Here is a 71450-nt window from a genome sequence, read left to right on the forward strand (position 1 = left end):
TGTTTAAAAAGATATTTTTAACGTCAATGACAGTTTTTACCTTGATAAAAAAAAAAAAAAGAATATATTAAAGTCACTTTGCCAAAAACTGATTGCAGTTTCTACCTTGTGATAGAAATGCTGTTTCTCACTCAAAATTACCTGATATAATTCATGAGAGATAAGTTTGACACGTGTTTCACAGATTATAGGCCAACAAGTCATTTAAATACAGCTGTTTCAATACAGGCAATCATTTTTTGGCACATCAGCAGCTGTTGAATGTAACTAATGAAGTAACTTCTAATCTAACTTATTTACTTCTAAAATTAAGTAAATCAGTAAAGTAACTAAGTTACTTTGTAATCAGTGATCAGATTACTTTTTCAGGGTAACTATGCCATCACTGGTAGTATTGGTGTGATGTTTTGCCCAGTGAGTCTGAGGTTTTTTTACACTGAACCTACAACCTTTTTCCTGCTGTTTATGAGATAGTTACAGCAGAAGCATCAGTGGGAATAAAAAAAAGGAAAAAACAAATAATTTGTCATCAGAATTGGTAAGAAATAGATCACCTGAAGAAATGGATGCTTTTTCTTACTTTTTAAAAACATATATTTATTGATTTACTGATTGATTGTATGAAAACTCTTGCCTGCACAGTACTGGGGTAACAGGTCAGCAGTGTTGGCATTATGGACCGGCCTCAGGGGTTTAGGCACACCCTGTTATATTTTTAACTTAGTAAAATATTGTATATACTAGTAGCCAGTAGAACATATATTGTAATCCCAACTGAAATTCACACAGTATTAAAAATCTGTCTCAGATGTAGATTTTCATTTTCTAAAGCTTTTAAGGGTCATAACATCAAAATGAATAAAATAATGATAATGACATTGATATCCTTAACCCAGCGGGATACAGATACACAGGTCAATCTGACAGAGTTAAAGACAACAGTAAGAGAATAAGACAAACTGAGATAATGTGTATAAGCAAGAAAAACTCACCGTAGACTCATTTGTCAGGAGTGCAGTGAGCTCTCTGTCCTCATCTGTTTTTTCAGTTTTGCAGGCATATCCAAAATGAATCATTTCGTATGCATCCACACAGCAATCATACCAGTCGCCATCAAAATAACAGCCAATATCCAAAGCAGACCAATGCAAAATGCTTTCATGATGTGATACAATAAAACCATGAAAAAGTTACAGAGTCTCGTAAATTTCTTTTCTGTCCGGAGTTGTAAAAAAATTAAAATTAAAAAAAGTATAACCAAGTAGAGACTGCAGGAAATTACATCTTCATGTGTGCAAGTGCACTGCATAGCCCTGGCAAGCACATATTTGTGACCTAAATCATAAATCAGTGCAACAAAGGTGCAGAGCAATGTCTTGCAAGAAGTTCTTCATCTTGAGTGCAAGAGACGGCTTCTGCTAAAAGCTGCTGCTTATAAGTTGTGACTGTAACACGAAGCCATGCCCTTCCTGTTTATGGAAGAAGTTTATACCAAGCTTTGATGGATTGAGTGACGTCTTACATACAATTTGGGTCAACTTTGACCTGTTCTGACATTTAACACCAGTAAAAAAAAACATCCTAAATTTGAGGTTTTAAGTTTAGATACAACTCTGTGGGCCAAATTAAGGAAAAATGTCATTTCAGGGAATCTTGAATCTGTACATGACATGTCTGTGTGAATATTTTATGGGACAACACTGACAAAGTTCAAGGGGGCCTTTGACACTTGAATGAGAACTGTCTGCATTCCCAACACTGTTGCCAAAGTTCCTGTAGAGACAAATACTTTCTGGTCTTTGACGGATCATGGGGAAATCTCCAAACAGGAGAGGCTAGAGGATGCCTTAAAACAGGCAGAGGCACTGAGTTAGGGTGGCATGATTGATTGGTTAGTGCTACCTCATAGTAAGAAGAACGGTGGTTCAGATCCTGCCTGGGGCCTTTCTGTTTGCCTGCCTGACATCAGTTAAAACACCAGGGTACTCTGACTTCTTCCTACAATCCAAAGGATTGTGTGTTAGGTTAACTTGTTATTCTAAACCGGTCATGAAGATGAGGTGCTATTTGAATGTACAATTAAAGTGTGATTTTTAGTTCAAAGCTCTTTGATTGGTCAGTATGACTAACTGTTATATAAAAGCAAGAGAGCATTAGGTGCCATTTAATCTCAGTTATCTTAACTTCAGTGAGTAAAACTAGAAGGGCACTCAGTAGTGCTCATATCTCAGGCAAGAGAGTGCCGGTATACTGCAACTCCATAGCAGAAGTTGGTTTGTACCAGAAGTCACGTGACCTTAATAGCGGAAGTGGGTCATCTTTGTGTGCTTATTCCTCGTTTTTCTTCACTTTTGTCTCTTTAAAGATGTTATTCCTCTCTCGTACAGCCTCGATTACAACTACATGCAAATGACCGATTATGCAAATTAGGTGTTGACATCATATAGTGACTTCTAGTGACTCTTAGGACAGACAATAGCTACTTTCCTTACTGAGGAGTTGGCAACAGTGGTTGAGATCAGTTGACAGTTCAGCTCCTCTCTTCACCCAAGTGTCCAGAGCACGCACATGGACGCAGATCTGATGATACAATTACAAAATCGATCATCAACCTGTGACCCAGGTTGTCCTGGTGTCACGTGCACTTATGGACATTCTTATGTTTGAATATGGTGTTTGTTATGGACAAACTGTGGTTTGCACAGAGGTCCAACAACAATTTAGATTCAGATCAGGCAGGCAGGCCATTCCACCCAGTAGGATGATGAAGTCACTGGATGGAGCACCCTCGAATACCCCGCCCAGCAACTCCAAGAAGAGTGGGTACTCTCAACTGTCATTTGGTGCATACTGTAAGCGCAAAACAATCCTCCCGTCCACCAGTGAAAACCCCGACATACAGACAGGAAGCCGAGGGGATACAAGAATACCCACCCCAGCTCACGGCCTCTCACTGACAGCAACTTCCTGTTTACTATGCATCCTGTTCCATATTATTTCCTGTGTTTATTTTAGTTTCCTAGCTAGTTTTTCGCCACTGTTTGTGTGTTTTTATGGATTTGGGTTCATTTTCTGTGAACCACAAACAGTGTTTTCACTGTTTGAGAGTCTGGATTTGGGGTCCTCAGTCTTCACTAAGGCTGACACAGACATTTTTCAAATATAAACTTTGGCTTTTCAAGCTTTCACTACAGGAAACCGCATGTTTCATTTGGCATAGACAGCGATGCAGCACTCCCATTTATCAGGGCTTGGAAACAGCACTGACAGTACAATAGCTTGTAAACTGTGTCAAATTTCATTGTATGGTTTTTGTGTGCATTCCCTCGAAGCTGTCTAGCTGACTGCACAGCTGAATTCAAGTGTTTTTCCTGCAGGACTAAAAGCTCTTATTCTGAAACTGGTGTGTGGGGGCGATCCTTAATAAAATTCCAGAGTTTTTCCAAACAGGAGGTCTGGGCTTCTCCGCTTAGTTTCTAAAACTAGAAACATCCTGTTTCAGAGTAATGCTGAAAAGTTAATTCATGCATGTATTCCTTCTAGGCTGGACTATGGTAATTCATTATTATCAGGCTGGGCAGTCTGCAGCAGGACTGAGATACTGAGGCTGAGACTGTGTGTAACTTGATAGAAATTGTTACACTCGGTGTGAAAAACAGGAAACATTTGTTTCCTGCTATAATTTGATTGATGCTGCATTCTCAGTGGAGGGAAAGGTGATGGATATGAAAAACTGCTACAAATATATTCCTCATGACAGCGCTGCTTCCATTGGGATATCCATCCTGATATATGGCATCATTTTATATTACAAATACCTGACGTGCAGCTGCGATGGCCGAACTTTTCGATGCAATGAATTCATGGCTGTCCCATTTTCATAGTGTTCTTTCTAATACTCCTGATAGACCGGACGTTTCAGAGAACAGCGAAACACGCTGCGATCCTTTCAGGTGTTGTAGTCAAGCGCGTCATCAGAGCGATTTTATGTGGTCTGCTGTGGGTTGTGCTTCTGTTAGTTCATGGAGACTGGTACTTCTGCTGTAAGACTGATGAGGAGAACATCACGCTGCCCTGCAAAATAGAGCTCACAACTGAAGAAGCCAAAAAAAGGGAAATGATAAACACATCAAAGGTGAGTGTTTTTTTTTTTATGTACAGTAATCTCATTCTTTTCTTTATGAAATTACAGTAAATGTACAGAAATGCAGTATGTCTTTCTCTCCCCTCAGCCCAACCGGTCGCGGCAGATGACTGCCCCTCCCTGAGCCTGGTTCTGCTGGAGGTTTCTTCCTGTTAAAAGGGAGTTTTTCCTTTCCACTGTCGCCAAGTGCTTGCTCATAGGGGGTCGTTTTGACTGTTGGGTTTTCTCTGTATTATTGTAGGGTCTTTACCCACAATACAAAGCGCCTTGAGGCGACAGTTTGTTGTGATTTGGCGCTATATAAATAAAATTGAATTGAATTGAATTGAATTGAATTATTTTTATTATTATTAGCATTTGAATAGAATAGAATAGAATGCCTTTTATTGTCATTATACAGGATGTACAATGAGATAGGAGGGCCACTCCTGTTCAGTGCCATGCAATAGAAAATCAAATTCTCTAAAATAAAAAATAAAAATATTATAGTCTAGTATAATCAAGAAATATACAGAAAATAAACAATGTATAAAATATACAAAAAATAGAATGTATAAAAATATATACATACATTGGTGCATCTGTACATTGTAAGAAAAGTAAATAAGTGCATACATATAAAAATGAAGATGATGAATATTGCACTAGTGAATGAATACTGGATATTACCAATATAGGAATGTTAGATATTGTTCAGTATGAATAATATAATATTGCACAGTCACAGTGGGTGAGTGTGTGAGTTCAGGGTGGTGATTGCTCTGGTGAAGAAACTGTTCTTGAGTCTGTTTGTTCTGGCTTTGATGCACCTGTAGCGCCTGCCAGAGGGCAGCAGGTCAAACAGGTCAAAGCCAGGGTGTGAGCTGTCCTTGATGATGTTCCTGGCTCTGCTGATGCAGCGGGAGGTGTAGATGTCCATCAGGGAGGGGAGAGGGCAGCCAACGATTCTTTGTGCTGTCTTGACTACCCTCTGAAGCCTGACCCTGTCTGCCTCAGTGCAGCTGCCGTACCATACTGTGATACAGTAGGTCAGCAGGCTCTCAATGAATGAGCGGTAGAAGGTCAGCAGCAGGTCTGAGTCCAAGTTGTTCTTCCTGAGGACCCTCAGGAAGTGAAGTCGCTGCTGAGCCTTCTTGATAACAGCTGTGATGTTATCTGACCAAGAAAGATCAGCAGAGATGAGGACACCAAGAAACCTGAAGGTGTGGACCCTCTCCACACGCTTGCCGTTGATGTAGAGGGGAGCTGGGCCAGTCCTGTGCTTCCTGAAGTCGATGATCTCTTTGGTTTTCATGGTGTTCAGTACCAGGTTGTTCTCTGAACACCAGGCTGTCAACTTCAGGACCTCCTCTCTGTAAGCTGCCTCATCTCCCTTTGAGATGAGTCCGACCACTGTGGTGTCGTCAGCAAATTTGACGATGAGGTTGTTATTGTGGGCCAGACTGCAGTCATGGGTGTAGAGGCAGTACAGGAGGGGGCTCAGCACACAGCCCTGTGGGGAGCCAGTGCTCAGTGTGCGGGTGGAGGAATGATGGGGGCCAAGTCTCACAGTCTGGGGCCGGTTGGTTAAGAAGTCCTTGATCCAGGAACATGTGAGAGGGGGGAGGCCCAGGGTGTGCAGTTTGGTGGTGAGAATGTCTGGGATGATTGTGTTGAACGCTGAGCTGTAATCCACAAAGAGCATGCGAGCATAGCTCTGCTGCTGCTCCAAGTGGCTCAACACAGAGTGGAGAGCTACAGCGATGGCGTCCTCTGTGGATCTGTTTGCACAATATGCAAACTGATGGGTGTCGAAAGTGGGGGGCAGATGGTCTTTGATGTGCTGGAGAACCAGCCTCTCAAAGCACTTCATGATTACCGGTGTGAGGGCCACAGGGCGGTAATCATTTAGGCTGGTGACAGATGACCTTTTGGGCACAGGGATGATTGTGGCTGTTTTTAGGCAGGGGGGGATGACTGCTTGGGCCAGGGAGAGGTTGAAAATCCTGGTGAGAATCAGGGTGAGCTGGTGGGCACACGCTCTGATCACCTTGCCAGGTACTCCGTCTGGTCCGGCAGCCTTCCTGGGGTTCACTGCCAGGAGCACGCGCCGTACCTCATGCTCCTGGACGGTGAGTGGGGTGCAGCCTGGTGGGGGGGGGCAGGACTGGAGCAGATGGGTGGTCCTGAGGCATCCCAAAGCGAGCAAAGAAACAGTTAAGTTCCTCTGCTAGCGACACACTCAGGTCTCCTGCAGTCACATCACAGCCTCTGAAGTTTGTGATGTTCTGAATGCCCTGCCACACCTCCCGTGTGTTATTGCTGGACAGATGGGACTCTATTCTCCTCCTGTAGTCCGTTGTGGCTTTTTTAATTCCTCTTTTCAGGTCAGCTCGAGCAGCGCTGTACAGAGCTCTGTCGCCTGACCTGAAGGCAGCATCACAGGTTTTGAGGAGTGAACGGACCTGGCTGTTCATCCAGGGTTTCTGGTTAGGGAAAACCCGGATGTTTTTGCTGACAGTCACATTTCCGATACAGAACTTAATGTAGTCCAGTACCGTCCCTGTGAATGTTTCTAGGTCCTCGTGTTCGAATAAGTCCCAGTCTGTGTATGCAAAGCAGTCCTGTAGGTCGGAGAGTGCGTTTTCAGGCCAGGTTGTAATGGTTTTTACAGTAGGCCTGGCTCTCCGTCTGAGGGGGGTGTATGCTGGGGTGAGCAGCAGGGAAAGATGGTCGGACTGGCCGAGGTGGGGGAGGGGTTTGGCTCTGTAAGCGTGCTTAATGTTGGAGTAAACATGTTGCTTCTCTCCTGCATTTTTTTCTTAAAATTGTGTGACTGTTTGCTTGTGTCCAGTTGCCGTTTGACCGACATAATCTCGTAGAAACAAGGATGTTTGATGTCTGAGAAAGACTTTAAAAAATTCTCAATTGTACTGATGTAGTTTCTCCCACAGTAAGTTAAGGCAGCAGGATACTCGACTGTCTGTCTTTTTTTTTCCCATTTTACCCTCTCCTCTCTCTCACTGAGCTCAGTGATACCCTTCTTATTTCCAGTGTTTGTCTTGATACCATCTCTTCCTCTGTCTGGGTCAGCATCATGGTCAGAGCCGGCCTGAGGCGCCACCAGGGGGCCCCCAAGCTCACGCACATTTATCATGAAACTTTTTTGTTTTCATTTTTTACATTTGCCAATGTCCTAAAAGAAAGAAGAGGCTATTCCAACTGTCCAGATTTGTACACTTGTAACAACGCTAATTTAATGAGTAGGCTACACTGACTTCGTGCATCAGCGTGCATTCAGGTAGTTTGGGCAGGCATCCATCAGCAGTTCTGACCTGATGATCAGTTTGTGGATGAAGCTACGAAAGAGAAATGAGACAGAAAGGAGCTGTCCCTCTGGGGCAGAGAGGAGGAAAAAGAGAAGATCAGAGAAAAAAGACAAAGGTATGTTTCCATGAGCAGTTACAATACGTTTTTTTCAATGATATCTCTATGAAAAAACAAGCTGTGAGCCTGTGTCACCGTCCTCAGTGTGTTTCTAGTTCATGTACATTTTGCTTGGATTTTACTTTCATGAGTCTATAACCCAGTGTTTTTAGTTTTAGGACTTTCATTTTTCTATTTCTATTGTTACTGTTACAGTTTGATTCCTAGTTTATTGAGTTTTTGCAGTTTTTAATTTTTGTTTTTTTGGTAATTCCCGGTTGGTTTCATTGTTTATATCCTCAGGCTTCTTGGTTTAGTTATCGGAGTTCTGTTCTTAGCTTCCTGTGGTCCCGGTTCTGTTTGGTGTTTTATTGTTTCTGGTTTGTTCTCCTGTTACGTTAATTTAGCCCCGGTCTCTGTTCCTTGTGTTGTAGTTTAAGGCTTCCTCTTGTGTCTAGTTACCTGTTATGATCTTTTAACAGCATAATAACATATTTCCCGCACTTCTTGTAGCACTGATCCCAGTTGCTGACCCTTTGTGTTCAGTATTATTCCATTGATTTTCAGCTATTCTGTATGCTGAATAATTATTATTTACATATTACAATTGGCTTATTTATGAGCCTGTAATTAGGTGCATAAATCACGTATTTCCTAAAAAGCCTATGACCTCTAGATTGGATATGGCATGCACTGATCTGGGAAGACCAGGTGAACAGACTTACACTAATGAGACAAGGGGAACCAAAACTAAACACAACACACAGAACGGGGGATTGGCAAAATAAAACAGGAAGTGAACTCATGAAATATAAACATAACACAGAAGACTTGACAAAGGAGGCTGACACAGAGGGAATATAAACCTGTGATTAAATGGGGAAGACAAAGGAATTGGGGAAATAAACACCAATTAAACAAAAACTGATACACAATACAACAAACTGAAAAGCTAAACAGTAAGAAAAAACAATAAACACAACCAGAGACAAAACAAAAAGAGAAATTCACTAAAAGAACTCAAAACACTGGGCCACCGGCAGGACCAAATGGGAGTGTCATCAAAATAAAACAAACAACAACAAGAAAACCCCAAAACAGATTGAGTTAAAAAACTGAAGAACAGTGTGCTGTGAGTCCAAATCACATAGAATGTATTCACAATGTCTCAACAGTAGGGTGGTAAAAGTAGTTCACCAACCTCGTCCTTAATCTAAGCCAGATGGTGTGCATTCCACAGAGCTAGCGTAGTGAAAAGAAAAACCAAGAGTGTGTGGTTCACACTGGGGTCAGGCTCACAGATTTATCTCCAGTGGTATATGGTCTGCTCATTGTGTGCTCCTAGAACATATTTAGGAGGTATTCTGTTATTCTATTTAACAAAGCAGAAGCATGTTCAAGCTTTTTCAGTGATTCACTGTAAATACTTAAAAACAGGCTTAATCCTACCCTGTGTTCACGGCTGATCATGGGTAGGGAACCAAATTATCATTGATAGGTGGCACAGTAAATGTATAGGCTCACATTTGATAGTACTGGACCAATGGGAATATTCTACATGTTAATATAAACATATTTATGGAACACTGTGTCAAAGGAGTTCCCAGTTCAACAACTATTATGTGTTATCACAGAGTTCAGAAATAAATGTGTGATTGTGCTAATGCTTAATTTGCTGGAAATGCAACAACAGAAGAGTAGAGAGAGAAGACTGTGGTGTTTTAGATTTGCTCTCTGTGGAAGTGACCCTGCCTGGCGCCGTCTTGGTGCTTGGCACACACACACACACACACACACACACACACACACACACACACACACACACACACACACACCTGGCATCTTAGTATTCATTAATGTACTTTTGCATGAACTGTTTAATATATAAATGGTTGTGCATGCATTGAATGAGAGTAACCATTCTACAATGATTCTGAGGTAAAGAATGTAACGATTAGAAGACTTAACAGCCGAATTTCCCATAGATCGACAGACAGACTGGGGCTACATTTACAAAGTAAGTGAACTGCATTGTTAATGCTACAGGGAAGTAGACGCTGCACTGGTCTGTCGTGGTAAAGAGGGAGCTGAGAGTGAAAGCGCAGCTGTCGATTTAACAGTCGATCTACATCCCTACCCTCACCTATGGTCATGAGCTTTGGGTAGTAACTGAAAGAATGAGACAGCGAATACAAGCGGCAGAAATGAGCTTCCTCCAAAGGGTGGCTGTCCTCTCCCTTAGAGATAGGTTGAGGACAGCAGCCATTCAGGAGGGGCTCAAAGTAGAACTGCTGCTCCTCCACATCAAAAGGAGCCAGTTGAGGTGGTTCGGGCACCTGACTAGGATGCCTCCTGGGGGCCTCTTTGGTGAGGTGTTCTGAGCATGTCCTACCAGGAGGCCCAGGGCAGACCCAGGACCTGCTGGAGAGATTATTGACAGGTAGTGTCATTTGTTTGTGAAGGAAGACACCTGAAACACTTTAACTAAAAAATGATAACATTTAATCTATTAAAGAATCAGAAGAACTCACATATCCAGGCCATTTGAAGTTCGCCAATGACCATCTATATCTTTAATCCGGAAAGAGCCATTTGAACCCGGCTTCCATGCAAAAAACAGTGAGAGCTGCAAATACTAGCGGTAGCCAGTAGCGGCTACCGCGAGTGACACATATTTTGAGAAAAGAAAAGAAATAAATAAATAAAACGATTTTATTTTAATATTTCAAGATCACAATAATGTTCCAGTTTAAAACTACAACAAAAACCGAACTGACAAAAATAAAATGCACTTCAATTGGATAATTTACTTCCACAAGCCGCACAAAGCTGCAGATTAAGCCTGAAAGAGCCGCATGCGGCTCCGGAGCCGCGGGTTGCTGACCCCTGATCTAAATTATCCAGAGGAGGCATGGGAGAAGGTCATGTGGTCAGACGAGACCAAAATAGAGCTTTTGGTATCAACACCACTCGCCATATTTGGCGGAAGAAGAAGGATGGAGTACACCCCCAAGAACACCGTCCCAACTGTGAAGCATGGGGGTGGAAATATACTTTGGGGTGCTTTTCTGCAAAGGTGACAGGACAACTGCACTGTACTGAAGGGAGGATGGATGGGGTCATGTATCGCGAGATTTTGACCAACAACCTCCTTCCCTCAGTAAGAGCATTGAAGATGGGTCATGGCTGGGTCTTCCAGCATGACAGTGACCTGAAACACACAGCCAGGAGAACTAAGCAGTGGCTCCATAAGAAGGATTTCAAGGTCCTGGAGTGGCCTAGTCAGTCTCCAGACCCAAACCCATTATAAAAAAATCTTAGGAGGGAGCTGAAATTCAATGTTGCTCAGCGACAGCCCCGAAATCTGAACGTTCTGGAGAAGATCTGTATGAGGAGTGGACCAAACTCCTGCTGCAGTGTGTGTGATTCAAGAGCTACAGGAAACATCTGGCCTCTGTAATCGTAAACAAAGATTTCTTTACTAAATACTAAGTTCTGTTTTTCTGTTTTTCTATTGTATCAATTACTTATTTCATGTACATTGTATATAGTGTTATTATTAGTAGTATTAAGGTTAATCTTGTTTGTTGATTTTATATATATTCTTTTCTTAATAGTGTGAATTATTATATCTTTATTTATATTTATAATAACTGCGGCTGCTGTTACACCCAAATTTCCCCTCTGTGGGACAATAAAGGCTGTTTCTTCTTCTTCTTCTTCTCATTCAATAAAATGCAAATTAATAATTTAAAAATCATACAATGTGATTTTTTTTTTTTATTTTTTTTTTTAATTCTGTCTCTCACAGTTGAAGTGTACCCACGATGAAAATTACAGACCTCTCCACTATTTGTAGGTGGGAAAACTTGCAAAATCAACAAATACTTATTTCCCCACTGTATCTCTCTGCTGGCCTCAGAATGCCTTGGGGTCCCCTGGATAAGCTGGTGGAGGGTTAGGGTTAGCTAGTGGAGGCGGCTGGGGAAAGCACGGTCTCGGCTTCTCTGCTTAGGCTGCTGCCCCCGCAACCTGGCCCCCGATAAGCAGAAGAAGATGGATGGATGTTTTAGATTTAGTTTAACATATAAATGGTTCTGCATGCATTGTATAAGACTAATCATTCTTTAATTATTCTCAATAAAAGAAATGTAATGATTAGAAACTTCTTATAGTTGCAGTGGCATAGAAGGCTGTAAATAAGTATACTCTTATGTGATCTTGCTAATACTTAATCATACATAATGCTAATCAAATATAATTGTAATTAATATAACAAATGAGAGCGTCTAAAGTTAAGAATATGAGCTGTACTGGTCTGTGTGTGTCAAGTTAATGCATGTAGGTAAAAGTTCATGTGGGAATCCCAGCAGAATATAATATGAGGGAGGATGTGCGTGAAAATACCAAATACGGCAGTGTTAAAGTGTGCATGTGGACACGGGGCTGTGGATGAGAATCTGTGACTGGAATTTTCCATCAATTTTAGAATCTCCCACACCAGCAGAGAGAGGGGTTACAAAAGAAGCTGTTTTGGAGAGATTCAACATTTGTTCTTCAGCTCTCTGGGGATGAAGAGTGAGATTATTTCAAGCAGCTGTTGAACAAGTAACTCGGGATGTCTCAAACTATATAAATATGAAGTGGTTAAAAACAGACTGCAAACAGCACAGCTGCTGCAACCAAAGCAGCTGAATGCAACAAATTCTAATTATTGCCTGACAAGCTGCTGATAAAAGCCTTATAATTAGTACATCAGCTGACAAAATCAGTATAAATCCATCAGCTGTGCTGTGTTTGAAAACCTGCATTTAAAAAAATGATCACAGAGAAAGTTTAATGTGACAAAAGACAAAAATAAAGGCTGGTTACATCATCATTGTGTTTTACTCTATTTAGGAAAGATATAGATTTTCTCACAAATTTACATCCCCTCATCGTGGGCATGAATGTCAGGATAATTTTGCTGATTTCTCTGGACTGTTCTTTTCCAAGGTGGGATGAGCATATACAGGTGCTGGTCATAAAATTAAAATATCATGAAAAAGTTGATTTATTATAATATATATATATATATATATATATATATATATATATATATATATATATATATATGTGTGTGTATGGATGTGTGTATGTGTGTATGTGTATGTATGTGTGTGTATGTGTGTGTATGTATGTATGTATGTATGTATGTATGTATGTATGTATGTATGTGTGTGTGTGTGTGTGTGTATACACATACACAGACGGACATTTCTTTTGAGTAAATATATTGCTTTGTATCAGCCGTTAATGTTATTATGTCTCCTTATGATGGGACATTACTGTGGTTCCTTATTGCCACCTGTTGCCTGGGGGCATAGATCCAGCTTCATATTTGTGCCAGGATTTAATTAAGTTCTGGCTCAAGTCCTGGATCTATCCTTCAACAGCTACATGGCAAATCATGACAATTTATTCGAAAGACCCAGCACTACACAAACAACATTTATTTATCTAATAGACTGCAATTTGTTCATTAAATGGTGAGTCTCCTTCATATACTAAGGTTAATTCTGGAGTTCAGCAGGGTTCTGTGGTAGGACCAGTTATATTTACACTATAATGCTTCCCTTAGACAGTTTCCCTAAAACTGAACAAACCCCACAAAGCTCAGGAACATGGTGCCTGATCGGATTCTTACTCTGGATGGCATTACTTGACCTCCAGGAACACTGAGAAATCTTGGAGTTGTTTTCGACCAAGATATGTCTTTCAGTACACATATTAAGCAGATTTTCATTCACCTCTTTTTACTCTGTTTATACCCCACTATTAGTTATTATTAATCTCTGTCTCTCCTCTCAGCCCCCCCTCAGCAGATGACTGCCCCTCCCTGAGCCTGGTTCTGCTGGAGGTTTCTTCTTGTTAAAAGGGAGTTTTTCCTTCCCACTGTCACCAAGTGCTGCTCATAGGGGGGCGTTTTGACTGTTGGGTTTTCTCTGTATTATTGTAGGGTCTTTATCTACAATATAAGACCACCTTGGTGTTATATAAATAAAACTGAATCAGATGAAAACAGTGACTGCTGTTTTGACTTACTGCACTGACTTATTTTGACTGTGTTGACCAGAAATTCTTTACCTATACTGTCTGACTCATATACTGTAAGACTGTTTTTGACTTGTATGACAGCTGGGAGAGGCTCCTACATTATGCTTTTATTGTATTATACTCTGTGGATGTATTTATTTGGGAGTTTGTTAGTCACATAAACACTGGAAGAATATATTCTCATATATTGACTCACATAATTACTGGTTTGCTCTACATAGTCAAGATAACATTTTAGGCCTCAGAGCCCTGTACCTTATCCACTTTACGGTTGAAGGTCTTGTATTTATGATACTGTCTATCTGTCATGGTGAACAGTGTGGCAGGCAAGGTAGGACCAAAAATGCAGGACTCAGTGTGGGACTGAACTTAATGTGGTTTATTTAGAATATGACAGGAAATAATAATAATAATAAAACTGGAGGCTGGACAAGTTTCAGAACAAACCTATGGCACAGGGTGACACTGACAACAATACAACAAAGAACTGACCCAGACTAAGGGTTTAAATACAGGCACAAGGTAACGAGAGGATCAGGAACAGGTGGAGACAAGGCTGGGAATAATTAAACAAGACAGGACCAGGAAGCAAGCTAAATACAAGGCAGACAAGACTAAGACTAACAAAGTAAAACAGCAAACAACTGAATATTGAGACAGATGCCGATGTAACACAACACTGGGAACAAAACTGAATACAAAAACCAACAAGACAAGAGACTTAGACATAGGGACAGAACAGACACTGGAGCACAGAGACGCGGGGAAGACAACACCGGGAACAGGGATTAAATATAAATAACTATAACAAATAACACGACCTATAAGCTATAATGAACTAAGAATCAAAAATATATGAAAACTGTGACACAAGAGAAGAATCTCAAATGAAAACAGAGCATAAAAAACAAACACAAAACGCTGAGCAAACGCCCCATAATAAGAAATAAAAGCTGGCAAAATCAAAGTGAAGCATGTGGGTTTGTTTGTTTGTTTTTAAGCCTGTCATGTCTGGCAGATGTTGCAAACAGAATTGCGATCTGAATGCACTGCTGTGTCAAACATATTTACTCTTCCAAGATGAGCTCTATAGATTATAGGCTCCTCTGGTTAATGTTTGTCCTTTTAGTTTATTTGTTTATTTGTGTTATTTTCCCCTTACATATACATAGAGACAACAGAGCACAAGCACATAAACAACAACGGTCCATCAACTGCTGCACCTGTAAAAGAAGAAAAAAAGCATACGAAAAACAAACAATACCTGGAAAAAATGAATTTATAAGGAATAAACAAAACAGAAACAAAGCATGGCTACACAAACCAACAATCCTGCTGTGTGTAGCATGTGTAGGCACATTTAAAATATGTAACTGTTCAAAGACAACAAACATTTGTACACAAAATGGGAAATAATTGTTGTTGACAGAGACGGAGGAGCTGATTGTTCTTCTCTGAATATAAGGAGCCCAGTACAAACACTTTGTGTTGACTCTTTTTTCCCAAGTGTTTTGGTTTAAATTGAGGCATAAAGCCTGAATATTCATCATATATTAACCATGAAGAAGTCCTGTATTTTCTTTAAAACCCACGACCTGACACTACAAATAAAAAGTATGATAGATACATTTATTTAGATGTATTATAACAAACAGCAGTATCAAAAAAAAAATATATATATATATATATTAGGGCTGCAACGATTCATCGATTAACTCGATTAACTCGATTCTAAAAATTTATCGACACAAATTTACTGTGTCGATGCTTCGTTTAAACTCTGCAGCGCTCAGCTGTCTCGGTGTAAGCGGCGCTCCTCACTAGCATTAGCAGCATTAGTGCTGACGTTTTTTTGTGGGTTTATTGGGGGCTGGCAAACCAACATAGAACTGCATTACCGCCACCTACTGGACTGGAGTGTGAATCACTCACGTATACACACACACACAGATTCTAAAAAGCTCTCCGTCGCTGCGATGGATTTCATTTAACACAGAGTGGATCATCACTAGAGTTGCCACCTGTCTCGTAAAATACAGAACCCCGTATGTTACGGGACTCCGTGGAATACGGCAACTGTCGCTGACATGCATTTCCACGCCTCCACTGCTCTCTGTGTGTCTGTGTGTGTTGTGCTCGCTGAGAATTTCAGCTGCTATTTTTGTCTTTACTTCAGCTGTAGCTACCAGAACTGGTTTGCTAGCGAGCGCGGGCCATTAGCACTAGCGATGGTTCGGTACCGGAAGGCCCGCCCCCAGGACCGAGGGGCTCCTTCAAAATATTTTTTATACTTTAATCCCTTATTAGTGACTAAATATAGACCTGCAGTAGAAACGTGTTTTCGAGAATGCTTGTGAATACAAAGCATTACACCATTACTCACACATGCGCCATGGCTCCGGCAGCCACTAGTTTTTCAAAACACTCATAGCAGGCAGCGGTTTTAACTGCGCAAGCGCAAAGAGGCGAAGCTGTGACGGTGAGCTCAAGTAGTGAAAAAGGAAACGTTTTTCCAGCGTCCAAAACAGCAGCTTTTTCTTTTAGTAACAATCATTAAATCTGTGAAACAGCTGGAGGTCCTTCATCAAGCACCTGATCAGCAAGTGTTAAGGTGAAGAAAAGAGAACTTTGTAGCTGCTCCATTCACCGCTGTTTGTTCACATGGCGAGAAACTGCATTACGGAAGTTAAAATATGCAGATAAACTGTTAATAAAAAAAAGTATTTCTTATCCGATTACTCGATTAATCGCTGGAATAATCGATAGAATACTCGATTACTAAAATAATCGTTTTATGCAGCCCTAATATATATATATATATATATATATATATATATATATATATATATATATATATATATACAAATTACGTAGTATTGAACAATGTGTAGGGAGAGACTGCAGCGTCACCCTGGAAGAATTAGGTAGGTGGAATAACTGGATGGATGGATGGATGGATGGATGGGGACAATTTTCCTTGCTTTGCTTCTGTCGCTGCATCATTTGATGTACTTCTCAGGCGGTTTGCTGAATAACGGTGCAGCGTCTTTGATCTTTGTTGGAGGAGAAACATTTTTGTCAGAGAGCACAGAATTGTGTCAGTGCATAAAAAAGTATTGGAGTTAAAACCAGACTGGAAACTAAACTGAGGTGGTAAACTGAAACAAGTATTAGTAAATATGGCAGCTCATCAATATTCTGTATCTTATTTTATTCCAAAATCCATCCATCCATCCATTTTCTTCCGCTTATCCGGAGCCGGGTCGCGGGGGCAGGAGCCTAAGCAAAGCCCAGGCTTCCCTCTCCCCAGCCACCTCCTCTAGCTCATCCGGAGGGACCCCAAGACGTTCCCAGGCCAGCCGAGAGATATAATCTCTCCAGCAGGTCCTGGGTCTGCCGCGGGGCCTCCTCCTGCTGGGACATGCCCGGAACACCTCACCCAAGAGGCGGCCAGGAGGCATCCTAATCAGATGCCCAAGCCACCTCAACTGGCTCCTTTCGATGTGGAGGAGCAGCGGCTCTACTCTGAGCCCCTCCCGGATGGCCGCACTCCTCACCTTATCTCTAAGGGAGAGACCAGCCACCCTTCGAAGGAAACTCATTTCTGCCGCTTGTATTCGCGATCTTATTCTTTCGGTCACTACCAAAAGCTCGTGACCATAGGTGAGGGTAGGAAAGTAGATCAACCAGTAAATCGAGAGCTTCGCTTTTACACTAAGCTCCCTCTTCACCACGACAGACCGGTGCAGCGTCCACATTACTGCAGAAGCAGCCCCGATCCGTCTGTCGATCTCCCGCTCCCTTCTCCCGTCACTCGTGAACAAGACCCCGAGATACTTGAACTCCTCCACTTGGGGCAAGAACTCGTTCCTGAGCCGGAGAGGGTACTCCACCCTTTTCCGGCTGAGGACCATGGCCTCAGACTTAGAGGTGCTGATTCTCATGCCGGCCGCTTCACACTCGGCTGCGAACCGTTCCACTGCGAGCTGGAGGCCACCCCCTGATGAAGCCAACAGGACTGCATCATCTGCAAAGAGCAGAGATGAGACTCTGAGGCCACCAAGGAAGACGCCTTCCGCCACCTGGCTACGCCTAGAAATTCTGTCCATAAAAGTTATGAACAGAATCGGTGACAAAGGGCAGCCCTGGCGGAGTCCAACACCCACAGGAAACAAATCCGACTTATTACCGGCTATACGGACCAAGCTCTCACTGCGGTTGTACAGAGACTGAATGGCCCGCAACAACGGGCCAGACACTCCATACTCCCGCAGGACCTCCCAGAGGATACCCCGAGGGACACGGTCGAATGCCTTCTCCAAGTCCACAAAGCACATGTAGACTGGTTGGGCAAACTCCCATGCGCACTTGAATATCCTTGAGAGGATAAAGGGGATAATATTCCAAAATCACTGAGTAAATATTATCAGCAGCTCTCTACAGTGTGGCATATTCCCCATTTCTCTGAAATGTGCTGTAAATCACACCCATACTCAAGAAAAATCATTTACATTAATTGGTATATAATAATTATAGACCTATTTCTAATCTTTCATTTCTCAGTAAAATATTTGAAAAAATTGTTTACAAGTAATTGAATGACTACCTTTCAAATCAGTCTTTATGATAAGTACCAATCAGGGTTCAGATCCAAAACAGAAACAGCTCTTACTAAAGATCACCAGTGACTCACAACGACTCAGTTTTAGTTCTTCTTGGTCTCAATGCTGCTTTCAACACTGTTGATCATGAAATTCTAATCCAAAGGCTTCATGACTCAGTTGCTTTAACTGGTGGGTTTTTGATTGGTTCTCATCGTATCTAAAGGGTCAAAGCTTTTATATTTCATTCAGCAGTTTTAGATCTGCTGCAGCCAGAGTTCTTACAGGTACACAAAAATTTGATCATAATACCAGTTCATTGTCTCTTACCTTTAAAACACTTTTGTTAGTTCACAAAGCTCTCAATGGTTTGGCCCTCTAGTACATCTCTGACTTACTCACTGCCTGCAACCCAATCAGACCTCTCAGGTCATCAGATGCAGATCTTTTAAATGTTCCTACAAGTAGATCTCAGTATGCTGAAAGTGCTTTAGGTTACTGTGGTCCTGTTCTGGGCAACAAGCTCTGCTTGTCCACCACTACAATGTCTGGTTGGTTAACCATCACCAGTTTGTCTGTATCTGGAACCTGTGGGACATCCCATTTTGAACTTGGGACTTTCAGGTCATACTTGGCACAGATGTTCCGGTATACTATGCCAGCCACTTGGTTATGGCATTCCATGGATGCCCTGCCTGCAAGTATCTTGCACCCTGCTGTTTGTGCTGGATTGTCTCAGAGGCATCTCTGCACAGTCTGCACCTGGGGTCTTGCCTTGTGTGGTAGACCCCAGCCTCTATCAATTTTGTGCTTAGAACTTGTTCCTGTGCTGCCATGATTGGTGCCTCTGTGCTATCCTTCAGCCCAGCTTTGTCCAGCCATCTCTCTGCTGGACTTTGCTTTGCTTTGTAGCTTCACCAGAGTCAAACTTTATTACTTAAACTCTGTAATTCAATAAATTATGTTCAGTTCTTTCAGATGATCTCTCATTATTGAAGTGCCTTCTTTGTTTGGTTGAGAAAACTCTGAGTTGACTTATCAAATTGGTAACCACCTGTTTTGTGACAGCTTAGCGTGAATGACAGTGACAGTGTCAGATGAATGAAGTACCTGCCTCAGCTTTCTGAGGTGGACCTTGCCAAAGTCATACATGTCATTAATAGTTATGAATAACCAGTGAAGTTGCCACTCATGTAAGGGAAGAACAACAAAGGAATGAGTGGCCAAGAAGCAGTGATGGTATAGTTACCTTGAAAAAGTAGTCCGACTACTGATTACTGATTACTCCTTTAAAAAGTAACTTAGTTACTTTACTGATTACTTAATTTTAGAAGTAACTAAGTTAGATTACTAGTTACTTTATTAGTTACTTTCAACAGCTGCCGGTCTTGTGCCAAAAGTGATCGTCTGTCATAAAGTGATTCAGATGTTTCTGTGTGCTTTTATGTGTAATGTCTTTGCTTATATTGCTAAACTGAGTGCAGTCAACATGATTTATGAGTGGCTTGGCCACTTCAAATATCATTATATAACTGTGATGTTATATTTGTTGTGATTTCTGCAGCCTCTGAGCCAGATTTCTGTTTAAAAAGATATTTTTAATGTCAGACAGTTTTTACCTTGGGAAAAAAAAAAAAAACGAATATATAGGAATCACTTTGCCAAAAACTGAGTGGAGCATCTACCACTCAGTTTGAGTGGTCATGAATCACCTGATATCATTCATGAGAGATGTGTTTGATATATACTTCACAGATTATAGGTCAACAAGTCATTTACAGCCGTTTAAATACAGGCAATGATTTTTATTTATTTATTTTTTTTGGCAAATACCGAAAATTGCTGTTTGGCAGACGATCACTTTTTGGCACAATACCAGCCTCTACTACATACTATAGTAGAGGGCTTTTCAACTTCTTCAGCTCTCCCCCACTTGGGTGCTGGGGGGCTCCTGCATTAGCCGCAGCTCTGCTTCGCCACTGTTGCGACTCGCTCTGTAAGTTTGACTGCGCCGTGACTCCAGATGTTACTTCATGTCTGACGTAGTGTTTTTGAAGCTAGATAGCACTTTGTCGCCAGCACAAAGTGCACAGCTAACCTTGATGTTGTCATCTTTAGCTGACACAGACTCACTATAGTGTCTGTATTTCAGCTAGAAAACGCGCATCTCTCTCCTCCCTCCATTGTTTACATTTGTGTCGCTGTGCTGTTATTGTCCTCATGCTGAAAACGGGATTTAACTGTCGCATCTGCCAGACGTCATTACCCGAGATGCAAGAAGAAAGCAAAAATATATCTTTGTACTGAGGAAAATGCAAAAAAGTAACGCACAGTGACTTGGATAAGTAACTTTAATCTGATTACTGGACTGCAAATAGTAACGCTTTAGATTACTCGTTACCGAGAAAAAGTAGTCAGATTAGAGTAACGCGTTACTAAGTAGCGCGTTACTGACATCACTGCCAAGAAGCTAGATACAACTTTAGCTCCTGTTAACATTTTGTGAAATTTATTGGATTAATCGGTGAGGCTGATAAACCTCTCATAGACATGTATGTGTGCACCTTTGCCTCTAAGGCAGGTAAACTTTCTTTTGCACTCTGATGCAGATGAACTATTGGTGCCGCTGTTGGACCAGAATGCAGCAGCCTTGGTTTGACAGTAATGTGGTCCAGCCATAGCGTGACCCGTTACAGCAGTGGCTTTCATCTTCTTGCTCAGCATGCTAAATCATCCTCAAATGATTTTTTTCTCAAATAAGTATGTAAAAGCTTTTTTTTTTTTTACCAACCATCAAACAGATAAGTGAAGAATTAATGTGCCAGAAGTAGTAACATAACTGAATAACATAACTAATGTGATTAATGCCACTGTACTAAATTCAGTGCAGAAAAATGTAATAAGCTTGTTGTACTGTTACTTTCAGACAAAAATAACGTTTGTTTGCGGGCAGCATTACATAAAGTCAGTTCAGCAAGTGAGTTCATTTGTAGCTACAAACTGATTTTGAAAATATTTAAATGAATTGTGCAAAGGTTTTTATGCTGCAGTTTGGAGCACAGTTACCTCTGAAAAAAGCTGGAGGCCCAGACAGGGTCGGTCATTCCTGGACTCCTGGAACACCAGAGGGAGATGTTATCAGAGCGAGAAACCGTTGATGTGGGTGGATTTGCTCAAAGCTGCGAGCAAGGCGCCAAAGCATGAATACATACATGCTGACTAGAGTAGACATTGTGTGGCTGACTGATTACAACCAAATAAAAAAGTCCATCATAGTCCCTGTCCCAAAGAAACCACACCCCAGCAGCCCCAATGACTTCAGGCCCATAGCGCTCACCTCTGTGGTGATGAAATGCTTTGAGAGACTCATCAAGACATTCATCACCTCCTCACTGCCCACCACCCTCGACCCACTACAGTTTGCATACCAGCCAGACAGATCCACAGATGACGCCATATCCTTCCTCCTCCACAAGACCCTTTCGCACATAGACACTGGTAAGGGGAACTATGTGAGAGTGCTGTTTGTAGATTACAGCTCAGCATTCAACACCATAGTTCCCTCCAGGCTGGTCTCTAAGCTGCTGGACCTGGGCCTGGGCCCATCCCTGTGCAGGTGGGTTCACAGCTTCCTGACCAGCAGACCACAGGTGGTACGAGTGGGTCACCTCACCTCATCCTCCCTCACCCTCAACACTGGATCCCCCCAAGGCTGTGTGCTCAGCCCTCTGCTGTACTCACTGTACACCCATGACTGCGAGGCCACGTCAGAGTCCAACGTCATCATCAAGTTTGCTGACGACACTGCTGTTGTGGGACTGATCTCCCACAATGAGGAGACAGCCTACAGGAGAGAGGTCTCCCGCCTGGAGAACTGGTGTCAGGAGAACCACCTCCTGCTCAACGTCAGCAAAACGAAGGAACTGATTGTGGACTTCAGCAGGAAGCAGCAGAGGGACTACCATCCACTTGTCATCAGTGGTGCTGAGGTGGAAAGAGTGGACACTTTCAAATACCTGGGAGTGACCATCTCACAGGACCTGTCCTGGACTCATCACATAAACATCACTGTGAAGAAGGCCAGACAGCGTCTCTACCTCCTCAGGCGGCTGAGAGACTTCAAGCTCCCACTCAAGGTGCTCAGGAACTTTTACACCTGCACCATCGAGAGCATTGTGCGTGGGAGCATCACCACCTGGATGGGAAACTGCACCAAGCAGGACTTCATGGCCCTAAAAAGGGTGGTTCGTTCAGCTGAACGGAGACACTTTAGTGTCTCAGTGATTTTTCTCATTATCACAGCAGCAGAGATGTTAACTCTGCTTCAGAGAGTTGTGAGGTGAGTTAAGGAGTGTGGGTGTATTTACCTTCTCACACTGACTGAAGTTCAAGACTTTGTGCCTGGAAAAGATTTTAAATTATGAGTAAAAAGTTCATTTTGAAATATAAAAAAAAAAAGAAATGGTAGAATTAATTTAAAATTAATTAATTTCTAACAAATTAATTTCTAACACAGCTTATTCTCTCTTTATTTTGTTCTGCACACAAATGTGTTTTTGCATAACAAACTTTAAAATTCATTCCTGGTCAAACTGAGTCGATATGATGGCGACTCGAGTGACTCAGACCATCAGAAGCTGGAAACTTTACCTGCTGATGTGCTGCTCTTTGTTCAGCCTGTTCCCCTCCTGTGGCGCTCTCCACGCTGGTCCACCTGATGTACTCCTTTGTTGCTCTTGGTTTCTGTTGTTTGGCCTCGTTAATCATCTCTTCTGCAGCATATAAACAGCCGTCCCAGTCTTTCCTATTTATGTTGTTCATAATTTCTTTGGTCAAGTTCTCATTTACGGCTCTCCTCAAAAGCTCCTCCAGAATTTTTTCCTCCTCTTCCAAAACCACTTGGTAATACAGAGTTTTCCTGCTGTACAAGCCCAGCTTTTTCTCACAGACTTGTCTCCATCCACTCCATGATGTTAACAAAGCTGCTACAATTATACCCAGCAACAAAGTGTAACCAGTAATCTGAAAAAAGAAGCAACAAATACATACAAATGATAATAAAATTCTGCATTTCTGTACATTTACTTTAATTTCATAAAGAAAAGAATGAGATTCCTGTACATGGAAAAAAAAAGACTCACCTTCGATGTGTTTATGGTTTCAGCTTTTGTGGCTGCTTCTTCAGTTGTGAGATTAGTTTTGCAGGGCAGCGTGATGTGTTTTTGGTCAATCTTACAGCAGAAGTACCAGTCTCCATGAATTAGCACAGCCACAACCCACAGCAGACCAAATAAAATCGCTCTGATGACGCGCTTGACTACAACACCTGAAAGGATCGCAGCGTGTTTCGCTGTTCTCCGAAACGTCCGGTCTATCAGGAGTATGAGGAAGAACACGATGAAAAATGGGACAGCCATGAATTCATTGCATCGAAAAGTTCGGCCATCGCAGCTGCACGTCAGGTAACTGTAGTAAAAAGAGATGAAAATTATCAGGATGAATATCCCAATGGAAGCAGCGCTGCCAGGAGGAACATGTTGCAAACAGTTTGTTAACTCATTTCTCATCTTGTCCATATTTCCTGTTTTTCACCCCGTGAATCACAATTTCTATCAAGCTAAATACAGTTTCAGCCTCAGTATCAGTCCTGCAGCAGACTGCCCAAGTGGCGAGTCCGATTCTCCGACCCGCAAATAAGAACCACATGAACATTTGCGCCCCTACAGGTGGAAGGACGCAACCGCAACGTGCAGTCATGAGAAGGCATTTAAATAACATCCACTCTGAGATCGCTTCGACTCTCGTGTAAACTCGTGAATTTTTTTCCACAGACTGTCCTCTATGAAGAGATGGTACGACGGAGTATTAGGGCCACACTGAGAACACAATAAATAAATAAACTGTGTATTTTGAGAATAAAGTCAAAATTTCGAGAAAAAAAATCAAAATATGAAAATTTAAAGTTGTCGTTTCAAGTCAAACAAGTGCGACGCCACGTCTGCCATACCGTCTCCAAACCGTCTTGTGTTACGAGTTAGTGAAACTATACTTTAGAATCGGTTTTAGTAACAGAGAAATTATTTCTCTTTTAGTACATAAACACGATGTAGTGAAGAGATGTTGCAGAAAGCTGCATCTGCTCAGAAAGAAAACCACAAACGACGCGACGATATCGATGGCTGCACCTTTGTGCAGTACGTGTGTCATCAGTAAGTTTGCCCCTTTCTCTCAGATCGGATAAACAAAGAGTTCTTGTCTGAAAGAGGTTTTATTATTCTTTCATCAGTACTTTTAAATATGCACTGACTCACTGGAACAGCTTTAAAATACTACTGTTTCTTTAAGCAGAGTAACAGAATTGGCCCTAAATAACTTCTGTGATTAGACTGCATCCCACTGCAGAGTAATCTGACAATGAACTACGTGCTCCAAGATTGGCTCAACATCTGCTTCAGATTAAGAAAGCAGATGGAAAACCACTTTCACTACCACATTTTTCAGACGTTATAAATACTTTCTCACTAACTGTTAAATAATATCTGTTCATTTTTAGATAATAGTCCCATTTTCCCCAAAGACCCAGGGAAACACAAACAACTTTTAAAGAAAGTGCAACAAATTGTATGTAAAAGTGGAGAAATGTGCATTTTGGGGTTAGATGGGTGCAGAGATGTCAGCTGCAGTGAGATTTCGCAGATTTGAAAACCTCTGCAGGAGCTTGAGAAAGGACGGTAATAACATTTTGGAAACATTGACTAAGCTCACTTCACCCACCTTGTCTTTTGTATGTTTCCCAGAGACTGAAGTGTTTTCAGTGTCTTAAGGAAAGGTTCTCTACAGCACCTGTCCTCACCCAGCCTACAATTCATTGTAGATGCTTCAGGCATTAGGGTCTTGTCTCAGCACTTCAAACTATGTGTATTTTATTTTTATTTTTTTTGCTGGCAGAGTACAGTTATTGATGTGGATTACAGTGTTAGCCTTAGAGGAGTGCAGACACTGGTTGGGGACGCTGAGCAACAAGACTGTAGGTTGATAATTTTCATTTCCATCTAATGATGTGGAATCCTTTTGTTGCTAACACGTTACCCAGTCACCATCGAGAGAGAAAGAAAGAGAACAAACTGTTAAAATCCAACTTATATTCAGACCCTAAAAGACTGAATTTTCCTCAGACTCTGTGCTTTCAAAGCCGTAGAAATGGCTTTGTAACCCTTTCAGACTGACAGATGTCAGTGACTGTGTTTCTCATCTGCGTCTTTAGAGACTGCGCCATGATGATGTGTTTCTGTTTGATCTTTGAATCTGCTTCACTTTGTTTCTGTATTTAAGTGATTTCTTGAATTAGCAGTTCTGGCAGTAATCAGGTCACAAAGTGACAGGTAGGTTTGCATGGTTTTCTGTCAATAATAAATGAAGTCATCATTTAAAAACTGTATTTTGTATTTTCTTGAGTTATTTTCATCTAATATTAAAATTTGTTTGATGATCTGAAACCTACAAGTATGAAAAATGGCCAAAAAAATAAGAAATCAGAAATGGTACTATATCTCCCCACCTCAGGACATTCTGGTCCACTGTGTGAGTATGGTACCATTTGCTTGCCATCCCAGTGTGAGTCGCACTATTACTGTATTACAGACATGTTTTGTTGGCCCAAAAGGAGCAAAGAAATGAGCCTGTTAGTTTGCTCAAACAATAAATCCTGTTCTCAGCCACACTCTGGAATCCCACTTCCTAAACTTTGGTCTGATATTCCCATAGAGTTCATGTTTGGGGCCTGCAGTCCTCTGACAATAACACAGTAATTCCTGCAATAAATAACTAATTCCCCAAACGTGCATATTTCTCTGCCCTTTTAAAATTACCATCTCTGACTGATGTCCACAGTTCACATCCCATGTTTGGGGTAATGTTACGTCAGAGCCTAAAAGTGAAGTCATAGTCAGTGGCAGTCAGTGGCAGTGGCAGTCCTAGCCTGCTCGCCCAGGGCACCAAATTTGGTGCCCTGGGCGAGTACCCCCCTCCCCCCCCATAGCGATCGCCGCAGCAGCGCCCACCACACTACTCCACTTGGGGGTATTGAGCACCTGCTGTGTGGTGCATGTAGCTTTCTGCCATGGTCTAATTTTATTAGATGCACAGATTCATTCTATACGGAACATGGGGGGAAAAAAAAAGAGGCAGTTTTGCGAGATCTCGCAAAAGTTTTTGCTTCCACGCGTATGTACTAATATTGAAAAGTTTTGCGAGATCTCGCAAAAGTTTTTTTTTTCCCTCTATCTCGTGTTTTTTTTTTTTCCCCATGTCCCTTGCGGGGTTCCGTAATTCTAGGCTCAGCAACCGAGACGAGAGAATCCCGTCTGCCAATGCGTTGTGGGGGGGTCATCCCTCCCTAGATGAAAAGCCACCCTGGGCAGCTGCCCATGTCACCCATATCAGAAACCACCACTGGTCATAGTTAAACTAAAGTACATCATCTTTAAATTTGAACGTTTGAGAGGGACCCCTCAGATACTTTGGTTTGGGGCTGCATAAATCGATTATTTTAGTAATCAAGTATTCTATCGATTATTCCATCGATTAATCGGATAAGAAATACTATTTTGATTAACAGTTTATGTGCATATTTTAACTTCTGTAATGCAGTTTTTCGCCTGTGAACAAACAGCGGTGGATGGAGCAGCTACAAAGTTCTCTTTTCTTCACCTTAACTCTTGCTGATCAGGTGCTTGATGAAGGACCTCCAGCTGTTTTGCAGTAAAGATTTTAATGGTGGTTAATAAAAGAAAAAGCTGCTGTTTTGGACGCTGGAAAAATGTTTCCTTTTTCACTACTTGAGCTCACCGTCTTTGTAACAGCTTCGCCTCTTTGCGCTTGCGCAGTTCAAACTGCTGCCTGCTATGAGTGTTTTGAAAAACTAGTGGCTGTGGGAGCCATGGCGCATGTGTGAGTAATGTTGTAATGCTTTGTATTCACAAGCATTCTCGAGAATACATTTCTACTGCAGGTCTATATTTAGTCACTAATAAGGGATCAAAGTATAAAAAATATTTTGACGGAGCCCCTCGGTCCTGGGGGGCCTTCCGGTACCGAACCACCGCTAGTGCTAATGGCCCGCGCTCGCTAGCAAACCAGTTCTGGTAGCTACAGCTGAAGTAAAGACAAAAATAACAGCTGAAATTCTCAGCGAGCACAACACACACAGACACACAGAGAGCAGTGGAGGCGTGGAAATGCATGTCAGCGATAGCTGCCACCCGTCCCGTAAAGTACGGAACCCCACATGTAACGGAGCCGTATTCCACGGAGTCCCGTAACATACGGGGTTCTGTATTTTAGGACACCGGTGGGAACTCTAGATGATCCACTCTGTGTTAAAGGAAATCTATCGCAGAAACGGAGAGCTTTTTAGAATCTGTGTGTGTGTGCGTGATTCACACTCCAGTCCAGTAGGTGGCGGTAATGCAGTTCTATGTTGGTTTGCCAGCCACCAATAAACCCACAAAAAGATGACGGAGCACTAATGCTGCTAATGCTAGTGAGGAGCGCCGCTTACACGGAGACAGCTGAGCGCTGCAGAGTTTAAACAAAGCATCGACACAGTAAATTTGTGTTGATAATTTTTTTAGAATCGATTTAATCGAGTTAATCGATGAATCGTTGCAGCCCTACTTTGGTTTCATGTGCAGGACACAGTGAGGTGGAGGCATGTAGGTCATAAACTCCACCCCCTCCTCCACGTTAGAAGACATTCTTACCAGACAAATAGTACAAAACTCTAAAAGTTCAGTGGAGAAAAAGGGAAGAACAAAATGGCAAAATAAAAAGCTTATTTTTGTTATTTAATTTAAGTACAAACACACATTACCATTTTGATTTTTGCATTTTATTTCAAAGTAATGTTAAGATTAAGATAAGATTTAAGATTAAGATAGTGTTTATTTGTCACATGCACAGTTATACACAGTACAATGCACAGTGAAATGTATTTTGTACCTGCAACCATATATACACACACATATAAATAAGTAAAATAAAAATAAAAAAGTAATTCACACTATACACTATACTCTATATACTATACACTATACACACTTTTATAAATTATAATATTTACATTGTGCAATAATGGTCCAGTTAGGGCTCAGAGTTGAGCAGACGGATGGCTTGTGGGTAAAAACTCTTCTTCAACCTTTCAGTCTTAGTCCTCAGGCAGCGGTAACGACGGCCTGATGGGAGCAGGGAGAAGAGAGAGTGTCCGGGGTGGCTGGGCTGTTTTAGGATCTTCATGGCCCTCAGCCTGCACTGCTTGGTGTAAATGTCCTGCAGGAAAAACATATCATCTTAGCATTTCAAAACCCACATTTTTCCCACTTCTATATAAATGTGACAGATTAATGAAGACTAAAAAAAGCTTAATTTTTATCATTTCTTCACTGCTTCTTTAACTGTATATGAACATGTCTTATGTATATAGGTGCCATGAAATGTTACAGTAATAGTAATAACTTTATGAATATGTACAGTAGACTACTTGTATTCCACCCCCCCCACAAATCTCCTAGTAGGACCATGGAGGCCATGGTGGTGAATTGTAGTTGGTGCAAACCAAGGTAGCTTAGCCTCCGTTAGCTCCCCCCTCCTGTATTAGGCCCAGCTGTTCTTGCTCTTATTAACAGCAGCCTGTCATTTGGTGTGGTTCCTTATTCTTTTAAGCATGTGACAGTGTTACCATTGATCAAGAAAACTGGATTGGATCCCACTGTATTGTCTAATCTTAGGCCTATTTCTAGGCTCCCCTCTCTTTCTAAAATTCTGGAAAGCGTCGTTTATAGCCGGGAACCACAGAAACTTCAAGCAACTGCAGAAAAAATAACCACTGGAGAAGTGAAGTGGGCGGGTCCCAAGTTAAACTTTTCTCAGCTTAGAGGCGAGCGATGAAGCGACTGCCAATGAGAGTGAAGATTGCAGTTGATTGAAATATGAAAGGATGGTAAATATCTTAGAGGGCTACTTAGGTAACCTGGAAAGTTGCCTATAGACCAACTGTCAGCTGCAAAGTGATGCACAGTGAGTGAAGTGCTTCCTGTGTGGACACCCCTTATGAGATGTTTACATTTGTGACACGTCATTCAAACATTTTCTGAAATGTGTATTAAATAGCACCATTAATAATCTACACTCATGTAACATCAAAAACAGCTGTGATTTATGAGCTTAATCAAAGCAGTTTTACTACATTGTCCTTTCATTTGTAATATATATGCAGATTTTCTTTATGGACCTGAATGAAGGAATTTCCTCAGACTGTTGTTGGGGGAACATCATCCTTCATTAGGTTTTCCTTCTGTTTAAATTTAAAAACAGACACAGATTAGTTGGAGTTTTACACAGAACACAAACACACACCCGAGTCAGCACAGAAGTGCGAATAACAGGTTCAACTTCTAATTCAATATTTAAATGTAAAACTGTTGGCATCATGTCAAAATGCATCGTTTCACTTTTGAAGTAGTGATCCATGTTTTTATTACAACTAGACTGGATTACTGCAATGCTTTATATGTTGATCGTGAAAGAGAGCATATTACTCCTGTTTTATCATCACTGCACTGGCTGCCTGTGTGTTTTAGAGTTCACTTTAAAATCCTCTTATTTGCTTTTAAGTCACTACATGCCCTTGCCCTACCTTATCTTTCCGAGTTGCTTCACCTACAGTATATGCTCCTTCCCGGTCACTCAGATCGGCTGATCGGCTGTTCCTGGATGTGCCGAGGACACAGCGGAGGCTTAAAGGAGACAGAGCCTTTGCTGTGGCAGCTGGAACGCTCTGCCATTAGACATTGAACAGGCCTCTTCATTGGCCAGTTTTAAGTCTGGTCTTAAGACATTTCTTTCGTTTGGCCTTTGATTAGTATGAGCTGCTGTCTAATGAATTTTTTACTTTGTATTTTATTAATTTTTTTAGGGTAAGATTACACTTTTATCATTGGTTTTAATTGTGTGTATTATTTATTTATTGTTAGCATAATCTATGCATTTGATTGTTTTTAATTGTGTCTAACTTCTTAGTCTTAAATTTTTACCTTTGTAAATTTTATTTTTCTCTCGTCCTGATGTGTTTAATGTAGAGCACTTTGGTCAGTGTTTGCTGTTTTTAAAGTGTTTTATAAATAAACTTTTCCTCCTCTGGGACCATCAGCGTCTAAGCCCACATTAACCCCATGATGTAACAGCAGCCCCTAGTGGCCAGTTACATGTATGACCTCGCAAACGTGTGAGCTTGTGTGCACATATGCAGATCAGTCACAGCTGATACCTTTGGGTAAAAGGTTCTCCTGAGGTTCTCCTGAGCCCAGTTTGTGGAACATGTGTCAGATGACTCTCTGTGCCATGAGTTAAAGCAGTTGGTGTGTAGGCAACCTAACTACACCCTGTTTGATCTTAAGGTCGAGGCCATTTGATGGGACCGGGAAGGATTATCTGGCGGCTGCAGTCATTCAGTTCCTCAGTGTTTGGTGTTCAGTATGGTGTTCAGGGCAGCTCTTCGAATGCTGTTCTTTTTCCATCATTGTCGGACATGCATCAGATGAGAGAGATGTTAAAGAGGCAGCAGGAGCAGCTTAATCAGCTCACTGAACGTCTGGCTCAGCTGCAGAGCTTTCATCAGCATCATCGTCCCTCACGTACCGGCCCCATAATATTCCAGCGCTGTAATTAGCCTGGTCATTTTGCACAACCCACATCCAGTCCTTGTCAATGATCCCACTCAGCTGTGGTGTCAGGAAAAGGGTATTTGGAGCTGGAGCTTTGTGGGAGGCAGTTGCCTCATTGTGGAGTGCTGGTTGTCAAGGATGCCCCTGGGGGTGTGCCTGCTCAGGTACCTGGGGTTTTAGGGGTGAATGTGATTCGTAGGTGCTACAAGAACTTTTTGGGCAGCATGGGTTGGCCTGGTTTTCTCAGCACTGTGTCTCTGAGGCCCCGAATCCTATGGTGCAGGCAATGCAGCAGTGCCAATGTGCTGGTGCTCAGTCCCCACAGGACAGTCTAGGGAGAGCAAAAGTCAGGGGATTCCTGGTGGTGTCATGAAGATTGTGGCAGCCACCTTTTCTGTAGCGTATTCAGGCTCTAGAGTCTTGTTTGAGCCTTTGGACTCTGGTTTGCCTGCTGGACGACTTGCTTCACCCGCCCTGGTTTGTGTGGTACAGCCTATATACCTGTGATTAATATAGGGTCCACTGAGGTTGTCTTATATCCCCGTACTGTGGTTGGCACACAGTAAATGTGCTCAGCCTTCCTTCAGGAGTCAGAGGTGCCATCTGGTGTAGCTACTGTAATCTCGGACAGTTGCCCCTACTGTACAGCAGCAGGTTCAGGACATGGACCTATCACTGCTGCCTGCTGAAGAACAGGGTCAGGTGAGGTCTTTGTTGAGGCAGTATATTCCTGTCTTTATGGCATAAAGACTCTGATCCAACAAAATATTAGTGTGACCTTTTTTTTTTTTAGCACAGCAGTTTATTTTAATGAATAATAATTGTTTACAGCACTCAATTTACATGTTTATTAATGAGAAAGCTGAATTATCAGAGAATTAAAAGCATGATAGAAACTTTTCTATAGATTTATCATTGCAGACAGCAAAGAACAGACACTTTATACAGTCTAAAAAAACGAGAAACTGCATCTCTCAGGTGACTTGCAGATGTTTCAGTGCCATCCTAGAGGAGGTGGCAGGGAAATGGAGGTCAGGATGTCTCTGCTTAGACCGCTGGACCAGGACCTGGACCAGGACCCAGATAAGCAGCAGGAAATGGAGGCTGGACGAGCATAAACTCTTTGCGGTCACTTGCGTTGTTTCTGTACCTTTCATGAAATAATGGCACGGTGTCCTTGAACCCTAGTGGGGAGAAAAATATTTGTGTCAGAAAACACAGAATTGTGTGTAGAGAGCAAAGTTACTGCAGCTAAAACTAGTCAGAAAAATAAAACGAGGCGGTTAACTGTTAAACCATCTGGAAGGCCTGGGTTCGATTCCACCTTGGCCCAGGCCTCTCCCTCTCTCTGTGTGGAGTTTGCATGTTCTCCCCGTGCTTGCGTGGGTTTCCTCCGGGTACTCCGGTTTCCTCCCACATTCCAAAGACATGCACTTACTGGGGTTAGGTTAATTGGCTATTCTAAATTGCCCATAGGTGTGAATGTGAGTGTGAAAGGTTGTTCGTCTCTCAGTGTTGGCCCTGTGACAGGCTGGCGACCTGTTCAGGGTGTACCCTGCCTCTCGCCCTATGACAGCTGGGATAGGCTCCAGCCCCCCCGCGACCCTGACCAGGATAAGCGGAAGCAAATGGATGGATGGGTTAACTGTTAATAATTAACTACAACTGAAAAATGAAAATTTACAATGAAACAAAACATCTAAGAATTTGTCACTTTAACTCAACACACCCTCAACCTGAGGAGCCTTCAGTCATCACTGCGACAAAGATGGCTGAGCTCTGAGTGTGTTCACCCTGAGTTAAGTTGCGTGAGTAGAAAAAGAAATCCATCATCAGTGGAGTTCAGATACCACGATTCACCATGGCAACATTTTAATGAACCAAGGAATCTGAACGCTGTGGATCGAGGTGTTAACTTAAAAAACAGGAAGGAATAATAAAGTTATTTTAGAGCCACCCTGAACAGATTGACCTGGATGGGATGAGCTGGTAAACAATCAGATCAAGATGAGTTCTGGGCCTGATCTAGTCTGAATCTGGGGCGGTGCCAATGGACTGGCAGACTGGGGTGGTGGTCCCCATCTGTAAGAAGGGAGAGTGGATCTAACTATCGTGGGTATCTGGCCTGTTGGATCCCATTGTATGCCGCTGCACGGCTTTTGACTGGAATACGTAAGAGGGAGCACATTACACCTGTTTTATCTGCATTGTTCTGGTTACCTGTTTATTTTAGAGTTCATTTTTAAATTCTTTTATTTGTTTTTTGCTCCATTGTACCTCTCTTACTGCACCTCCCCTTCCCACTCTTTCAGATCAGCTGACAAACTGCTTTTGGATGTGCCCGGATGGGGGGGGGGCTTTGCTGTGGCAGCCCCAGAATTGTGGAAGTCGCTGCCATTGCACATTAGACAGGCCTCTTCACTGACCACTTTTAAATCTTTTCTTAAGGCCCACTTATTTCTCCTGGCTTTTCACCAGACCTGAGAGGCTGATTTTTAGTTGTTGTGTATTTATTTCTTGTTTATTTTTATCTACTTATTTTACACTATTTTATTTTTTTGACTTATGCTAAACTATGTATTTTATTGTTACTTTTATCTTGGGTGTTACATTTTGATCTGCACTTTTCTTGTGTCCTGTTGTCTTTGGTCAGCACTTGCTGTTTTTAAAGTGCTTTATAAATAAAATTAGCTTGGCAGCAGATGCCGAGCAGCAGGGAAATCAGGACAGCTGGGTGACTGTGAGGACGAAGCGTGGTCCTAAACAGAAGCCTCCGGATCACCACCAACTCTAACTGTTTTTCTCCACTCGGCGACACATAACACAGTTACGCTGATGTAGGCCTAGGCTGCTGTGGAGTTCCCATGATGCACTGAGTGTTTCTTTTCATTCACCTCTTTTCACTCTGTTTATACCCCACACAGCAGATGGCTGCCCCTCCCTGAGCCTGGTTCTGCTGGAGGTTTCTTCCTGTCACCAAGTACTTGCTCATAGGGGGTCGTTTTGACTGTTGGGGTTTCCCTGTAATTATTGTACTGTCTTTACCTACAATATAAAGAGCCTTGAGGCATATGTTTGTTGTGATTTGGTGTCATATACATAAAACTGAACTGAAGTGAAGGCACAGAATGTGAACAGTGTGTAAGGCTCAAACAGCGATTGCTACAGTAATTGTAGGAGCCAAAGTGAATGTTTATGTTTTGGTGGCACAGGTGTTCAGATTTTTTCTACACCTCAGGTGATTGCTTAGGGGTGTGGCCTTATGTTATTTATCTGATCCAGGCGTAGCCGACAGGAAGTTGGGTGAGGGTTTTGGCAAACTTTCTGTTGACCGTCAGTCCTAGCCACAGTCACTTTGAACGTTATCTCACAAAGATGTATTTGTTTATGTTTTGAAATAAATACACAAAACAATGATGGAGCTTGTGGCTTATTGGAGACGCGTCACATACAAAACCTACTCAGCCAGCAGCGGCTATAATTAGGCCTCGAAGTCGCTACATTTAGTCAACAGAAAATTTGAACAGTGTTTTAACCGCATGCATCAAAACAATGAAGAGGATTTGTGGATGGAGCTTTTGGAGTGTTATCTGTGGAGCGGATGATTTTTGACATGTTATTGGAAATGCCGCAGCTGATCAACGCACGAAGGAACGCGGCGCAACGCACCCATCAGAAGCGGTAGGAAACGCTGATTCACTCTGTGTATTGCTGGACGTTTTGAACACAGTTTGGAAGTGTTATCGCTTGTCCATTGGGGACATTAGTTGGCTTGTGTTGTGTGCGCAGTTACGCTTGGTTTGGCAAGCTGGAGTAATTGCTTTGAATATGACGGCTTGTGACGCTGTGGATGCCGCAAGGAAGAAAAGCATTGACTGTGATTGGTGTTTCAAGCTCTGTGAAATTTTCTGATGCTGTGTTTGATGCATGTGAGAAAGTGACAATGAGTGAAATAAAAGATGCCGAACATGAACTGAAAGAAAAAAGATCTGCAAAACTGACGGCCAAAGCGCTTTCTTATAAAATGGAAGCTTTACAGAAGGAGCGACAAGCCCACGTGAATAAAATTAAAGGGTTAACACGTGACATTAAAGAACTGATGAAAAATGATGAGAATGCAAAAGAGGTGCAGCTTCACTTAGAGAAACTGAATGATCTGTACGAAAATGCCAAAGCAGCTCATGATGCATTCATTTTATTGATTCCTAATGATGAGCAACAACCTCATATTGACTGGTTTGGATGCATAACAAAATGTAATGCTGATTTTGTTGAAGATGTGAAACAGTGGCTTGTTGAAGTTGGAAGACATTTTGTGGAAAAAAGGCACGAAGTTAAGAATACTCCTATTGCTGCTACTTCAGATGTACCTGTTTCGGAGGTTGTTAAATCAAAGGAGGTGGTTTAGTGGGGTGGTTGTAGCTCAGTAGGTAGAGCAGGTCACCTACTGATCGGAAGGTCAGCGGTTCGATTCCTGGCTACTCCAGGCTACATGCCAATGTATCCTTGGGCAAGATACTTAACCCCAAGTTGCTCTCCGACCATCCTGTCGGAGTATGAATGTGTGTGAATGCTAGTTAATTAAAGCACTTAGCTTAGTATAAACATGGAAGTGCTTGTATGAATGTGAGTGCATGGGTAAATGTAAACATGTTGTGTAAGCGCTTTGAGTGCTCTGACTGAGTAGAAAAGCGCTATATAAGAACTAGTCCATTTACCATTTCTTCCACAGATGATCAACACATTACAGAATCCTCACGGCAGTGTAAATCAACAGCTGACATGCAAGATGAAATACAACCAGGTGACAGTGTTTCAAATGTAGGAAGCAGGAGGAGTAAAGGAAGTTCTTCAGGTTCAAACTCCAGAGTCTCAAGTAAAACATCAGCACGGATAATGGCTGAAGCTGAAGCAGCTGCACTGATAGTAAGACACAAACTGCTTAAAGATAAACATGCTTTGGAGGAACAGGAAGCACAGTTAAGGAGACAGCGGGAGCAACTAGAGCTGGAAACTAATATCTGCTACAGTTGCAAAAATGAAAGTTTTGAGGGATTCAAACGGATCCAGCATTAAAAGTAAATTATCAAAAATATCTGATGGTATGGAGTCGTATTTTGAAAAGGGGCGAAAGGAAAGAAAAGTGTGGGATGCTAGAGTTGATGGTGTACAAAAAGAACATGTGCATGTTTTTCAGGATCACAATGTTGCAGATTCACAAGCTGTCTTACCTGGATGCAGGGTTAGAACTCAACCACAGATTCTTTCTGCAGATTCTTTGAGATACCAGGCAAACACCAGAAATTCACAGGAAAATGAATGCGTGACATCTCAAGTTTCTAGTCACGAAGAACAATGCAACATCTTATCTGTCATGAGTAGGCAAAATGAGCTCACTGCTTTATTAATTCAACAGCAAGGTCTTTCGTCATTACCTAAAAAAGAGATCCCAGTTTTTGATGGCGATCCACTTCAGTACCAGACTTTCATTAAATCATTTGAACATAACATTGAAAGCAGAAATAAAAATCCTGGAGATTGTCTTTATTATCTGGAACAACACACAAGAGGACAACCAAGAGAACTGGTAAGGAGTTGCCTACATATGCCTTCAGAAAGAGGATTCAGTAAAGCAAAGTCTTTATTAAAGCAGCATTTTGGCATTGAACACAAACTTGCCTTGGCATATATGAACAAAGCTCTTTCTTGGTCTTCAATAAAACCAGAGGACACAAAAGCTCTTCAAGCATATACAATATTTCTCAGGGGATGTTGTAATGCTATGGAAGATCTCAGTTATTTGAATGAGTTTGATATGCCTGCAAACATGCTTGCCATAGTTAAGAAGTTACCCTACAGGCTAAGAGATAAGTGGAGAACGACAGTGTGTGATTTTCAGGAGAGAAATAATCGTCAAGCTACATTTGAGGATATGGTGGATTTTTTGGAAAAACAAGTGAAGATTGCATCCGACCCAGTGTTTGGAGACATCAAGGATAGCTGCATGACAAACAAAGACACAAGAAAGCTTACGTCACAAGTTCGGGCAAGATTTAAAGAAAGTTCATTTGCTACTTCTGTGATAGTATCTGAAAAGGGAAATAAAAAGGTTAAGCCAATGGAAAAGGTCACAGAAGTGGAGAATTGCTTGTTCTGCAGAGGTGATCATGTCTTAGAAAAGTGTCAAGAGTTGGGAAAGAGAATGCATAAAGAAAAAATCACTTTTTTAAAAGAGAATGGGATATGTTTTGGATGTCTTTGTAAAGGACACATTAGTAAAGACTGCAGAAAGCGTCTTAGCTGTAAGATATGTGGTTTAAAACATCCTCAAATGCTACACATCTATCAAAAACAGATTAACAAAGAACAAGAAACAAAGCAACTGGCTCAAGACCATAATGTAGTCGCTGTTCAGACGAGTGCTCTGACTGGGGCCGGTAAAGACGAATGTAAGCTATCGATAGTGCCAGTGAAAGTTAAGGCCAAGAAAGGAAACACAGCAGTATTTACCTATGCATTCCTTGATTCAGGAAGCACAGGCATCATTTTGCACAGTGAAGCTGATGGATAAGCTGAACATTCAAGGAAGGAGATCCAACATTCTGCTGAGAACTATGGGACAAAATAAGGTAGTTGGAACGGATATTATTTCCGATTTAGAAATTGCTGGACTAGACAGCAATGAATTTTGTGATCTTCCCATTCTTTATACTCAGAACACCATGCCTGTGCATAAGGGGAACATTCCACATCAGAACGACATAATTCAGTGGCCATATTTGAAGTCTGTACATCTACCTGAAATTGAGTCTGAGATCGATTTGCTAATAGGCTCAAACGTGCCAAAGGCTTTGGAACCACTGGATGCCATCAGAAGTGTTGGAGATGGACCATATGCTGTCAAAAATGTACTTGGCTGGACAGTTAATGGACCTTTGGGTGAGACACGAGCATAAGCTCAAGATCAGCCACAGATAAGTGTCAACAGAGTAGCTGTAGTGAAACTTGATGAGGTTTGGAATCAGCAGTTTAAAACTGATTTCCCAGAGTGTGCAAGAGATGAAAAGGAACCTTCCAAGGAAGATCAGCACTTTTTGGATATGGTTTCCAATTCTGCTAAGTTACAGGATGGTCATTATTACATTGGACTCCCATTTAAACATTCAAATATCTGCATGCCAGATAACAGAAGTGTTGCTGTACAACGGCTGCAGAATCTGAGGAAAAAGTTTGTGAGGAACTTCTCTTTTCTTCAGGAATACAACAACTTTATGTCAGACCTAATCTCTGAAGGTTATGCAGAACGGGTACCAGATGATGAATTGGAGCGTAATGACGGCAAGAAATGGTATTTACCACACCATGGCGTTCTGCATCCACAAAAGAAAAAACTTAGAGTGGTGTTCAACTGCGGCGCCAAGTACCAAGGAGTGTCACTAAACAGTCAGCTCTAACAGGGTCCCGACTTGACCAGCACATTGATTGGAGTCCTAACTAGATTCCGTAAAGAACCTATTGTCATGGCCGCAGACATCGAAGCAATGTTTCATCAAGTCAGAGTACCAGAAGAGGATCGAAGAGGATGTGTTGAGGTTCCTCTGGTGGCCCAATGGGGATTACACTCAAGACATGGTCGAATATAGAATGACAGTACATGTTTTTGGAGCAACATCATCTCCCAGTTGTGCAAACTTTGCACTAAGGAAATGTGCTGAAGATCAAGAACAACAGTCTAGCCTTCAAGCCAGGGACACACTCTTGAACAACTTTTATGTTGATGATTGCCTTGTCTCAACAGCTTCAGAAAGAGATGCAATGGCCCTCTATCGTGAGCTCTGTGCACTGTGCTCGAAAGGAGGCTTTCTACTGAATAAGTGGATAAGTAACAGTCGTAAAGTACTGGCTGTCATGCCTGAGGCTAACAGAGCAAAAGAAATAAAGGATCTAGACTTGATCAACGATGAGCTTCCAGTGGAACGAGTTTTGGGCATTCAGTGGTGTGTCGAATCTGACGTATTCAAGTTCAGAATCATTTTGAAGGATCGACCCCTGACGAGACGTGGGATCCTCTCTGCAGTCAGCTCTGTTTATGATCCTCTGGGAATGGTGGCACCAGTAATCTTAGTCGCTAAGAAGATTCTGCAAAATCTGTGTCGAAGAAAAATTGGATGGGATGATGCATTACCTGATGCAGTCATACAGGAATGGACTATTTGGATGCAAGATCTCCATAAACTTGAGGACTTCAAAGTTAGTCGCTGTTTTAAACCCAGCAGCTTTGGACGTGTGAAGACTGCTCAGTTACATCATTTTGCAGATGCATCTGAGGACAGCTATGGAACAGTAACTTACTTGTTACTAAAGGATGAGCTGGATCAGGGACACTGTGCGTTTGTTATGGGAAAAGCACGTGTCGCTCCTTTAAAACCGCCACAGTAGCGAGCAGATTGGATGTGATGTGGAAGAAGGAGCTTCACATGAAACTTGAGGACTCAGTATTTTGGACTGATAGTACCTCAGTGCTGAAATATATCAACAATAATACGACCAGGTTCCGTACGTTCGTTGCCAACAGAGTTTCTGAGATCGCCAAAGTTTCAAATGCTCTACAATGGAGATATGTTGACACAGGTAACAACCCAGCAGATTTGGCTTCTCGGGGTCTAACAGTTCAATCTTTTTTGAAGAACAAAGAAACTTGGCTGGCTGGGCCTCCATTTCTTCTGCTACCACAGGAGGAATGGCCTCAGAATCCTGATGAAGTGAAAGAAATGTCATCAAATGACTCAGAGATTAAGATAACTGTAAATGCTGTTCAAACAGCACAAGACATGGATCCAGTTTCCCGCTTCATTCAACATTTTTCATCCTGGACTCATTTGAAACGTGCAGTGGCATGGATACTAAGAGTTAAGGCACTGCTTCTGCAACGCAGCAGAACGAGGAGGCAGAATGAGAATGACTCTGTACACAAACACGAGCTTCAAAGACAGAAGAACTTTCTGGATACCAGCAATCTCAGAGTTGAAGAGCTGGACAATGCTGAAATGGCCATAATTATCTTTTGCCAAAGAGAGAGGTTTACAGATGAAATTTCTTGTTTAACAAAAGGAGTTAATGTTAAGAGAACCAGTCACATTTGTAAGCTTAATCCTATCCTGGAAAAAGATGTACTGAGAGTTGATGGATGACTCAGCAGAGCAGCGATGCCAGAGGAGATGAAACATCCTGTTATTCTGGCTAAAGACTTTCACGTTTCTAACCTAATTCTTCAACATGTCCATAGAGAGGTGGGTCATGGAGGTCGTAACCACATGCTATCTAAACTGCGCCAGAAATACTGGATTCCCGGAGTCACAGTGCTAATAAGAAAAATTGTGGCTAAATGTGTTGTGTGTCGGGGCTTAAATGCTTCACCAGGACAGCAGCAAATGGCAGACTTACCCTTACACAGAGTAACACCTGACGAACCCCCTTTTACATATGTTGGAGTCGACTATTTTGGACCATTTCCTGTAAAACGTGGAAGGACTATTGTAAAGTGCTATGGTATGATATTCACATGTTTAGCCTCAAGAGCCATTCATATTGAAACAGCATCATCGCTGGATACAGACTCCTTTATCAATGCCCTTCGTCGTTTCATTGCAAGACGTGGTCAGGTAAAAGAACTGCGATCTGACAATGGTACCAATTTTGTGGGAGCCCATCGTGAACTGAAGGAGGCAATAAAAGATTGGAATCAAGGTAACATACATGATGCACTTCTGCAAAAGGGCATTAAGTGGACTTTCCATCCCCCAGCTGGCTCACATCATGGAGGTGTATGGGAAAGACTTATAAGGTCTGTGAGAAGGTCTTTGAATCTACAAAGTCTCGATGAAGAGGGTCTTAGAACTGTTTTATGTGAAGCTGAAGCTATTCTGAACACCAGACTCATTACGAAAGCTTCTACAGATCCAAATGACCTTGAAGCACTTACTCCAAACCACCTGTTGCTTCTTAAGACTGCACCATCACTCCCACCAGGATGTTTTCAGAAGAATGACACATATGCTTGCCGCAGATGGAGGCAAGTTCAATATATGTCGGATCTTTTTTGGAAAAGATGGATCAAGGAATATCTTCCACAACTGCAACAAAGGCAGAAATGGTACAACCCGAGGCGGAACTTCATGCCAGGAGACCTCGTGATCATCGCTGATGAATCAGCACCACGGAACTCCTGGATAACTGGGAAAATTGAAGAGGCTATTCCGGACAGAAGGGGATTTGTTCGTCATCTTCGGATCAAGACAAAGTCTGGATTCCTGAATAGACCCATAAATAAAGTCTGTCTGTTACAGGAAGCGGAGAACATGTGATTAACCGGACTGACTTACTTGTCATTTAATGACTTGCTTTTGCATATGGACTATTAACTTCACAGATTCACTGTGGTGTTATGGTTGTGGGATTGATGAATATAGCACTAAAGGGTAATTGAAATACTTTATAAACCAACAGAAGTTTGTAAAACATCATTATCTGTAATTATTATTTGAAGAATAATAATTAGGGGCCGGTATTGTAGGAGCCAAAGTGAATGTTTATGTTTTGGTGGCACAGGTGTTCAGATTTTTTCTACACCTCAGGTGATTGCTTAGGGGTGTGGCCTTATGTTATTTACCTGATCCGGGCGTAGCCGACAGGAAGTTGGGTGAGGGTTTTGGCAAACTTTCTGTTGACCGTCAGTCCTAGCCACCGTCATTAGAGCGTTATCTCACAAAGATGTATTTGTTTATGTTTTGAAATAAATACACAAAACGATGATGGAGCTTGTGGCTTATTGGAGACGCGTCACATACAAAACCTACTCAGCCAGCAGCGGCTATAATTAGGTCTCGAAGTCGCTACAGTAATGTAAAGTAAATGTTTCCAGTGCAGGGAAACTGTCCCCACAGGCTGACAGCTGCATTACCCACAGAGTCAAAAAGATGAAGACCAAAGATTTTGACCTGATAATTTGTCACTGTAATCAGTGTCCACATCTTCACATTTCTGACTGACTGATTAGAAAAAGAGAGGAGGAAAAAAAGTGTCATTCAGCAGGTTCAGGTGCAGCAGATGAAATTACAGCATCAATTTTAAGAAAGCATGACAAACAAAATGTGTCATTATTTTATATAGTAAGATACTGTAGCCGGTTAAACAATGGAATAAAATCAACTGAACTGAACTCCAACCACTAAGAGTAAAAATAAGAACCTGTCTTTGAGTTAAATTTTCATTAATTCAAATATGATGATACATAAGCATTTTCAACATTTTGAAAAGGATTATTGTTATAATTATTATTATTATTATTACTTTTGTTAAATAATCTATAAGCCTACTTCTTCCACCACTTTATGGATTCCTCTGGGACTCAGTTTAGGAAGTAAAAGTCTAAACTGAGTCTCTGTCCGTGACTCAGTTTAGACTTTTATTGTCTGCTTTCTCTTTGTTCTCACTTTGAGGATGTAAAACCTGCTCTGTGTGGAGCTGGGCCAAAGCACTGAGTGCTTGATGAGAGCCAGTTGTAGTGAAAACAGGTACAACAGAGACCTCCAGTGGCTACTGTACAGAGCCCTATCTACACATCAGTGAAGGAACTTCAGGATGTGCAGGGTTTCAGTATTATCACAGTCAAAATAAGTTAGCTGATCTTAAGAGAGCTGTAAGCTGAAATGAGGAGTGTGGCTGTATTTACCTTGTGTCACTGCATGAAGCTCATAATTTTTTGCCTGCAAAAGATTTTCATCAGTGAGTAAAAAGTTCATGTTCTGATAGAAAAAGTAAAGACAGGATCTCTGTGCACTAATTATTCCCTCTTTAATCTGTTCCACAGTGTTAGCGGTTAGCACACATGCTGAACACCTCAGGAAGGCATCCTGTATGAAAATCTGTGTCATATTAAATATGCAGATCCATATTGGAAAAACAGCAACAGCTGAAAGCAGCTCTCCTGTTTCTGCACAAATATGTTTTTGGGTCTTTAGTTAAATTTTAACAAAACCATAAAACCAACAAACTGTGTTTTATTGCTTATTCATGTCAGCTGAGTCCATATGATGGTGAAGGTGACTCTGCAGATCAGAAACTAACACAAACTAGTTCCATCTCTTCAGACTGACAGAGTCTGGCAGCTGTAACATCTGGCATGTAAAGAACACTCAGCACTTTACCTGCTGATGTGCTGCTCCATGATCCTGCTCCCCTCCTGTGGCGCTCCCCTCGCTGATCCACTTGAAGTCCTCGTTTGTTGCTGTTGGTTTTTGTTCTTTGGCTTTATTGATCATTTGCTGAGCAACATTAAAACAGCCGTCCCAGTCTTTCCTGTTTATGTTGCTCTGAATCTCTTTAGTTAAGGTCTCATTGACTTCATTCCTCAGAAGCTCCTCCAGAACCTTTTTCTCCTCTTCCAGAATCAGTTTGTAATAAAAAGTTTTCTTGTTGCAACAACTGAATTTGTTTATAAAGTATTTTCTCCATCCACTCCACGTCACAAGGAAAGCTACAACAGTCATACCCAGGAGCAGAGAATAACCGATGAGCTGAAAATATGAAACAAGAAATACAATAAATAACAGCATTATTGTTTATTTACTGTAATTTCATAAGACAATAATATAATAAGATACAGTGTATGAACAACAAAAATTCTCACCTTTGACTTGATTATCACTTCAGCTTTTTGAGCTTCTTCTTCTGTGGTCTCAAGTACAAATTTGATGAACAGCATCCTCGTTTCTTCATCAGTCTTGCAGCAGCCATACCAGTTTGTAAAAACCAACATAGCTACGACCCACAGCAGACCGATTAAAATCGCTCTGATAACGCGCTTCACTACAAGACACAAAAACGTGTCTGCGTGTTTCGCTGCGCTCCGAAATGTCTGATCTATCAGGAGCATTAAGAAGAACACTAAGAAGAATGGCACAGCCATGATTTCATTGCATTCAAAAGTTTGGACGTTGCAAGTCAAGAAATAAAACTTCATATAATAAACGAAGCCAAGCATCCCGAGGACTGCCCCGGGGGGGCCGGCTTTGTCAGTACGAAGATATTTCAGGAGTTTTTTCAGCATCTTGATCAGTCAGGTCTCTGCTGAGGCTGCAGCTTCTCTAAAATCACAACCACGATTTCCACACCAAGACTCACAATCTCTGTTAATTCAGCCTAATGTCTCAGCGCTGCAGGCAGTGAAATGAGCAGCTCCTCCAGCCCAGATGATGATATGAGCCCTTTCCTCCCACCCTCACAGAAGAACCGTGAGCGGCGCAACCGCAGCGTGAAGTCACGAGACGGCGTCTAAACAGCGCTCCGCTTCCACATCATTTGCGTGTCTGACATCTAACGTCCCCACGAACGTTATACTGTGGAGAGATGGCGTGTCAGGAGCAACTTTTTACTGGCAACACGGTGTTGAACCCAAACATCCCGAGCAGACACGGGTAAAGAGAGACAGAAGGATCGCAGCCAGACTGAAAGGAAAGGCAGAGCTGGAGGTGACAGATTAATGCTACTGTACTGAAGTCACTACAGACATGAGTAATAAGCGCACTGAAATGTTACTTTGAAGCTTTATTTCTTACAGTATGAGAGCGGGAAGCACCGCTGCCTCCTGCAGCCCTGATCACGGAGCTCTGACTTTCACTACATTAATCAAAGTCAGAGGCTGTTAGTTAAAACTGTCTAAAGGCTTCAGCTGCTGCTCAGGTTTCATTTCAAGTGCTGGCACATTTATCAGTCAGGTTTGTGGGTGCTGGTTGATTTGGCAGCAGCTTACTCCGGATGCCCTGCTTGATGCCCAACACCACAGGAAGATAAATGTTTCCTGTTTTTCATACCAAGCATCACAGTCTCTGTTATCATTGTGTTGTCTTCATGGTTTTTGTTACTCATCGATTGTTTGTGGGTCTGTTAGATCCACTGTATTTTTGGTTTTTAATCCAGCCATTAAAATATATGTAAAAATACATCAATTGAGACTAAGATATCTACAAGACAGTGTTCTGTGAACTTCTTAAATCATAATCCAAACATCTTTATTCTTCTGGCACTAAAAAAATTGTACTTAAAGTCTGTGACTCTTTAAAAGTGGGTCAGAAACACCAGATACAGACTGTAACAGCACAAATTCTGTTTAAACAGAGAAAATCCTGAGAAACCCTCTACTGCACACACAGTGATGCTGAAAATTATTCTACCTCATTTACTGATTGGGCCATTTCATGTTGTGAGACCTTGCTGTCACTCTGTGTGTGAAACTTCACAAAACAGTTCTTTAATGCTAGAAAACAGAGGTGCACATTACATTTTGATTTTGGTGTTCCTGTGCACCCATTAACCCTCCATTCTCACATACTGTTGGCCAGTGTGGTGACCTGTCCAAGTGGAAATCATCATTCGGAATGGGGGCCATGGGTCCCTGCTTCTTCTTCTTCTGGGATTTGAATCCATGCACATGCATGTGGTCACTTTTTGTCATCCCATTCCCGCTGCAGTCTAGTCTGAAGAGCAGCCAGTATGTCACCTCTGCCATGTATATCAAAGTAACAGCAGTAGTACCACTTTTTTGAGTGTTAGGGTTACATTACCTTACCTAAGGTGCCCTAAGCCCAAGCCTATGAGTCTTCCTCAAGAAGTACCCCTTACTTCACAACGTTGTCCTGAGGCAACGAAAAGAAAAAGTGAATTTCTGAAAAAGCAAAATTTTAAAAATTCATAAAACCTGACAAAATCCTCTCTACAACTTCAGAAACACTCCTGTATTTTTTATATTTAGGATTTATGTCATTTTAAATGATCACTAGGGCAAATGTAATAAACTTCTTCTCACATCATGTGCTCCTTGGACATTGTGTCAGAAAAGGATGTCCTGCCTTCAAACCATGCTTGATAGTGACTCCAACATGTTGTTGGACTGACAATTAATAACTTTTAAATAATTCTGATTGGTTTCCATCATTTAAGTTCAGATGTACTGGGCATGGAGCTTAGAAAAACTTTGTTTCCCCAGAGCAACGGAGTGCTGATGGAGCAACACTGTTAAAAAACATCTGTGGACAGAGGAGAGCAGCTAGTGTCAGCTGACAAACTCCACCGGTGTGGAAGGCTGAATCGCTACCGGGCATCTGATTAGATCTGGCACTGTCACTTATATCAGTTGAGGGATCGGATAATACATTCAGTCACTTTCCTCTCACTGTCTCTTTACTGCTCATTAAGGGGTTAACAGCGGGTGTGGTTGTGTTGTCCCACACAAAGTGCACATCACCCCCAAAATAAGGCAAAGCTGTCACAAAACATAGATTGTTCTGCAACATCCCTTCACCCCACCTGAAGCTGATTGGTGGAACACACAACCTATGAATCAACAACCAATCGGGGTCAATGAACAATACAGAGTCCCGCCTTCATTAGAGGCCTTTTCTACAGTGTGTCTACTTTTTAGTCTAGACGATGTGAGCTGTATGATTTCCAGAATGAATTTCAATTTTCGATTCATCTGACCACAGAACACTTTTCCACTTTAACTGAAAACTTTTGACACATTGTGAAATGAAAAAGGAGACAAAGTCGTGCTGAGCAGCTGGAATCCTCCATCAGACAAGAGCGGGACAACATTCCTCTCCCAAAGGTCCAGCAGCTGCTCTCCTCGGTCCACAGATGTTTACAGACTGTTACCGATGCAGTGGTAAACGCGACCCTCTGCCATCAAAATCAGATTTTTATTATTTTTTTTTTTTGTTTCTCAGAATGGTACATCCTCTCTGTTCACCAGACCCACAAACAATCGATGAGTAACAAAAACCATGAAGACAACACAATGATAACAGAGACTGTGATGCTTGGTATGAAAAACAGGAAACATTTATCTTCCTGTGGTGTTGGGCATCAAGCAGGGCATCCGGAGTAAGATGCTGCCAAATCAACCAGCACCCACAAACCTGACTGATAAATGTGCCAGCACTTGAAATGAAACCTGAGCAGCAGCTGAAGCCTTTAGACAGTTTTAACTAACAGCCTCTGACTTTGATTAATGTAGTGAAAGTCAGAGCTCCGTGATCAGGGCTGCAGGAGGCAGCGGTGCTTCCCGCTCTCATACTGTAAGAAATAAAGCTTCAAAGTAACATTTCAGTGCGCTTATTACTCATGTCTGTAGTGACTTCAGTACAGTAGCATTAATCTGTCACCTCCAGCTCTGCCTTTCCTTTCAGTCTGGCTGCGATCCTTCTGTCTCTCTTTACCCGTGTCTGCTCGGGATGTTTGGGTTCAACACCGTGTTGCCAGTAAAAAGTTGCTCCTGACACGCCATCTCTCCACAGTATAACGTTCGTGGGGACGTTAGATGTCAGACACGCAAATGATGTGGAAGCGGAGCGCTGTTTAGACGCCGTCTCGTGACTTCACGCTGCGGTTGCGCCGCTCACGGTTCTTCTGTGAGGGTGGGAGGAAAGGGCTCATATCATCATCTGGGCTGGAGGAGCTGCTCATTTCACTGCCTGCAGCGCTGAGACATTAGGCTGAATTAACAGAGATTGTGAGTCTTGGTGTGGAAAACGTGGTTGTGATTTTAGAGAAGCTGCAGCCTCAGCAGAGACCTGACTGATCAAGATGCTGAAAAAACTCCTGAAATATCTTCGTACTGACAAAGCCGGCCCCCCCGGGGCAGTCATCGGGATGCTCGGCTTCGTTTATTATCTGAACGGCATTGTTTGCACGGGCAAAGGCCAAACTTTTGAATGCAATGAAATCATGGCTGTGCCATTCTTCTTAGTGTTCTTCTTAATGCTCCTGATAGATCAGACATTTCGGAGCGCAGCGAAACACGCAGACACGTTTTTGTGTCTTGTAGTGAAGCGCGTTATCAGAGCGATTTTAATCGGTCTGCTGTGGGTCGTAGCTATGTTGCTTTTTACAAACTGGTATGGCTGCTGCAAGACTGATGAAGAAACGAGCAAACTTTTCCACATATCTGAGACCCTCACAGAAGAAGAAGAAGCTCAAAAAGCTGAAATGATAATCAAGTCAAAGGTGAGAATTTTTGTTGTTCATACACTGTATCTTATTATATTATTGTCTTATGAAATTACAGTAAATAAACAATAATGCTGTTATTTATTGTATTTCTTGTTTCATATTTTCAGCTCATCGGTTATTCTCTGCTCCTGGGTATGACTGTTGTAGCTTTCCTTGTGACGTGGAGTGGATGTGTCATGGCCGGGGAGGAAACAGGCGAGGAATGGCTGACACGAAGGACTCCAGAAGTCAGCGTAACTTAAAAGGGATTTATTTAAGCAGGGGAAAAACAAATACAAAAATCTTGGAAGGGAGACGACGGGCAAACACAGGGAACACACGGGCACACAACATCAACGACGCGACAAGGAACACATGGAAACTGAGGGCTTAAATACACACTGGGTAATCAGGGCAAGAGGAAACAGCAGGGAACAACAGGTGAGGCAAATGAAACTAATTACACAGGGGAAGCAAAGCTGAACACAAAGCACAGGAAAACCAGACTGTCAAAATAAACAGGAAGTGACAAACCAAGGAACATACTGACTAAACACGGGGAACAGGCACAGACTCAGGACAGAGACGCAGACATATCACAACACTAGGAAATAAACTAACACAAAACGCTGGGCCAACGGCCCAGGACATGACAGTACCCCCCCCCTCAAAGGCCGGCTCCCGACGGCCAAAACCAGAAAACAAACCCAGCCAAGGGCGGGAGGCGGGGGACCAGGAGGGAGGGCCCGAAACAAAACAAAGACAGGGAGCAAAACAGAAATCACAGGGCGTGAACAAAACAAATCAAACCCGTACCGGAAGAAAACAAAAACACAGGACCAGAACAAAAGGCGACGGCACAAGGCCGGAGACAGTCCAAAACAGGGGGTCGAAACAAGGAACAGTCCAGGAGCTATGAAAAAACAAAAAACAGCAGGGGAAAAAACAGTCCACAGTTCAGGGGAGTCAGTGGGAAATCCAAAAACAAAAAACACACAGTTCAGGAGGCCGCAGAGGCCAAGGGGCCACAAAGCAAAATCCCAACGAGGGAGGCCAACCGCGCTCCCAGCGGCGGCGGCGACGAGGACGAGAAGGAATCACTGGAGGCCGACCGCGCTCCCAGCGGCGGCGGCGACGACGAGGGGGAGTCACTGGAGGCCGACCGCGCTCCCAGCGGCGGCGGCGACGACGAGGGGGAGTCACTGGAGGCCGACCGCGCTCCCAGCGGCGGCGGCGACGACGAGGAGGAGTCACTGGAGGCCGACCGCGCACCCAGCGGCGGCGGCGACGACGAGGAGGAGTCACTGGAGGCCGACCACGCGGCATGCGGCGGCGACGAGGAGGAGACACTGGAGGCCGACCGCGCTCCCAGCGGCGGCGGCGACGACGAGGAGGAGACACTGGAGGCCGACCGCGCTCCCAGCGGCGATGGGGAGCAGGCACCGGAGGCTGACCGTGCTTCCAGCGGCGGCGGCGGAGACGAGGAGAAGACACTGGAGGCCGACCGCGCGGCATGCGGCGGCGACGAGGAGGGGTCACTGGAGGCCGACCGCGGGGCATGCGGCGGCGGCGACGGGGAGCAGACACTGGAGGCCGACCGCGGGGCATGCGGCGGCGGAGAAGGGCGACCCCGGGCTCTGGTGGGGAACCCTCGGGTGACGTGGAGCGCTCGGACTGAGCAGAGACCCCCACCGGCTCGGACTGAGCGGGACCCCCTGGCTCGGAGCGCTCGGACTGAGCGGAGACCCCCATCGGCTCGGACTGAGCGGGACCCTCTGGTGCGGAGCGCTCGGACTGAGCGGGACCCTCTGGCGCGGAGCGCTCGGACTGAGCGGGACCCTCTGGCGCGGAGCGCTCGGACTGAGCGGGACCCTCTGGCGCGGAGCGCTCGGACTGAGCGGAGACCCCCATCGGCTCGGACTGAGCGGGACCCCCTGGCTCGGACTGAGCGGGACCCTCTGGCGCGGAGCGCTCGGACTGAGCGGAGACCCCCATCGGCTCGGACTGAGCGGGACCCCCTGGCTCGGACTGAGCGGAGACCCCCATCGGCTCGGACTGAGCGGGACCCCCTGGCTCGGACTGAGCGGAGACCCCCATCGGCTCGGACTGAGCGGAGACCCCCATCGGCTCGGACTGAGCGGAGACCCCCAACGGCTCGGACTGAGCGGGACCCTCAGGCTCGGAGCGCTCGGACTGAGCGGGACCCCCTGGCGGCTCGGACTGAGCTGAGCCTTTGGGCTGAACGGGGCCTACATGGTGAGGCTCCGGATGCGCAGGCTGGGACTGCGGAACAGGGCACACTGCTGCTTTATTGAGCAGCAGGGGCCGCTCGGGGAATAGCCAAGGTGCAGGGGACTGCATGGGAGCTGACGCTATGGGCTGCGTGGAAGCAGGCCGGGAGACGACTGGCTGCGTGGAAGCAGGCCGGGAGACGACTGGCTGCGTGGAAGCAGGCCGGGAGACGACTGGCTGCGTGGAAGCAGGCCGGGAGACGACTGGCTGCGTGGAAGCAGGCCGGGAGACGACTGGCTGCGTGGAAGCAGGCCGGGAGACGACTGGCTGCGTGGAAGCAGGCCGGGAGACGACTGGCTGCGTGGAAGCAGGCCGGGAGACGACTGGCTGCGTGGAAGCAGGCCGGGAGACGACTGGCTGCGTGGAAGCAGGCCGGGAGACGACTGGCTGCGTGGAAGCAGGCCGGGAGACGACTGGCTGCGTGGAAGCAGACTGCGAGCTAGGGAGAGCAGACTGCGAGCTAGGGAGAGCAGACTGCGTGGAGGCAGACTGCGAGCTAGGGAGAGCAGACTGCGTGGAGGCAGACTGCGAGCTAGAGCATGCCGACTGCGTGGAAGCTGACCGAGAGCTAGGGAGATCTGGCTGCGTGGAAACTGACCGAGAGCTAGGGAGATCTGGCTGCGTGGAAACTGACCGAGAGCTAGGGAGATCTGGCTGCGTGGAAACTGACCGAGAGCTAGGGAAATCTGGCTGCGTGGAAACTGACCGAGAGCTAGGGAGATCTGGCTGCGTGGAAGCTGACTGAACGCTACGGGGAGCAGTCTGCGTGGAGACTGACTGAGAGCTAGGAAGAGCTGACACTGGGCAAGCTGTCATTACTGGAGCTACCGAGGGAGCCGGAGCTGAGGGAACTGCGACTAAAGATGGAAAAACTGCAGATGAAGAGACCAAAACCGAACTGACTGAAGGGTCCAAGGGGATTACGGAGCTAACTGACGTTAAAGCGGAGGGAGCAGACTGAGAGGGCACAGAAACAGCTGACACCGGGGACCGAGGAAGAGCTACTGGGGCTGACTGAGACTGGAGTGGACAGGGAGCGACAGGAGCTGGGGCTGACTGAGACTGGAGTGGACAGGGAGCGACAGGAGCTGGGGCTGACTGAAGGCGAGGGGGAGCGACTGGAGCTAGGGCTGACTGAAGGCGAGGGGGAGCGACTGGAGCTAGAGCTGACTGAAGGCGAGGGGGAGCGACTGGAGCTAGAGCTGACTGAAGGCGAGGGGGAGCGACTGGAGCTAGAGCTGACTGAAGGCGAGGGGGAGCGACTGGAGCTAGAGCTGACTGAAGGCGAGGGGGAGCGACTGGAGCTAGAGCTGACTGAAGGCGAGGGGGAGCGACTGGAGCTAGAGCTGACTGAAGGCGAGGGGGAGCGACTGGAGCTAGAGCTGACTGAAGGCGAGAGGGAGCGACTGGAGCTAGAGCTGACTGAAACCCTGCTGCTGCAGCTAACGCAGAAAACCGATGCGAAGGCTTGGGTCTGGCTGCCCCCACCCGCGGAACAGGTGCGGGTGCAGAGGTCAGCCCGTCCGTGGCTGCCCCCACCCGCGGAACAGGTGCGGGTGCAGGGGAAGATGGAGCTAAGGGAGCTGGAGCAGAGGGAGCTGGAGCTAACTGACGAGAGAGAGAAGCTACAGCTGACTGGGAACACTGCGACTGAGAGCTAGGGAGAGCTGCGGCTGACTGGGAAGGCTGAGACTGAGCTGGCACGACAGCTGTCTGGGGAAACTGAGAATGAGCTGGCGCTACGGCTAACTGGGGAAACGGAGAATGAGCTGGCGCTACAGCTGACTGAGGCGAGAGTGACCGTCTCCGCGGCGTTATACCGCTCTGCTCCCGCGGCGATTCTCTCTGATGCTGCCGGGAGCTTGGTCTTCCTCCGTCAGCAGCAGGCAGTGGTGACGCGGAAGTGGTGGGAGGCCAGGGACCCCTGTGACCCAGGAATCGGAAAAATGACTCCTCAGGAGTCATTCCGGGCGCTGGCTCCAGGAAAACGTCTCTCCGCTTCCTCCGGTATCTCGTCCTCCGTGGCTGCGGCGACTGCTGAGGACAGGAGGGGCCAGCGAGCGGAGTGACAGGTGAGGGAGCGGCCGGCGCCAAAAACAGTCCGCCCACGCGGCAGACCTGCGGTTTAGGCGGGGGCGGTGAGCGGCGTCGCCGGGGACCGTTCAAAAAAGCTGGTCCCCCCAGCGCCAGGCGAGTGCCATTGTAGCGGCCGGAGCTTGCAGGGTCTTTAGTATGGTCGCGTCGTTCTGTCATGGCCGGGGAGGAAACAGGCGAGGAATGGCTGACACGAAGGACTCCAGAAGTCAGCGTAACTTAAAAGGGATTTATTTAAGCAGGGGAAAAACAAATACAAAAATCTTGGAAGGGAGACGACGGGCAAACACAGGGAACACACGGGCACACAACATCAACGACGCGACAAGGAACACATGGAAACTGAGGGCTTAAATACACACTGGGTAATCAGGGCAAGAGGAAACAGCAGGGAACAACAGGTGAGGCAAATGAAACTAATTACACAGGGGAAGCAAAGCTGAACACAAAGCACAGGAAAACCAGACTGTCAAAATAAACAGGAAGTGACAAACCAAGGAACATACTGACTAAACACGGGGAACAGGCACAGACTCAGGACAGAGACGCAGACATATCACAACACTAGGAAATAAACTAACACAAAACGCTGGGCCAACGGCCCAGGACATGACAGGATGGAGAAAATACTTTATAAACAAATTCAGTTGTTGCAACAAGAAAACTTTTTATTACAAACTGATTCTGGAAGAGGAGAAAAAGGTTCTGGAGGAGCTTCTGAGGAATGAAGTCAATGAGACCTTAACTAAAGAGATTCAGAGCAACATAAACAGGAAAGACTGGGACGGCTGTTTTAATGTTGCTCAGCAAATGATCAATAAAGCCAAAGAACAAAAACCAACAGCAACAAACGAGGACTTCAAGTGGATCAGCGAGGGGAGCGCCACAGGAGGGGAGCAGGATCATGGAGCAGCACATCAGCAGGTAAAGTGCTGAGTGTTCTTTACATGCCAGATGTTACAGCTGCCAGACTCTGTCAGTCTGAAGAGATGGAACTAGTTTGTGTTAGTTTCTGATCTGCAGAGTCACCTTCACCATCATATGGACTCAGCTGACATGAATAAGCAATAAAACACAGTTTGTTGGTTTTATGGTTTTGTTAAAATTTAACTAAAGACCCAAAACATATTTGTGCAGAAACAGGAGAGCTGCTTTCAGCTGCTGCTGATTGTCCAATATGGATCTGCATATTTAATATGACACAGATTTTCATACAGGATGCCTTCCTGAGGTGTTCAGCATGTGTGTTAACCGCTAACACTGTGTGCAGGAACAGATTAAAGAGGGAATAACTAGTGCACAGAGATCCTGTCTTTACTTTTTCTATCAGAACATGAACTTTTTACTCACTGATGAAAATCTTTTGCAGGCACAAAATTATGAGCTTCTTGCACTGGGACAAGGTAAACACACCCACACTCCTCATTTCAGCTTACAGCTCTTTTAAAATCAGCTAACTTACCTTTATTGTGATAATCCAATTTCACAACAAATGTAAAAACTTTCAGACCAGGAGCGACATGTTTAGCCACATGTTCTTGAATTGTTGGCTGAGTGGTGTCCAAAAAACGACGTGGGCTTCATAGATAACTGGCAAAGTTTCTGGTCTTGTTAGGAGAGACGGCATCCATCCCACTTTGGATGGAGCAGCTCTCATTTCTAGAAATCTGGCCAAATTTATTAACCCTCCTAAAACCTGATTCCCCAGGGTTGAGACCAGGAAGCAGAGTTGCAGTCTTACACGCCTCTCTGCAGCTTCTCTCCTCCTGCCATCCCCCCAAAACCCCATCCCCACAGAGAGGGTGCCTGCTCCCAGACCACCAAAAACCAAAGCTAAAATCAGCAAAAAATATTTAAGCTTAAAAATTCAAAAAGAAAAATATAATATTGCTTCCTCAACTGCACCAAAGAATAAAACAGTTAAATGTGGATTATTAAACATTAGGTCTCTCTCTTCCAAGTCCCTATTAGTAAATGATTTAATAATTGATCAACGTATTGATTTATTCTGCCTTACAGAAACCTGGTTACAGCAGGATGAATATGTTAGTTTAAATGAATCAACACCCCCGAGTCACAGTAACTGTCAGAATGCTCGAAGCACAGGTCGAGGAGGAGGATTAGCTGCAATCTTCAATTCCAGCTTATTAATTAATCAAAGACCCAGACAAAGTTTTCATTCTTTTGAAAGCCTGACTCTTACTCTTGTCCATCCTAATTGGGAAACTCAAAAACCTGTTTTATTTGTTATTATCTATTGTCCACCTGGTCCTTACTCAGAGTTTCTGTCTGATTTCTCAGACTTTTTATCTGATTTAGTGCTCAGTTCAGATAAAATAATTATAGTGGGTGATTTTAACATCCATGTAGATGCTGAAAAAGAGTTTGTTGCTCTATAAAAAAAGCCCTCCGTAAAGCTAGGACATCTTACTATTCATCATTAATTGAAGAAAATAAGAACAACCCCAGGTTTGTTTTCAGCACTGTAGCCAGGCTGACAAAGAGTCAGAGCTCTGTAGAGCCGAGTATTCCTTTCACGTTAACTAGTAGTGACTTCATGGATTTCTTTACAAATAAAATTTAAGACATTAGAGAAAAAATGATTCATAACCATCTCAAAGATTATTCTTCATGTTCGGCTGCTTTCAGCACTGCTGGTATTTGTTTAGACTCTTTTGCTCCAGTTGATCTTTCAGAGTTAACTTCAATAGTTACTTCCTCCAAACCAGCAACATGTTATTAGATCCCATTCCTACTAGACTGTTCAAAGAAGTCTTTCCAATTATTGATGCTTCAATCTTAAAAATGATCAATCAGTCTTTATTAGTTGGCTATGTACCACAGACCTTCAAGGTGGCTGTAATTAAACCTCTGCTTAAAAAGCCATCACTGACCCAGCTGTCTTAGCTAATTATAGGCCAATCTCCAATTTCCTTTTCTCTCAAAGATTCTTGAAAGAGTAGTTGTAAAACAGCTAACTGATCATCTGCAGAGGAACGGTTTATTTGAAGAGTTTCAGTCAGGTTTCAGAATTCATCACAGTACAGAAACAGCATTAGTGAAGGTTACAAATGATCTTCTTAGAGCCTCTGACAGTGGACTCATCTCTGTTCTTGTCCTGTTGGACCTCAGTGCAGCTTTGATACTGTTGACCATAACATTTTATTACAGAGATTAGAGCTTGCTATAGGTATTAAAGGTACTGTACTGCAGTGGTTTGAATCATATTTATCTCATAGACTCATGTAAATGGGGAGTCTTCTTCACACACTAAGGTTAATTATGGAGTTCCACAGGGTTCTGTGCTAGAACCAATTCTATTTACATTATACATGCTTCCCTTAGGCAGTATTATTAGAAAAACGAAACAGAAACTCTAATTTCCTGCTTTTAAATTCAGATAAAACTGAAGAACTTGTGCTCGGCCCCACAAATCTTAAAAACGTGGTGATGAACTAAACATTTACTCTGGATGGCATTACTTGGCCTCCAGTAACACTATGAGAAATCTTGGAGTTATTTTTGAGCAGGATATGTCCTTCAATGCACATATTAAACAAATACAGTATGTAGGACCGCTTTTTTGCATTTGCGTAATATTTCTAAAATTAGAAACATCCTGTCTCAGCGTGACGCTGAAAAGCTAATTCATGCATTTATTACTTGTTTTTTTGTTTGTTTGTTTTTTTTTAAGCAGAAAGTGAACTTTTTAATCACTGATGAAAATCTTTTGCAGGCACAAAATTATGAGCTTCATGCAGTGACACAAGGTAAACACACCCACACTCCTCAGCTCAGCTTACAGCTCTCTTAAGATCAGCAAACTTACCTTTACAGTGATAATACTAAAGCCCTGCACATCCTTAAGTTTCTTAATGTGAGGATGGAAATCTGCACAGTGGCCACTGGAGGTCTCTGCTGTACCTGTTTTCACTACAACTGGCTCACATCAAGCACTCAGTGCTTTTTCCCAGCTCCACACAGAGCAGGTTTTACATCTACAAAGTGAGAACAAAGAGAAAGCAGACAATAAAAGTCTAAACTGGGTCATGGATGGAGACTCAGTTTAGACTTTTACTTCCTATTAATTAATTAGTTAATTAAAACTTTGACTTTTTTTTAAATTAAAACTGCACGTGTGTTTCCATCAGCTCCACTGATGATGGTTACTTTTTTTACGCACGTGTGCAAACTCAGGTTAACACACTCAGAACACGGCCCAGAATTATAAAGTTCAAAGTGTAATTTAATAAGTTCATGAAACACTCAGTGTAGACATCTTTGTCTCAGTAGCAGCTCCGCCAGCTCGGTGTGTTGAGTCAATGTGACAAATTTCTGTATATTTTGTTTTATTTACTTATTATTATTATTATTATTATTAATCAGTTAACACCACATTTTGTTTTTCAGTCTAGTTTCAGCTGCAGTAACTTTGCTCTGTCCTCACACAGTTCTGTGTTTTCTGCCCAATAAAGATCAAAGACACATTTGATGAATCTGCCTGAAAAGCAAATAAAGTGACGCAGCTACAAAAACAATGCAAATGACCTCAAAGAGTTCCTGTCCATCCAGCCTCCATTTCCTGCTGCTGGTCCAGGTCCTCGGGACAGCAGAGACACCCTGACCTCCTTTTCCCTGCCACCTCCTCCAGCTCCTCTTGGATGGCTTCTGCAAGTCAGCCGACAGATGGAAGTTCTCGCTTTGTCAGACTGTACAAAGTGTCTGATCTTTGCTGTTTGTAATGATAAATCCAAAGAAATGTTTCTATGATGCTTTTTGTTCTCTGTAGCCTATCAACAATTCAGCTTTCTCATTAATAAATGTGTAAACTGAATGTTGCAAACAAATATTCATTAAAATAAACTGCTGTACAAAAAATAGTCACACACTCTATAGTGTTGATGATGGCACGTGTTCCCTGTGACATTATTTTGATAAGTTTATGCAGTATGGGATTTATTTCTGTGCAGAGCTGCATTAATTTTTACCTCACCCACTGACAGGTGGAGGGAGGTCATGTTTTCACCTCAGTCAGTGAACTCAAGAATGTTTGAACCAAAATTGATTCAAATGAGGAACTAAGATAAACCGAATACACTGAGATAATGAAGGAAAAGGAGACAAGACAAAACTAAACAGCCCACACAAGATGAGAGAATAACAAAATAACATCTAAGAGTGTTTCTTCTTCATTCACCTCTTTTTACTCTGTTTATACCCAACTCATTAGTTATTCATCTCTGGCTCTCTTCCACAGTGTCTTTTGTCCTGTCTCTCTCCCCTCACCATCAGCCCCTCACAGCAGATGACCCCCCCTCCCTGAGCCTGGTTCTGCTGGAGGGTTTTTCCTGTTAAAGGGAGTTTTTGCTCACAGGGGGCCATTTGTCTGTAATTATTGTAAGGTTTTTACCTCACAATCTAAAGTGCATTGAGGCAACTGTTTGTTGTGATTTGCTGCTATATTAATAAATTGAATTGAATTTAACTCAACAAGATAAAAACAAATAGATGAACATTTAAAACATTTATGTAGTAGAAATATTTTTTATAAAATAAAAAACAGATGCACAAACTCATTCACAAACTCATGCACAAATTCTCATCAAATGTATCCACTTTAGCTTGTATCATTTCCAACCAGCTGTGTACAGGCAGAGTGATTACATTCCAGAACACACCACTCTGTGTGCTGAAATAATCCAACACAAACTTGTTAGCATGCACAGGCTGATCAGTGATCTGTCCAAGCGCTTTGAGTGCTCCGTTAGAGTAGAAAACTACTGGTAACTGGTAGAAATGGAGCTCATTGGCTCTGTCATTAAAGCCAAAATTTCAGCAACCCCCAGACTGTAAAGACCACCATCAGGGCCCAGGTGGCTGTATTCATAAAAAAGCAAATATTTAGCTATAAAAAATGCCACATTTTCTTCACAAATGTCACATTTTCCCACAAAAAGTTGACCAAAGCAAATTAATGTAAGTAATGCATCGTCTATTTCTGGCCCATATATATCATGTAATGGTAAATGGACTAGTTCTTATATAGAACTTTTCAACTCTGAGCACTCAAAGCGCTTATACAACACATGAATTATGCAATATTAATTATGAATATGGATTATGAAATACAATGACTTCTTGACAGGTTGTATCTCCATGCACTGGCACCTATGAATAAAAAATATTATTATTAATCATTATACAGATATTATTTTATTAGTACAAACTATACAAATTAAATTACATTTTTTACAAATAAAATTGATTTTAGTTTATAAGTTCCATATTTCAGAGTCTGAACGCCTTTTTAAATGAAATTTTAGGAAAATACGGATAAAGAAAGAAGACAGTGTTTTTGTGGTGATCTTGGTGACCCCACTCAGAAACAAACACCAACTATAAATGTGCAAACCCCTGTTGTGGATCCAGCTGTTGAACCTGTTGTGGATCCAGCTGTTGATCCTGTTGTGAGTCCAGCTGTTGAACCTGTTGTGGATCCAGCTGTTGATCCTGTTGTGGATCCAGCTGTTGATCCTGTTGTGGATCCAGCTGTTGATCCTGTTGTGAGTCCAGCTGTTGATCCTGTTGTGAATCCAGCTGTTGATCCTGTTGTGGATCCAGCTGTTGAACCTGTTGTGAGTCCTGCTGTTGATCCTGTTGTGAGTCCTGCTGTTGATCCTGTTGTGGATCCGGCTGTGGTTGAACCATCCTCACCTCCACAGACCCACTGAACTCCCGGTACTCTAAACGCCTCCTATCCCACTGTTCTTTAGAAAGTCTCGGTTTCCTTGAATTTTCAATAATTTCTGCAGAAGCATCAAAACACTCTGTCCATTGATCTTCACCCATTTTATCAAAGATGACACTGGTTAATTCAACTTTTGCTGCTTCCTTCAAACTCTCTTTCGTTAATTTTTCTCCCTCTTCCAAGAGCACTATGTCATAAACAGTTCTACTGCAGCATCTTGACCTTTCACACAGTGATGTGATAGCCACCACAAACATGATAAGTAGGAGGACAGAGAAGCCAATAGTCTGAAAAAGAAAGAATCAAAAATGTTCATTTTAAAACAGCACCAGGAGTAGAATAAGACAGAACAATGTGAAATGCTGTGGATGAAGTCAGAAATACTCACCCTTGATTTGTTTTTCAGCCCCGTGATGTTTACATTTTCCTCAGCTGTGATATTGTTTTTGTTTTTACAGGCTAACGTCGCCTGTTTTTCAGACTGATCATTCCAACAGCAAACATACCAATCTCCATCAATGAGCACCGAGACAACCCACAACAGACTGATACAACCTGCTCTCAAAATAAGAGTCCAGAAAACTCCACATAATGCTGTCCTGCAGCCGTTGATGTTGTTTTGCTCTTTTTTTTGTTTATCCTGCTTAGTGGTGTTTCCTGAATGCATACCTCTACATCTGACCATATACTGGAAGGTCATCTGGATCTTCTTGCCTACACAGATTATTAAAAAAAATATAATAAAAGTCGGCATAGCCATGTATATGCTGCAGTCCTGAGCTACATCTTTGCAAGAGCACGACATATTCCTGTCAAGCAAAATATTGTAAACAAAACTGCCAGTGATGGTGACGAGGATGCTGAATTCCCTAAGGGGAAAGGTTTTCAGAAAGTCCTTCATCTTTGGCAGGTTTGACATCTGATGTGAGATTAAACTTGAAACGCAAATATATGCCAATGAGCCACAAGGATTTCCTTTTTGAAAACAGAACTACAAGTGGAACAGCAAGCAAAAAAAGAAAATCCCAACTCTGACCACAGTGGTGAAAATATGGCTGCTTTGTTCCTCAGTGATGAAGAATTTGGTGTAACTGCAATTATCTTAAATAATTCCACCTCATTTTTGTTGAATGGATAAAATCACAGTTAAGTGTCGTAGATATAAAACTTGGCATTTCTTCCCCATCAATCTGCACTCAGTATGCTGTGGCACAATGGAAACTTATATTTAAAAATGTTGGTCAGCTTATAAAAAAAAAAAAAAAAAAATACATCTACTAAATTAACAAAAAAAGATTCAATAATCATGAAATGAAGAAAGTTTGAAATCATCAGGACTCTTCATTGTTCTGACTTTTTGATCAGACTAAGTGAGGGAGGTCAGTCATAGTAGAAAGCTGGAAGGACCACTAAAGCTGCCTTGATAATGTACCAGAGGGAAGAATTCCCCCAGAAGTGAATTTCCTTGAAAGCTCGATCTGTCTGTCCACAACATGACCATAAGTTCAGATCCACAGCGTCATGAGTTTTGACTCGTGACCCTAACATCCAGGCTGTCCTTGGCTGTGACTTCCCAGCTCGATGCCAAAAACCACGCAAACCCTAAAATCTGAGGTGTGAAAGGCTCCATCAGACAGCAACTTATTGACACTTGAAACATGCCTTAGTTATTCAGTTTTATTAACATATAACATATAATTATGGTGTATTTTTCACTACCCTTTTAAGGTTAGAACTCTGAGCTTTTGATTTAAATTTAGAAGTTTTTCAACTTGCAATGATTGTTCATTTTCAGTCACTTTGTACTTTTGCTTTCATTTGCTGGTTATGTTGATAAAAATTGGTTAGTTTTTGACACTAAAGATTGTTAGCAAACCTGTTCTCAGGCTGTTGAAAAGTTAGAAAATTAAAAAATAAATTCCAAGAGAGGCTCAAAGGGGAAACAAGAAGACTCTGAAACACCAGAGGCCTGTATTACAAATCAGGATTTGGGCTCATTTGGTTAAATAATTATGGGCCTTTCATACTATAAAGCTGGTCCAATTTCTGCATTGAGGCTAACCTGGACCCTGCACTACAAGGTGAGTCCCACATACCCAGGGTATTTTCCCATTACCCTACTCTAACATCAGCAGTCACATGAAGCTGGTTGTTAAGTCCCTAAATGAACCCCGGGTTTCCCCTGCTTGTTCACAAGAAAGTGGTGGTGTGGGCAGCATCTGACCAGTGAGGGTTTTTACTGGCATCAGAGCAGCTTTACTAATGAAAATTAAAACTATACTGTGGGAAAATATGAAGCGGTTAAACACATAACAAGATGAAAGCAACTGCCACAAACAAATCAGCGTTGTGAGAGGAGAAACATACGGGACATAAGGGTCGGCCTGCATGAGGGTTTCTGTGGATAAACCTGCCCTGGATCAGGTGAACCAGCCCTGCTGCTGGGGCGTTCCCATGATGCACTGAGCATTTCCTCTTCAGTCATCTCTTTACACCCTGTGTTTATACACTATTACTGTATTTATCATTAGCAGTTATTAAACTCTCCTGTAGTTTCTCTCTCTTTTCTCTTCTCTCTCCCCCCCCACCCCCATCTGATCCCAGCAGATGGGGTCTTCTGTCATGTTTGGTGGGGCGACACCAGAACTTAGAGCTACTGAACAAATAATCCAAGTCTGCAATGCAGCAAACTCATAAACACTAAAATTATTAAAACGCTACTTCATTCTGCCATAGTCGGTATAAGAACAATACCAAGTTTTTTCTTCTTTCTTGGCACTAACTCACATAATTCATAGTGTGTTATTATTATAGATTTTTTTTAGTAAAGTGTGTGAGGAAACAGTCGTATTCACAGCTGCATAATATGAACTTTGGTGTAACATTGGATTAATGACCAAAGTTTGGCTTTAAAGTAATTGTGCTGCATGGTGGTATCGCTGCATTTATAACCCTTAACATGGTCAGATAAATAATAAACAAAAACTGTATATAACAGTTTTTGTATATTTTGTATATTTTTGTATATTCTGAAATACGTTTCATTGTTTCTGTTTGACTCTGTTTTCCTCGACTGGCTGCTTTCTGTTCCTCCTGGTATCTGTTCTTCCTCTTTATTTCTTCTTCTCTGCAATCTTGAACGCATCCTTGAACATGAATGTAATCTCAAGTCTGAAGCATGCACAGATCTGAACTGAAGATGCCCTCCTTTCGTCAAAGGCATGCTCCACCCTCTGGTTAGAAAACCAACACGGACTTGCTGACTGCCATGGACTTTCCTCCAAGCGTCACGACAGCCACATCGAACATTTACGGGAAGATTGATAAACTAAATCATGACAATAAGCTCAACCATGTGGGGACATACTTCAAAAGGGATGACAGGTTCTGAAGAATCTGCTTCATTAAAGGGAACAAACAGACACAAAGAATAAATAAAAATATCCTAATCAAGTTGTTAATCCTACTTATTTTTGTCAGGGATACAAAAACAATCATCTCATAGCTACCGGGACTGAACCAGCAACCTGCAGGCTACCATTCATTTATCTGCTGTTCATGTTGTTGGCCTGCATATTCAATAGCGTTGTACCATAAAAGTACACAAGATGGTGTTTCGTTGTCCCAACATCTAAGGGTAAAGTTAATGCATGTATAGTGGCAGCTAGAAAAGATGTAATTCTCAGTCAGATTTAACAGAAACAACAATTTCTACAGAATAAAATTCACCCATAATTATTTACTGCTACATTACAGAAAGAGAGAGCGAGAGAGAGAGAGAGCGAGAGAGAGAGAGAGAGAGAGAGAGAGCGAGAGAGAGCGAGAGAGCGAGAGAGAGAGAGCGAGAGAGCGAGAGAGAGCGAGAGAGAGCGAGAGAGAGCGAGAGAGAGAGAGAGAGCGAGAGAGAGAGAGAGAGAGAAAGAGCGAGAGCGAGAGAGAGAGCGAGAGAGAAAGAGCGAGAGAGAGAGAGAGAAAGAGCGAGAGAGAGAGAGAGAGAGAGAGAGAAAGAGCGAGAGCGAGAGAGAGAGCGAGAGAGAAAGAGCGAGAGAGAGAGAGAGAGCGAGAGAGAGCGAGAGAGAGAGAGAGAAAGAGCGAGAGAGAGAGAGAGAGAGAGCGAGAGAGAGCGAGAGCGAGAGCGAGAGAGAGAGCGAGAGAGAGAGAGAGAGAGCGAGAGAGAGCGAGAGCCATCATGACACATATTACACGCACAAAAATGTTTGCAACAAGTAAATCGAGAACAATCGATCGAGACTGTTTTCATTTGAATGGTGCTTTCATCTGATGACAGGTAGCTAAAGATGGAGTGGCACAAAAAACTAAGTTCTCCGGGGAACAAAACAGAAAACGGAAGAAGGATAAAAATGCTGTTGGCATGAAACAAAGCTTTTCAAAGTAATTTAAAGACAGTCGGTAAGTTATGTCAGTGTATCAAGAGGAGGCTTTTAAATACTGAGGTTAGCATAAGTTAATACTAGTAAAATAACAGGCCACTGTTCTGCAACTGTGTAATTACAATATAACAGATCGTAACAAGAAGAATAAAAGAACATAATAATTTGTTTAATTAGATGGTGAATCATAAAACAGATAAATTATAGAACTTGGCAGTGATACACTTGAGTTTAAATGTCTTCACTCAATATAAGACTACAGGGCTGTTGTGATGTATCTGGTGAGTCTGATCAGATGCAGCATCCTGTCAGCAACTGTTATACAAAAGGATATCATTTAAAATGAAAATGTCATGTTTTTTTATATCTGGTTTGACTGCTGTATTTTTAAAAATACTGAACACAAAGTTCATGTCATTCAGCTGTGAGGATGGAGAGAAAGAAGAGAGGAAGAGGGGGAGAATGGACAGACAGGGGAGGGCAACAGGTTGGTGTAATATTAAATAGATGTGTAGGAAAAGCTGTAATATGTGACATAAAATAAAAGACTAAGTAGGGTCTTCCCACCTAGGTTAACTGGCCACTCTAAATTGCCCATAGGTGTGAATGTTTGTCTGTCTCTCTGTGTTGGCCCTGCCACAGGCTGGCGACCTGTACAGGTGTACCCTGCCTCTCGCCCTATGTCAGCTGGGATAGGCTCCCCCCCCGCGACCCTGAACAGGATAAGCGGAAGTGAATGGATGGATGGATGAAACCAGTAAACCTCGAGAGGGTACATTGTGTGTGTGTGTGTGTGTGTGTGTGTGTGTGTGTGTGTGTGTGTGTGTGTGTGTGTGCACGCATGCATGTTTTTTTTTGTTTGTTTTTTTGTGTGTTTGTTTTCTGTTTGTTAATTAATTGTTTTTGTTTTTCACTGATTGTTTTGATTTCATTTCAGTTGTGAGGCCATGGTGGTGGCAGTGCTGGTGGCTTGGGTGGTGGTTTCTCCCGTCCCCTTGTCTTCGTGTTTGCTGCGTTCTCCTGGGATTGAGGTCTTAATTCAAGGGTGTGGTCGTCATGTGTCTGGGTGATTTAGTTTGCTGTAGTTTTCTTTATGGGATTCCATCCTCCCTCGCACTGGTCCCTGTACCACATAGGGCCTCAGCTACTGGTCACGGTTTTGTGTTTTTGCTTTTGCATTTTAAATCACTTTTTCTTAAAATAATTTTATTTTAACATACTGAACCTCGTTGCCAGCTTCACGTTTGCCAACAGTCACCAATAACTGGAGTTTGTTCCTTAGTAGGTGTGTCGCGGCACGTCATTGATACTCGACAAACGCACTATTCTGCGTCCCGTTACGCGGACACGGGAAGGAAAACGTGTGACTTCCGCAAACATTCAGTGCGCTCGCTACATGTGACGTTATCGCATCCTCTACTGCACATGCGGGACACTTTTAGGTTTGTCTGCTGTTCACATACAGATCACATCCAAGTCGCATATATTTGGAAATGTGAACGACCATACAAAAAACAAAAAAACAAAAAATCAGATTTCACAAAAAAAAAAATCGGTATTGGGTCACTTCAGGCTGCAGTGTGAACGTAGCCCAAGTCTCTGAGCCTGTCCTCCAAAGCTACAAACAGGCTACATTTATTACAAGTATTGTTACTGCTAAAGGAGGCTGAGGAGTAACTTACCATCTGACACACAGCAGGAAAGTGCAGGAGGGACCTGCGAAGCAGCCGTGCTCTCAGTGAGTCGGCAGAGGTGTAAGCTAATAGCTACACTAAGCTAGCAAATCCCTAAAAAGACACAAAGTTAATAATGTGAAAATAATTTACAGGTTTCAGTATTCAGAAAGTGAGCTTTGGATAAACTACATGACAATTGCATTATAAAACAAGTCGTTATCAAGAGATCTATAATTAACTGAGCTACAGAAATTAAGCAGTGTGCTCTGTAATGGGAAGAATACTGCAGAGCCAAAACAAAAAGCAAACATGTAGGCCAGGAATGTGCATTGTGTAAGAGGTTTGCAACCTTGTTTAATTTTTACACTGACATTTCAAAAGGAATGAATGAAATGAATGAAGGTTTTATTGCCATGTGGGTGAACAGGTTCACACATTGGAAATTGCAGTTAACAGAGCACCCATCCAAGAATACAACAAACACAAACACTGCTTTTATGTTATAAAAGTTTCATTATGTCACACGTGGCATTGATTTCATCACATGAACTAAAATCCATGATTTTATTGAACAAATTTAGCTCTATAGCTAAAGTGGATTTTTTTTTTTTTAACAATAAAGGTTAAAACCTAAATTAGCCCAGAGGTTTTAAGTTGATGAAATAAGGTAATCATTCTATTGGCTTAAGCAATATATTGTCCTTACATAAGGCCACTCAAGCACTGTAGATAATTTTTGTCCTTTCTCCACCATGAAGTGAAATAAACAGCACTTATGTCATTACTAATTTTGGTAACATTACAGACAATTGTAATGTGATCACAGTAAAAGACTACTTTAATTTTGTTGGCATGCTGTTGCTGTGTAATCTCACAGGAAGCACTGTTTCCCACAGCCTCAGTCATGTAGCATTTATCAGTTTACATTGTTTTTTTAAATAACTGGATATATTTCTACCAAGACAATAAATGTTGATTTTGTTTTGTTTTTTTTTACAGTGAAGTGGTTCAAAACGTTTTTTTATTAAATGAAGTTTTAGGTGAAAAACTTTTTTCCCCCCACTTTTGCCATAAAAAAAAATGTCTGTAGGACGTCTTTTTGCTGAAGGTTTTGGTCTGTTCTAATGCAGGCCCTGTCAGCTAACAGCAGCAGGTCAGTCACAATGAAAGGTGCTGTGGAACAGTACTGATAGACTCTCATTAGCTTTGTCCTCTCATTTCCTTATCAGAAAAGAAAAATTGCAATGGAAAAAAACAACAAGAAATTTTGTTTTAGAGTCCAATTCATCTGAACAGCCATTTATTGAGTGCAACAGAATTCAGATTCATAATACCTGAAAGTCAAAGTAGGGAGAGGAAAAAAAATTCTCGTGTTATTTATTGTGTATATTTATTGAGTACAAACAGACATGCAGATACAATTTGGTCTTTAAAACACACAATTATGAGTCATTTCTGTGCTCTGGCAAAAACATACAGAGTGCCAATCAACAGCAGGAGATAGAGAAAAGAAAACACAGGAAGCTTCTTAATTATTTCTGTTTTTTTCCCCCAATATCAACAATTTTGGAACTGCAGATTTAGACATCAGTGGGTTACAAGTATATCAAGTCAACAAAGAGCTTTAAAATATACTGCAGGCAACATTCTTTAATGTTATTTATTTAAAGTGCTCAATTAACTTTGTATGATAATCTAAAAGCTGAAGTCTCAATACAGAAAAAAAAAAAAATCAAATTTATCAGACTGTCATTTCTTTATTAGATGCTAGAGTTTCCTTTTTTTTAGAGATTTCTTAAGAAATTGTGAGGTCTCTGTTGGAGCAGAAATCACTTATGTGAAACTTATTATTTTACAGTTGTGATCAAAAGATGAAACTATTCTACCTACAGAGCATGGTTATTATAATAAATTAAAATTAAGCTAAAGTTTCATTGCAAGTACTGCGTGTTCTTAAATATTGATACCTAACACATATTTAAAAAGTAAAATCATAAAATTATAATTAAAAAACTATACCAGAAACTAAAATACAACAAACAGAATTTGTCCAGTGTCTCTACCACCCTGAGCCTCCTCCTTATCAGTCTGTTTTATTTATTCCAAACTCATAGTTCATAGAAACAAAACAAATAACACAACATTAAAAATCAGATTAAAAAAATACACTGAAATTATCTTCCCACAAAGAGACAACCATACCGGTGTCTCCAGAATGAAGACTCGTGTCTGTCAAGCCCACAATGATGTCATTCTCAGAGGTCTTGAGCCTGCAAATAAATGTATACATGAGATTTCTCAATAAGCTTCAAATGTACTGACAGTTCTCATTTGTACAGAAACAAATTGGTCTCTTCAATAATAACCTCATAAGCCAAATGAAGCTTCCATAAACTCACTTTCCTGTAATTAGTCCACAGATGTGCCCTATACAGAGGTGTTCAGTATGCTCTAAAAGAGATCTTCTCTCTATCTGTTCATGCATTAAATTTATATAAGAGGATTTGCATTGTATCTGATATCATATTCCACACCATAAACATAGTTGTCATTGTACAACCTGTGTGTACAATGACAATAAAGATTCTAATGATCTAATGATATGTGAAGGAGCTGCTGGAGACCAGCACTACTAGGACTAAAGGCCAGAAGATCATCTGCATCCATAATATGGTTCACTACAATATTACCAACCATGCACCCAGTACAGCTTGATACACCTTGCACAATTATGAAAGTCACCAATTATTTTTCAGACTCCTTAATTTTGGGTTGAAAATATTAAAATTAAAAAATATTAAAATTAATTAAGGTTTGCAGCAAGCACTTTATGGATGTGTTTTCCCCATATAAATATGGATCAAACAGAAAACACACACTTGATATATCAGTTAGATATACTTATTGTGGCTTTGGTTTCTTTACAGTGGAAATGATTTCTAGATGCAAACTTTTCATTTGGATTTTGGCATTTGAAATTGGGTCAACAGAACTTAATGACTGTTCTTAAGCATGTGTAAATATATAAACATTAAATGCAGTCTGTAGCCTCTTTAAAAAAAAAAAAAAATAATCCCTTTTAGGCTGCACAGGCCAGTCTTTGAATCCTAAAGTTATTTCAGCACATTTATGCCTATTCATAAACATTCACATAATTTCCAATTGAACATTTTAAACAAATAATTTGCCTTATTATTCAGCCAAAGCCTGGACTTAATGTAACTTCTCAATTCTAAGTGAAAAAAATTAATTATATCAGTTAATACATATTTCTTATTTTAATATATTTTAAACTGTGAATCTGATGCTGATTCAAAGATTTTATCTGAACTGTCACACTTTTTATTGAAATGTAATCTGCATGTAAATCTTATTCAGCCTTCATAAGATTATCCTGCACCAAAACCAAAAAGATATTATCAAAGTTTTTTTTTTTTTTATTGACAGTATGAGGACATATTGTCTTCTCTGTTCTGTTGTGGGCACAGTGGACACTACCTGCTCTTTCGTTCCATCCAGTTCTTCTTCTTCACTCTGACAGCTATTTTTATCCTTCCCAGACTTTTCCAGATCTTTCATTTCCATCTTTTCCATCTGTGTCAGTAAACAAAGAAAATAAAGTGTCACTGATATGTAATTTGCATGCAAATGTTATTCAGCATTCATCAGTTTTCCTGAACTAAAAACAAAAGACATCAGTAATACACACCATGCAGTGAAATAGCAGTAGAAAACTTTACATTAAGATGGCAGAGCCTCGCCCTTCTGCCACTTGTGTCACATGTTCCTTGGTTCCAAACCAGCTAGTTTACGGTGGTGGAACAAAACCCATTTTTGGGCTGAGCACCGAGTAAGTTTCCCATATTGCAACAGTGGTTTGCTGATGCGTCCTCTCCTCTGTGGGGAGATGTGGATGATAGAAGTAGATGTGGATGATGGTGCAGCCCCATTGTTCTTGTCATGGAAGATTTTTTTATGTGGTTCTGTGTGGACTACCACGAGGTGAGTGAAGCATCATTGTTTGATGCTTAACACATGCTCTGGCTTGCTGGATGGGTACTCCACATTTTTTCATGACACTGGATTCAACCAAGGCAGATTTGCTTGTCTCCAGAGTCCAAGGGAAACAAACAATGTCATTCTCCACTCTCTATTGGTTGTACCAATTTGTCACACTCCCTCTTAGGTTGTTCAGGGCTGCACCATCTCACCACACCCCATGAACTGAATGCTATGTTCACATACTGCCTGCACTGCCACCTACCTGGATGATAGCATCCACAGTGACACCTGGGCAGAGCATGTGTGTCGGGTAGCCATGGTCCTGGAGTCCCTGAGGCAGGCAGTGGTCACAGCCAACCAACAGCCGATTAAATGTTATCAGTCCACTCCACTCCAGACACCCACTCCAGTCCACGTCACACCAGAACAGTGTTCCTCGATTAAAACGATGATAACAACCTTTTTGACCGGCTAGGAGGTGGAAACGGCCCCTCCTGGCCCTTAACTATGGGTCTGATAACTGTTGATAATGTGCATTTAATGGACTGATAACATTGGAAGCGGGTGCAACCAAAAGGAATGTGTTGATGGATAGAGAGAAGTACGGTATCTGGGGTACCGCTTGGGTCGTGGGCATCCTCAGACCAGCAGTTCAAAAGGGTACCTCAGATCTGGTCAAGTAAACAGAGTAGCACCAAGTGGCATTCAAGTGAAACAGTCACTCTGTGTGGAATCCCTGCTCAACACCCGTGAATTCTTTTACCCTGCTATAGACTACACCAGGGATCCTTAAATCCAGGCCTCAAGGTCCAGAGTCCTGCAGGTTTTAGATGTGTCCCTGATCAAACTCACCTGAGTCAAACATAAGACATTAGCAGGACTCTGGAGAACTTGACTGCATCCTGAGGAGGTAATTCAGCCATTTGAATCCAGTGTCTTGGATCAGGGACACATCTAAAACCTGCAGGACTCCAGACCTCGAGGCCTGGATTTGAGGATCCCTGGACTACACCTTCAACAGAGGGCTGGGGGACATTTTGTCACAGTTTACCACTCTGTTAACTATCCAATGCCTAGATCAACCTGTGTTGTTTAGCTGTAACCTTCAAGGTAATCCATAGGTTGGGGGTATAGAAAGTCGTGGCTGATTTCCTTGGTTGTAGGTTAGGCTGGAGTTTGGGAGTAGGGGTACGTGGTGTCAGGAGTAGAATGGAGGGTTCAGGGGCCGTACCATGAGAGGCTGGTTGGCACAGCTTTCAAAATTAAGAAATTGTTCTTGATCTGTTTGCCTGGTTAAATAAAGGTTTAGAAAATAACAGTTTCTCATCAGTCTCTCCTATTTATGTAGTAGAATGCCCAAGACTGGGAGGCTGGAGCTGCACAGAGGTCATCTGGTGAAGCTGCAGCTAAGAACAAAAGTGAACAAACAGGGTATGTGTTCACAGCTCTGGGTGGCTGTGTGCACACATACCCTGTTTGTTCACTGAGACAAAGTGTAGTGAAAGTTAAAATGAATAATAAAAGCCCATCAACTCAGAAGAACTGTTTCACTCTATGAGTCCTAGAGAACCCAATGTGACAGGGATGTAGTATAATTATATATTTTTGTATTTCCAGTTGTCCGAATAAGCACAAAAAAAGAAATCAGAAAAAGAAGGAAAACACATGAAGCTGAACATGGACCAAGTGTTTGATTCTTCACCTTTTGTCCCGATGAAGTTGTTGTTTTAACCAGTTCTTCAGCAACATTAAAACATTCCTCCCATTCCTTTTTCTGAATTTTCTGCTTAATTCCTTCTTCCAAATTCATTTTGGCTTCTTTTTTTATAAGCTCCTCCAATACAGCACCCTCCTCCTGAAAAACCATTTGGTCGTATAGAAGTTTTTCACTGCAGCAGGTTGAGCATTTGTTTTCACAGCATTTCTGCCATCGAAAGGACAGAATGAAGGCAACCAAAGTAAAGCCTGCAGAGAGTATACCCAAGCCAATATTCTGAAAGAGGAGTAAAAAAAGATCACATTATAACCATCATGGTACTGTAACAGAGGAAAAATATTATTTAAAAAAAAAAAAAAATCATTCATACCCACAGCCATCAGGCATTTGAATTCTCATACAAATAACAGATGAGCTACAGTACCCTTCAATTTTAAACTTTTGACTGGTACTTTATGTGAGACATATGAATTTCCTTTTGGGATCAGTAAAGTTATTATTATTCTTATATCATTTCAG

General features: G+C 42.5%; 3 protein-coding genes across 6 annotated transcripts; 1 reads left to right on the forward strand and 2 right to left on the reverse strand.

The window, feature by feature from the left end:
• Positions 1-14850: 14850 nt before the first annotated feature.
• On the reverse strand, positions 14851-23898 carry LOC115783518 (uncharacterized). Of its 3 annotated transcripts, XR_004020216.1 has the most exons (5): positions 23388-23898; positions 22897-23268; positions 22614-22647; positions 21313-21360; positions 16584-16698 (listed from the first exon to the last, which is right to left on the reverse strand). XR_004020216.1 is itself a non-coding variant. In XM_030734382.1 (4 exons), exons 1-3 carry the CDS (start codon positions 23820-23822, stop codon positions 22618-22620), a joined length of 837 nt encoding a protein of 278 aa, XP_030590242.1. In that variant the 5' UTR covers positions 23823-23898; the 3' UTR covers positions 14851-14868; positions 22614-22617. The 3 variants fall into 3 exon arrangements, 2 of the variants coding, with proteins under 2 accessions (XP_030590242.1, XP_030590241.1); XM_030734382.1 differs by lacking the exons at positions 16584-16698; positions 21313-21360 and adding an exon at positions 14851-14868; XM_030734381.1 differs by lacking the exon at positions 21313-21360.
• Positions 23899-31779: 7881 nt separating this feature from the next.
• Positions 31780-44174, reverse strand: LOC115783698 (uncharacterized). The gene is made up of 4 exons (XM_030734648.1): positions 43654-44174; positions 43172-43540; positions 42697-42730; positions 31780-32149 (listed from the first exon to the last, which is right to left on the reverse strand). The coding sequence occupies exons 1-4, from the start codon at positions 44071-44073 to the stop codon at positions 32013-32015; spliced, it is 960 nt and encodes a 319-aa protein (XP_030590508.1). The 5' UTR covers positions 44074-44174; the 3' UTR covers positions 31780-32012.
• A 3299-nt stretch (positions 44175-47473) lies between these two features.
• On the forward strand, positions 47474-57161 carry LOC115783565 (uncharacterized). 2 transcript variants are annotated; one of them, XM_030734446.1, is made up of 6 exons: positions 47474-48026; positions 48140-48200; positions 53014-53321; positions 53767-53800; positions 56134-56167; positions 56849-57161. In XM_030734446.1, exons 1-5 carry the CDS (start codon positions 47607-47609, stop codon positions 56145-56147), a joined length of 837 nt encoding a protein of 278 aa, XP_030590306.1. In that variant the 5' UTR covers positions 47474-47606; the 3' UTR covers positions 56148-56167; positions 56849-57161. The 2 variants fall into 2 exon arrangements, with proteins under 2 accessions (XP_030590306.1, XP_030590305.1); XM_030734445.1 differs by having other exon boundaries at positions 56873-57161.
• Positions 57162-71450: the final 14289 nt, after the last annotated feature.

The sequence above is a fragment of the Archocentrus centrarchus genome, chromosome 7, assembly GCF_007364275.1.
Source record: "Archocentrus centrarchus isolate MPI-CPG fArcCen1 chromosome 7, fArcCen1, whole genome shotgun sequence".
Taxonomy (NCBI): domain Eukaryota; kingdom Metazoa; phylum Chordata; class Actinopteri; order Cichliformes; family Cichlidae; genus Archocentrus; species Archocentrus centrarchus.

What these genes read in the sequence shown, in the direction of transcription:
- LOC115783565 (XM_030734446.1), top strand. Translation starts at nt 47,607, where the DNA reads ATGCTGAAAAAACTCCTGAAATATCTTCGTACTGACAAAGCCGGCCCC. An exon ending in TTTCCTTGTGACGTGGAGTG is followed by an intron (nt 48,201 to 53,013) that starts GATGTGTCATGG and finishes AGGACATGACAG; the next exon opens with GATGGAGAAAATACTTTATA. An exon ending in ATGGAGCAGCACATCAGCAG is followed by an intron (nt 53,322 to 53,766) that starts GTAAAGTGCTGA and finishes AATCTTTTGCAG; the next exon opens with GCACAAAATTATGAGCTTCT.
- LOC115783698 (XM_030734648.1), bottom strand. Translation starts at nt 44,073, where the DNA reads ATGCTGAAAAAACTCCTGAAATATCTTCGTACTGACAAAGCCGGCCCC. An exon ending in AAGTGATAATCAAGTCAAAG is followed by an intron (nt 43,541 to 43,653) that starts GTGAGAATTTTT and finishes TCATATTTTCAG; the next exon opens with CTCATCGGTTATTCTCTGCT. An exon ending in GCTTCATGCAGTGACACAAG is followed by an intron (nt 32,150 to 42,696) that starts GTAAATACAGCC and finishes TCTCCCCACTAG; the next exon opens with GGTTCAAGGACACCGTGCCA.
- LOC115783518 (XM_030734382.1), bottom strand. Translation starts at nt 23,822, where the DNA reads ATGGACAAGATGAGAAATGAGTTAACAAACTGTTTGCAACATGTTCCT. An exon ending in AAACCATAAACACATCGAAG is followed by an intron (nt 23,269 to 23,387) that starts GTGAGTCTTTTT and finishes TTCTTTTTTCAG; the next exon opens with ATTACTGGTTACACTTTGTT. An exon ending in AAAGAGCAGCACATCAGCAG is followed by an intron (nt 22,648 to 22,896) that starts GTAAAGTTTCCA and finishes AATCTTTTCCAG; the next exon opens with GCACAAAGTCTTGAACTTCA.